At 47.6% G+C, this 72089-nt stretch overlaps 1 pseudogene; it reads right to left on the reverse strand.

The window, feature by feature from the left end:
- Positions 1-6687: 6687 nt before the first annotated feature.
- Positions 6688-37319, reverse strand: LOC144180010 (uncharacterized; annotated as a pseudogene).
- Between the last annotated feature and the right edge of the window lie 34770 nt (positions 37320-72089).

Raw genomic sequence — 72089 nt, forward strand, 5'->3', positions numbered from 1 at the left:
GCCTTTTCCTGGTCATGGATCGCATTTCTGGTTTGCGCTTCCTTGTAGACACGGGTGCTGAGGTCAGCGTATTACCGGCCACCAAGGATGAGCGTACTTCTAAGTCAACTGGACCTACGCTTCGTGCAGCGAACTCTACCTCTATCGCCACGTATGGCCTGCGGTCCCTCACCCTCGACCTTGGTTTGCGGCGCGCCTTCCGGTGGGTCTTTGTAGTAGCCGACGTCAATCAGCCCATCCTCGGCTCCGATTTCCTCACCCACTTTGACCTATACGTCAGCATGCGTCACCATCGCCTGATTGACAGCAAGACGCGCCTTTCCATCCTGGGCGTACTGTGTACTGTCGCTCCAACTGGCATCCGCACGCTGCTTCCCTCATGCCCGTACGCAAGAATCATCGAAGACTTCCCTGAGGTTACGAGACCCTGCAACGTAAAGCAGCCGCCCAAGCACAGCGTTACCCACCACATCGTCACGCGTGGTCCACCAGTCGCAGCTCGGCCGCGCCGCCTCTTCGGTGAGCGTCTGGCGACTGCTAAACGTGAATTCGAGCACATGCTGGAACTCGGTATTATCCGCCCATCGTCCAGCAACCACGCGTCTCCACTGCATATGGTTCCTAAGAAAAGTGGAGACTGGCGTCCATGCGGCGATTACCGGGCGTTCAACGCTCAGACTGTCTACGACAGGTATCCCCTACCCCACATCCAGGATTTCACAAGCCACTTGGAAGGGTGCACAATCTTTAGCAAACTGGTCCTTGTCAAAGCGTATCACCAAATCCCTGTCGAGCCTGCCGATATCCCGAAGACGGCCATCACTACACCCTTCGGCTTGTTTGAGTATGTGCGCATGCCCTTTGGGCTACGCAACGCAGCCCAAACATTTCAAAGGTTCATTGCCGAGGTTTCGCGCGGCCTTCCGGCTGTATTTGCATACATCGACGACATCCTAGTCGCGAGTCCTACTCCACAAGATCATGAGCGTCACCTACGAGAACTCTTTGAACGCCTTCAACAATTTGGCCTGGTTGTCAACGCCCAGAAATGCGTCCTCGGGACGTCCGAGCTCCAGTTCCTGGGCCATCACATCTCGGGGCAGGGAATTCGTCCTTTACCCTCTCACGGTCAAGCTGTGAAGGACTTCCCCGAACCTACCACCCTCCGCCAGCTTCGTGAGTTCCTGGGCCTGGTGAATTTCTCGTGACGCTTTATACCCCACTGCGCCGAGCTGCTGCATCCACTGACTGAGCTTCTTCGCACAACCAAGAGCTCCTCATCCGCGATTTCCTGGTCTCCCGAAGCTCAAGCCACTTTCAACGCTGCTAAACAAGCCGTCGCCGATTCGGTGCTTCTCATCCACCCGAGAACCGACGTGCCCACTCGCATCATGGTAGATGCATCCAGCGTTGCAATTGGCGCTGTTCTCCAGCAGAGAATCGACTCCGAGTGGCACCCGCTGGGTTTCTTCTCTCGGAAGCTCCAACCTGCCGAGACGCGCTACAGCGTTTTTGGTCGTGAGCTGCTCGCCACTTACGCCACCATCCAGCACTTCCGGCACTTCTTGGAGGGCCAGTCCTTTCACGTTCTTACGGACGATAGGCCTCTGGCGTACGTTTTCCGTACGAACTCCTCCAAGTACGTCGCACGGGAACTCCATCAGCTCGCCTATATTTCGGAATTCACAACGGACATTCGGCACATCAAAGGTACCGACAACGAAGCTGCTGACGCGCTTTCACGCATTACCTCCATCGGCAGTGCTGTATCTGCTGCGGACTGGAAACGCCTAGCTCAGGCGCAGATTGAAGACCCTGAGCTGCAAGCACTGCGGGACCACCCGGGTTCCCTTCGTCTACAACTTGTGCCTCATCCGTTCGTGCCTGGCTCACTGTGGTGTGACATGTCAAAGGCGGCGCCTCGACCCTTCGTTTCGGCTGCCTTTCGTCGTGCTGTGTTTCACTCGCTCCACGACATCTGCCACCCCAGCATCCGAGCCACGCAGCGCCTCATTACACAGCGGTACGTCTGGCCGAGCATCAACACTGATGTCCGCCAGTGGACCCGTTCGTGCCTCGCTTGTCAGACAGCCAAGGTAACCCGCCACACGAAGACCCCAACGCAGCCTTTTTTGCCACCTAGCTGTCGTTTTGACCACGTGCAATTGGATTTGGTCGGACCATTTCCTCCCTCCCGTGACTGTCGGTACATTCTCACAATGATTGACCGCTTCACCCGCTGGCCCGAAGCCGTACCAATTCTGGACATCACGGCAGAAACGGTCGCAAAAGCCTTCGTTTCGACATGGGTTTGCCGTTTCGGCTGCCCCGGCATTGTTACCACGGATCGGGGCAGGCAGTTTGAATGTACCCTGTTCACTTCCCTGAGCCGCTTGCTGGGCACTAAACACTGCCGCACCACGGCATACCATCCCTGTGCCAACGGCATCGTTGAGCGGCTCCATCGCCAGGTAAAATGTGCTCTCACTGCGCGCCTGGATAGAGAGCACTGGGTTGATCACCTTCCTGTAGTGCTTCTTGACCTGCGTTCCGTCCTTCGTCGCGACCTCGGCTGTTCAACTGCTGAACTTGTCTACGGCGCACCCCTGGGTCTTCCTGGCGATTTGTTCGTCCCTACGGCCTCCACGCCCCAGCCGCTTGAGTACCTCCAATGCCTGCAGGACTGCATGCAGCACCTGCGACCGGTCCCACCTCGGTCTTCTGACCACCGCATCTTTGTGCATCCCGACCTGGCGTCTTCGACACACGTTTTCCTCAGGCGGGACGTTGCAAAAGCGCCTCTTACCCCCTCCTACGATGGACCGTACCGTGTCCTTAACAAGACCCAGAAGTCCGCCACCATCCTCTTGAATGGCCGCGAAGAAGTCGTCTCGTTGGACTGCCTCAAACCGGCCTACCTCGAGACGCCACCCAACGAACTCCGCGCAGACATCGCAGGCCTAAACACTCCACTGCTAGCCCCCAAAACCAACGCCCGCCTGCCTCGCCGTCGCGTGACGTTCGACATTCCGTCTGGGCGGGGGGCCCTGTAGCGCCCTCTAGTTGTCGCACTTAGCCGGCGCCTTGGCGCCGGCTATGAAAGAGGAGAATAAAGAAGCGAGCGGCGCGTGCTTAGTGCGCCAGCACGGCACGGGCAGTTCGATTCCGAAAGCCTGCCACGCTGGTACTCTTTCAGTGGCGCTGCGCTGCGACCCCGCGGTTCCCGACACTGTGATAAATGCAATAGGAATGACAAATGTAAGGCAAGTGTGCGTGTTTGAGTAGAACTATTACTTTCAAGTAAAAATAGTTTGCCTAGCTCCAGAACGTTCGCAAGCGTGTGAATAGTTCATGGCAGTGTTGCGAAGTTGCCACTCCGGAATTGGAATGATGCCGGATTCATTCCACCTTTTAGAGATGCCGGAATGGAATGGGAATGGAATGAGAAGAACGCTTGGAGGAATGGAATGAGAATGGAATTAAGGGCCTTATGCTAGGAATGAAATGGGAACGGAGTCAGGATTTTTAGACGGCGGCGTCACCATTGCTGGTGCCTTCCGGCTACTTAATTAGTTAGTCTGTGGCGACGACTGCGTCGGTAAATCTCAAAGGGAGCACCGGCGACAAAACCGAGAACGTGCGTACTTGGCATTTCGAGTAACTGACTCCGCGCAGCGCGTATGCAAGTGAACTTCGAGCGGTGCAAGCTCGTCTGGCCAGTGGCACCGTTAGGTCGGTTCTTCGTGCTTCGGTAGGCTTTTTGAGGCATAGCTTTCTCTGTAGAACCGTCCGTGGCGCCGATGGCAGACCAACGTCTCTCTCAGTGGCAGGCGCCGTGTGGCCAGGCCAGCAGGCGGGGGATATTATCGAGAACCACGGGGGGGGGGGGGGGGGGGGATACGAACGGCGCGCATCCGAAGCCGCGGTGTTTCTCACCACAAGCTGATACTGCGAAATATTGGAGCTAGCTATATAAAGCGTTCGCACATGACACAACAAAGCGCTTTCCTCCGGCGCCCAATGTAGCGTTGTAGCTCGCAAGTCGACCTGGTAGGCATCACGCGGGAACACGGCGCCAACCTGTCGACCGTCTATCCGTGTATTGCAGCGGCCGCAGGGGTCCAGTAAACCAATGCCAAGGCAGCAAAAAGAAAATTGTGGGTGAGGAATTTGCGTGCCCGGCACCCGCCAAAAGCGTAAGAAGCGAGCTTCGAATATGTTGATTGATTGATTGTAGGGTTTAACGCGCCGACGCAACGCAGGCGATGAGGCGCGCCGTAGTGGAGGGCTCCGGATTAATTTTGACCACCTGGGGATCTTTAACGTGCGCCGAAATCTCGTACACACGGGCGTTTTTGCTTTTCGGCTCCATCAGAAAAGCGCTTCGAATATGTTACTATGGTCCCTAGAATGTTACTGAGCTTTCTACCTCCACGCTCTGCTACGGAGGCTACGGTAGTGAGCAGATGGAATATACAATTACATCAGACAATGCAGAACACAGCTGTCGACAGGCGTTTGTTTCTAACAGTTCTGGCTCCAATAGCACCCTTTTTGCGAGTGTTTTGACGGCTCTCAGGAGTGCGACACCGTGTTTTGCTTCGATCTGTGCGGCCCTCTCCTCCAATTGTGCCAAACTTGTTCGTGCTTTGGTTGCCGTGTTTCTGTGTACGTGGCCGTTGCGCCTGGGTACAAACGTACCTGATTACTGAAGCCTTAGTCGTCGGCTCGAAAGTTGGAGCATCGGCACTATTCAGGAAGGGAGGTCACATTTAAATTTTTTGTTCAGGTCCTCGATCATATGGTTGCGCATTAATGGAAACAAGCTGTCTGACCATATTTCTTTACTTTGACAGGGCTCCCGTCACGATATGGTTCTGTCACTTTAAATGAGGGAGTCATAAATTATGTGCTGTATTGGACGTATGGGGCCTGCGGTAGTGCCAGGTCAATAAACAATCGCAATGGAGGTCAACGTGGAAGCGGTGGCGACTTTCCTAGAGTGAATGCAAAACCTGTAAATGGTGTTCTGTGACTCTGCCCTCCCGTCTCTAGCGTTGTAGTGTAGTGAAAGGGCTCAATGCTGTAGATTCACTTGAAATCATTCAATTAGGCATTTCGAATGTACATGTGAGCAAGCTCCGCGTGACATGCCTGTGAGTTATCCATACCAGCTGCTTCATATCGCGTCGCGCAAGAACAAACCATTAAAACATGTTAACATGCAAATACTACAATAACTAGTGGGTTCCCGCTACTTATTATGAAAAAAGGGGCAGTGTGGCGATGACACTTTTCATAGCGAAAGCGGTTTTAGTGGCACCGATCGCATTCTATCTAAAAACTAATTCGATACTAAATTCGATACTAATTCGAAAAACTAAATCGAAAAAAAAAAATGCATCCGCCCTTAGAACGGTTGCTCGACCGAAAAGCTCTGATAATGTCTCTACGCACACGCTGCGTGCGTGAAACCGGGGACCGCAAATTATGTCTCTCTCTCTCTCTCTCTCTCTCTCTCTCTCTCTCTCTCTCTCTCTTAAACTGTGCTTCCATTGTAGCAAAACGCTTACTTGAAAATCGCAAAAGAAATGGTTCTGAATAAAACACACACGCATCGTTCATAAAGGACCACAATAGTATACCTTTATCTCATAAACTACGTAACGGTATACACTTATACCATTCGTAGTTGCGTTTACTTAGTACGCGAAAAATCGTCGCATGGGTTCGTTCTTCGCTTTCAGTATGGGTGTTTGAAGGTTTGTCGATCGGCTAGACGCACTTTAAGCGAAAGTTGGGTGCCCTTTTAGCTTTCGCGCTTCTCTCGGATTTCGTTAGGAAGGGACGATAGTTTTTTGAATTGGGTAGTTATGCACGACATATGTAACCAACCTGCTACCACCTCTCAACTTCGGTGACAAGTGACACATTTTGAATACTTTTGCAGTTTTCAACCCGTATGGTAACGTCAGATTCATTTTGCGTTCCTCAGGAATTCGATAGAGCACCTGAGGCAGTTTTTACATTGAGGAATTAAAGGAATGAAATTGAACTTCCCGTCCATTTCAGGAGTCGGAATGGGATAACTTCTGTCATTCCGAGGAATTGAAAGGAATGGAATCACGACAAGTTCCAATTCCTCGGAATGGAATTGGAATGGAATGTGGATGCCCATTCCGCAACACTGGTTCATGGGCTTCTAATCTTGTTTATTTCACTGAAAAAAGGCGGATATTGCTAATTATGCGGTTAGTTTGAAGCATGTGTTGGGGGCGGCGGTACAGCGCGGTGATGTAGCAAAGAAACACCGGGCGAAGCCGTTCCCGCGACCAGCGGAGCGCCGTGCAAATCGCTGGAGAAGCGCGACATCCACGGGACATGTTCCCGAACCTCCGTCACAGGCCGCTCGGAACTTGTTTCGGCCACTCTCCGCCAGGTCCAAACGCCGGTCGCGAGGAACTACTTTGAACGACGGTACCTAATGTTCACTGCGCTTACACAGCTTATGTTTTCACCATGGTGATTTTAAGAACCTAGACTACTTATTTCCATAAAATGCGGGCAAAAAAATTTGATTGCAGTTGACCTTTGTTATTGAATATTGTCACGTAGACAAAGACGAATAGGCCTAATGAAACTGATTTATTTGGGGCGCACTTGGGCCCGCAGACTAGAGAACAAACACTAACCTTGCTCGCTGCTCGGCGTCTCGCACACCACCCACGCGCCCAGCGTCTTCGTCAACCTCCGTCCCGCATGTGGCGGTCCTGTCCACTTGGTGATCATGAGAGGGGTGGCCGGGTGTATAACCGATGTTTCGTGCGTCGCGGCAGCACCGGCGTGCGCCTGTGGGACGAGCTTAGCTCTGAGGCCATTGGCGAGCATGCGGAATTATTCTCCTCTTAAGGAAAGAGTCGGCCCGATGCTCAGCTAATAGGCACTCAATAAATGGAAACTGCAGAAGGAAACCAAATGTCCCGACAGTTCCCTGAGTTCGATAGGTGGCTATGACACGGCAGAAACCATATTTTCAGGCGCACGCGATGCTAGTTGCCACTAGTGTGTAAATTGCCAGGTACGATACACCGCACGCACACGCGGACAAACACACCACACCGCAGGTTTTGACGTTGTTACCGGCGAAAATACGGCTTCAGGCGGACTACGTGCACTGTTTCGGTACGCGGCTGACGGCGTTGTCACCCTGTTCGATCCGAGAGAACTTCGTAGGTGACATCGGAGAGGAGTTGCACTATCTTGTAAGGTCCGAACTACCTGTGCAATAGTTTTTCTAACAATCCCGGCCGGCGGATCGGTGTCCACACCCACACTCTGTCGCCTGGGTGGTAGTACACTTCTCTATGGCGAATGTTGCAGCGCGCGGCGTCCGATAGCTGTTGAATATATATACAGTAGAATCCCGATAAACGGAAATCGCTTAAACGGAATTGCCGCTTAAACGGAACCGTAGCCTGAAAGTTGGTTGGTTTTGTATTCAGATAATGCATAAAGACTCTCGGTAATCGGAACTAAAATTTCCGCATCACCGTGTTAAACGGAACCAGAAATGGAACTTCGTGTGAAAGCCATTGGCATGAGAATTAGATTTTTGTGGTACCGGCTGTTTCGTTCTTGTTTTTTTTCCTCCCTCCACGTTTTTTTAGCTTCGCTAGCCTCGTAAGCCCCGTCTCGTTAGTGGTCAGCCGTGTTAGCTCAACGAATGCAACATCGCAGTTCTTGTTCCAGTCGTTCGGTCTCGATTCGAGACGTCGCGACTTCAGGGATGAGCTCCTGTCGCCTCGGTCGTGCCATCGTGGTGCTATTCGCGCTTCATTGCTGCGTTGCCGTTTTCTAAATTCGGTGGCTTGTAAGAACTCGCGAAGTTGCGGCCTCTAGCCTCCGTGATGATGCAGTTTCAAGGAATCAAGCGAAAATAAGTGATGCATTTTGTTGTGCACAGCGGCCTATTGTTGCTAAATCAACTTTGTGAATGCTGGGCCTAAACCTTTTGTAGTTTTCTTCCTTTTTAAAAAACAATAGCTACATTCACCTTCTAGTGTTTGGAGTTCCATGAAATGTTATGAAGAGTGTGTAAGCACATAAATTTGCACTTTCACACATCTATCTCGGTAAACAGAACTCCTGTTAAACGGAACTAATTTTTTCGGTCCCTTGAAGTTCCGTTTATAGAGAGTCTTCTGCACTACTGCACATCTATATATATATATATATATATATATATATATATATATATATATATATATATATATATATATATATACACAGTAAGATCTCGCGAAGTTGCGGCCTCTAGCCTCCGTGATGATGCAGTTTCAAGGAGTCAAGCGAAAATAAGTGATGCATTTTGTTGTGCACAGCGGCCTATTGTTGCTAAATCAACTTTGTGAATGCTGTAGTTTTCTTCCTTTTTAAAAAACAATAGCTACATTCACCTTCTTGTGTTTGGAGTTCCATGAAATGTTATGAAGAGTGTGTAAGCACATAAATTTGCACTTTCACACATCTATCTCAGTAAACAGAACTCCTGTTAAACGGAACTAATTTTTTCGGTCCCTTGAAGTTCCGTTTATCGAGAGTCTACTGCACTACTGCATATATATATATATATATATATAGATTGCGAGAAGGGCTGTCTTTGGTTGCCGTAGCAAATAGTAAAAAATGGGTATAGCTTTTAACAAAACTGTTTATTGGTCGACGTTTCGATCGGATGCTGATCTTTCTCAAGACAACATTTCGTATTTCTGTGCACGTATTTATATCTGAGCTTATAAATACGTGCACAGAAATACGAAATGTTGTCTTGAGAAAGATCGGCATCCGATCGAAACGTCGACCAATAAACAGTTTTGTTAGAAGCTATACCCATTTTTTACCTATATATATATATATATATATATATATATATATATATATATATATATATATATATATATATATATATATATATGTATATATATATATATATATGCTTCTTCTTTTGGATTACAAATGAGACGTAAAAATGTTACCTTGGTTAGAAACTAAACAACCCCTTTTATTGAAAACATGGGCTCGTCTCGTAGGAAATATGACGGATGTTGTGAAATATGTCATGTGTATAGTTGTGGGAAGTGGTTGCATAATGTTGTGTTGAATGCTTTGCATTGAATCAGTATATAGATTACGGATCTACACCCACTGCACATGGGTCATAGGGATCCAGCGAGCAGGTGAAAGTGTGTTACATGTGTGTGGCCTATCCGTAACCTTGCCAAGGCAACTTCTGTGTGTCTGTTGTGTGAATCGCTTGTGTATCGTCCCAAGTTTGGTTTTACAATGTGCAGTTTGCTGTCTGTCTGTTCACTCCAATGTTTTTGCCAAGTTTTACGTAGTTGTTTTATGTGTCGTTTGAAGTCGGTGTAGGGCACTGCTGTTATGTGCACCGTGTTTGTGAATGCAGCAGCGGCCATTTCATCTGACGTCTCATTTCCAGCGATCCTTGAGCGGCCTGAGGGCCAACAAACAGTCACCTCAAGATTTGGGCCATATACCGCCATACTTTTTCTAAGAACAAGATTGATGATCTAATTTTTGGACTTCTTTTGGAATTTTAACGCCCGTACAACGCTTAGTGAATCAGTGTAAATGACAAATTTCGGAATATAACGTTTGACAATGTGATTCACAGCATGAAAGATTCCATAAGCCTCTGCTGTGAAGATGCTACAAGTTACATTCATGGTCTCAGAAACTTTAAAACTGGGTATGTGAGCAGCACATGACACAGAGGAGGCAGTTTTGGAGGCGTCGCTGTAAAATTCTGTACACTGGTACTTCTCCTGCAGTGACAGAAAGTGCTGCAGAATCGCATTTATCGATATCCTATTTTTATCAAGTTGAATGAAAGCCAAGCCCTACGATACAGTGCGAAGGTGCCATGGTGCTATAAAATCAATGCAAGATGATTTGAAGGTGTTTAGAAAGGAGACATTAGGTAAAGCCGCCTCCTTTCTCACTCTTGGTGATAAAGGAACAGAAACGGATGCGCGATTTCAAAAGAGCTGTGATGCGGATGTATCCATAAAAGCAGGTTTGAAGGGATAGTTATCGATTTATGATATTTTACAAGCATACAAAAGATCAACAGAAGTTCGCTGGTACTTCAGGCACCATTTGTCACATTCCACATACAGGCTTCGGACAGGGCTTGTACGGAAAGCACCACACGAGAGGCGAAGCCCCATGTGGTCGAGCATTTTAGCGCTGTTTCTGTGGCCGACCCGTAGACAACACTTCCGTAATCAAAAACGAGACCATACCAAAGTGGTATAAACAGCAGGAGTTGTTCATCTGCACTGTATGATTGGTGAGATAAGACATTTAGAATATTCATTGTTTTTAGGCATTTTTGCTTGAGTTCTTTTATGTGTGACATGAATGTGAGTTTTTCTTCGATCACCACACCCAAAAACTTAAGTTCCTTTTTAACAGGAATTGGGTGACCATTGAGATTTATTTCAGGATCGGGCCTTACTCCGCGTCCCCTTGTGAATACGACACGAGTACTTTTCGGGGGATTAAGTTTGAAATCATTTTCGTCTGCCGAACGAGAAAGTTTCTTTACCCCAAGCTGGACTTGACGTTCACACATGGATATGTTACAAGATTTAAAAAATATTTGTACATCATCCACATACACTAAACAGAATAACGATGGAGGCAATGCTTTCCGAAGCGAATTATTCTTGAAGAGAAACAGCGTGCAACTCAAAACTCCGCCTTGAGGCACGCCATTTTCTTGAAGGGAAGCTCTTGACAGTGCCTACCCGGCTCTGACACGAAACGTTCGTTTGGGCAAGTAACTATCAAGAGTGTTAACATGTTATCTGTTACACCTTAGGATTTTAAGTTTGCAAGAATGCCATAACGCCATGCCGTATCATATGCTTTTTCGATGTAAAAAAATACAGTCATGCAGTACTGCTTGTGTATAAAGGCAACTTTATTGTATGATTCTGAACAAGCTGATCATCTGTGGAACGCCATGCCCGGAATCCTGCCTGGCAGCTCTCGAGAAGACAATTGTACTCAAGAAAGCACATGAGCCTCCGGTTAATCATCTTCTCGAAAGTTTGCACAGGCAGCTTGTCAGGGCGATGGGTCCATACTTGCCGTAGCTGAAGGGCCCTTCCCTTCCTTCACAAAAGCCACAACTATGGCCTCCCTCCAAGACGCTGGAATGTGCCCCGAAAGCCATATTTGGTTGTATAGGTGTATGAGTGTCTCAAGAGAGTCTGCGTGTAGGTGTTGAATCATACTGTATGTAATGCTTTCTGCACCTGGAGCTGAAGGGTTACAAGTGGCAAGAGCAATCTTCAGCCCATGAAGTGTAAATTCTGAGTTGAGTGCAAACTTTGACTTGTTCTTGTCGCGTATGGGCTTCTTTTCAGCAGATGTTTTGTGTTGCATGAAAGTGTTTGTGTAGTGTGCAGAACTACAAACGTTCTGGAAAAGTTGTGTGAGTGTGTTGGCCTGGTTTTCCAGTTTGTCCCTGTCGTGCTAACTAGGGGCAGGCTATGGGTGTGTTGTCCTTTAAGTTTACGTATTCGTGTCCATAGCTTGTGGGTGTCCGCGCATGATTTTATGGATGTGAGAAAGGCGCGCCAGCTCTCCTTTCTGAATCACGGCGCACAGGCTTACCTAATGCCTTTGTCTTTTTGAAAGAAATAAGGTTAAAAGTTGTGGGGTATGTACGGAGGATACTCCACGCCTTGTTCAGGGCCTCCCCACGAACGCCTGCAGTGGTTATTCCACCAGGGCTTTCTTGGGTTGCGTGGGGCAAAGGAGGCCTGGAGAATCGACTTTTCGGCGGCAGCGAGAATGTGCGCCGTGACAAGCTCGGTTGTCTTCTCTACAGGCAAATGTGCTATGTAAGTGTAGTTTAGTTGAAATGTCTGTGTGAATGTGTTCCAGTTTGCTCGGACTTCAATAAACTTGCAATGGAAAGGTGAACTGTTAGAGCTTTATCTATGTATGTTACTGAGGTGGTGAAGTGGTCACTTCCGTATGGGCTAGTGCCAACATCCCACTCAAGCGATAGAAAGAGTACTGCAGAGCCAATGGCCAAGTCAAGGTTGGAAGAAGTGTTGTATCCTATGGGATGGTATGTTGGCTTGTTTTTGTTAAATACGCATTGCCGTGAAGACGTTAGAAATTATTTGATTGGGCGACCTTGGCAATCTGTGGGGAGAGCCCCAATGAGAGTTGCGTGCATTTAGGTCGCCTATGAGAATAAAAGGTCCTCATAGCTTATCTAAAAGGCCCTCGAAATCTGAGCTTGAAAGCTGGAAATCAGGAGAGATATAGATCGAGCACAGTGTTATTAGCCTATTGCAACTTATGGTTCTAATGGCAGCAGCCTCAAAGACAGTCTGTAATTGGGTAGGGTGACATGCCAATGATTTTCTGGCAATGATGGTTACACCCCAGAAGATGTACCACCACCATCCCTGTCCTTCCTAAATACAATGTAACTGTTCAAGAAATTTGTGTGTTTTGAGTTTAGATGCGTTTCTTGTAGACACATCACACTTAACTGATTGGAATTCAATATGTCGCATAAAACATCAAGGTTTTTAAGCAGGCCTCTACAGTTCCACTGTATGATATTTTCTCTTCCCATTATGCACTTTTGAGAGCTACTGGGACGTGTATGTGTGTTTTTCCTTTCGGGGCTTGTATTCTTGGAGCAGGTTTCTTGGGCTTTTCTGTTGGCTTGGACGCCGGAGACCACTCCGTGCGCTCCGTTGCAGACAGGAAGGGCCCGACGTCCATCTCCTCGTCAGATGTCAGAGGGGTGCCCGACGGACCGGGCCCCGTGGACTTGGCCCCACATTGGGAATCCTTCGTTTGACCCGCCCCCGCCGAGAGCGTCTGGGCCGCCAGTGGTGGCACGGGCGATGCAGTGTTGGGGGGAGCCGGTGCGGGGCCCCCGGTGTCCATCCTCTGGGCACCCTCCAGCGTACTGGAGAACGGAGAGGTACAGGCGGGAGCGGCGCCAGTCCCGACGGAAGCGGTTGGCACCACAACCGCTGCTACCTCAGCAAGCGGTGTAGTGACGGGTTGGGCTGCCTGAGGCAACTCAGCGGTGGGTGAGAGAGGGGCCAAGTCAAACTCGCTGAAAAGGGTCCCTATGGAAACCAGACGCCGCTCCGTCCCCGGCGAGATGCGTCGGCGTACCTCCACAGGGGTAAGAGGCGAACCTCTTCCGCGCCTCTGGAAAGGTGATGTTTTTAGTGACCTTGACCTTGATTATCTTTTTTTCCATTGGGACTTTTTCGCATTTGTGGGAGTATGACACATCCGGACCTTGGCAGTTTACACAAGAGAGGGTCTCGGATGGACACTTGTCGGTAGGATGATTCTGTAGCGCGCATTTTTCACAGGTCGCTCGGCCACGCAAGAGTTTGTACCATGCCCGAACCGCTGGCACTTAAAACAGCGCCGTGGGTTCGGGATGTAGAGACGGATGAACCATCGGACAAAGCCGGCATTTATATGTTGCGGTAGTGCTGAGCGGTTAAAGGTCAAGATTATGTGCTCGGTGGGAATCTCGTTGTCTTCTCTGCGGATGCTGATGCACCTCACGAAACTGTCGCCGTGATCCTTCAAGCCCGCAAGGAGATCCGCATCCGTTTCGTTCAACAGATCTGGCTCAGAGACCACACCCTGGGAGCTGTTGAGGCTCCGGTGGGGTGTGACCGTGATGTCCAGATCAGCCAGTCTAGTTTGAGCTATAAGCTTTGTGGACAGCTGCTTGTCATTAACCTCGGTGAGGACTTCACCAGCCCTTTGTTTTTGGTCTTATAAGATTTTTTTCAATTATGGCTTCAAGATATTTTGCGATCAAGAAGACTGACTGCGATACAACAGGGTGGGCTGGACTGAGGGATTCCATGGCAAGAAATCGAGATTAACTATCCAGCTGAGGAAAGGTTAGGGATGGCAAGGGGGGCAAAGATACTTGGGTGCGGCCGCTTTTCGGGAACCGATCACGTTTGGTGGGGGGTTGAGGCAATATCATATAGCATAGTATAACAGCAGGGGACAGGGGAACTTTCTTCGCTCGGGTTACCGTGATACCGTGGGAGGTGCCGGAGCTCCCTGCCTGGTAAACAGACAGGGAGCCCATCCGCCGCAGCTTGACCTGGGCTCCGAAGGTCACCGTTTGTGCTTTCTGCCCTTCACCATAAACCTCCTAGCCACGGTAGATTACAGCGTGAGTATGGGGGCTCGGGGTCCGCGGTGTCGCGAATACCGTCACCAAGATTACACAAGGTGGCTCGCGTGGTGAATACCTCAACATAAATACCCGACAAAGTGGAGGGGAAAGAGCCCCACCTCAGCGTAAAGGTTATCGCACAGGCCCGTATTTTAAAGGTAGTGGGCTACGATCCCACCCAGCGGGCATTTTCTCTCCACTTTGTTTCTGTATGTCAATAATCCTGTACTTGTTTCAATGACCTACCACATTCTCCGCTTTGCTGTCCGAGACATTCTTGACTACCAACCTTTATTTCTGGCTTAATTCAATGAGCCCCTCAATTCCCATTCTGATTCGCTACATGCATAGCGACGGCCTCTGTTCCGCCAGTCTTGGTGCCATTGGTAGCTTAAGAATGTTCAATGCTGGTCGACCACTCTCGACATGTCGTACACACTCGAGGCACAGCCCCGGGGTTAAAAATAATGTCCCCTTCACCCCGAGTACTCCGAGAGGCTCTGGCTACCCCCCCCCCCAAGCTCAGGAAACAAAAATACCTTAACATAAATAGCCGAGAAAGTTGAGAGGAAACAGTACCCGGTAGCGTAGTGGTCATCGCACCAGACGGGTATTCCGGAGGTGGTGGGATCTGATCCCACGCGGGGGGCATTTTTTCTCCACGTTCTGTCAACAATTCTTCACCTGTTTCAATGAACTACCGCAATCTCCGCTTTGCTTTCCGTCTGAGGCATTCTTGACTGGCAACCCTGATATATATGTCCATACACACATATATATATATATATATATATATATATATATATATATATATATATATATATATATATATATATATATAGCAGGTAAGAAGTTCCGGACTACCGTAGCAATAGGTCAAAACTTGGGTGCAGACCTTTGGAAAACACTGAACAAGGGTTTTCCAAGTGTCTGCACCCAAGTTTTGACATATATATATATATATATATATATATATATATATTTATATATATATATATATATATATATATATATATATATATATAGCAGAACAGAAAGATATGGGACGAGGGACTCAGTAAGGACACATATCAAGGCTGCAGTCGTCATTGCCAGTGCTATTCGGCTGTTAACGAGATATTTGATAGTGCCGAATGACGTGTGTTCGTCATGTTTTCTTTTTTTTTTATTTAATACAGTGCTAAATAGACGAAAATATAAGTCGAGAAAAAATCCGCCGTTTTTTAGGGAGCGGGAGTCGAACCCACATCTACGCATAACGCGTGCGGTGCGTTAACCAATTACGCTACCCCGCAGCGGCTCCTTCTGGACTTTTACCAGGGGGGTTTATATTTACCAGTGCTCTGAGGCCGGTCAACTAGCGCCGCCCCTCGACTACCGCGGGAGACGTAGAACGTCTTTTTTCCAGCGGCCGCCACGTAAGACGTGGTCGGATGTCGGGGTTAGCAATTGGCATATCCGAACTGCTGGAGCCAGAGTCCTCGTAATGCATGTAGCAGAACAGAAAGATATGGGACGAGGGACTCAGTAAGGACACATATCAAGGTTGCAGTCGTCATTGTCAGTGCTATTCGGCTGTTAACGAGATATTTGATAGTGCCGAAAGACGTGTGTTCGTCATGTTTTCTTTTTTTTATTTAATACAGTTCTAATTAGGCCAAAATATAAGTCGAGAAAAAATCCGCCGTTTTTCCGGGAGCGAGAGTCGAACCCACATCTCCGCATAACGCGTGCGGTGTGTTGACCAATTACGCTACCCCGCAGCGGCTCCCTTCTCGACTTTTACCAGGGGGGTTTATATTTACCAGTGCTCTGAGGCCGGTCAACTAGCGCCGCCCCTCGACTACCGCGGGAGACGTAGAACGTCTTTTTTCCAGCGGCCGCCACGTAAGACGTGGTCGGATGTCGGGGTTAGCAATTGGCATATCCGAACTGCTGGAGCCAGAGTCCTCGTAATGCATGTAGCAGAACAGAAAGATATGGGACGAGGGACTCAGTAAGGACACATATCAAGGTTGCAGTCGTCATTGCCAGTGCTATTCGGCTGTTAACGAGATATTTGATAGTGCCGAATGACGTATGTTCGTCATGTTTTCTTTTTTATTTAATACAGTGATAAATAGGCGAAAATATAAGTCGAGAAAAAATCCGCCGTTTTTCCGGGAGCGGGAGTCGAACCCACATCTCCGCATAACGCGTGCGGTGCGTTAACCAATTACGCTACCCCGCAGCGGCTCCCTTATCGACTTTTACCAGGGGGGTTAATATTTACCAGTGCTCTGAGGCCGGTCAACTAGCGCCGCCCCTCGACTACCGCGGGAGACGTAGAACGTCTTTTTTCCAGCGGCCGCCACGTAAGACGTGGTCGGATGTCGGGGTTAGCAATTGGCATATCCGAACTGCTGGAGCCAGAGTCCTCGTAATGCATGTAGCAGAACAGAAAGATATGGGACGAGGGACTCAGTAAGGACACATATCAAGGTTGCAGTCGTCATTGCCAGTGCTATTCGGCTGTTAACGAGATATTTGATAGTGCCGAATGACGTGTGTTCGTCATGTTTTCTTTTTTTTTTAATACAGTGCTAAATAGGCGAAAATATAAGTCGAGAAAAAATCCGCCGTTTTTCCGGGAGCGGGAGTCAAACCCACATCTCCGCATAACGCGTGCGGTGCGTTAACCAATTACGCTACCCCCTTTTCTTTTTTTTTATTGCCATATTTTGTCACAGCACTTGAACCAAACAAACCAAAAACAAGATAACGATAAAAACTGCTAGCCAAAAACCTTGCTAGCAGAAAGCGGTTAAAATTGCTTCAGGTCCGTTAGCGACTCCATCACGGACAGCCACTCTGGAGGGTCAGATTGAGCCCTCCACACTTCAATCATCAATCGCATAGTATCAGCAAAATACTCTTTTGAGCGTTTGGCATCAACGTCACGATGACGGATCGCCATACGCGACTTCCAAATGCCGTGCAAAGCCAGGACCATGACAAAGTCGTATGGTACCTCATTTTCGCTCTCAATGGGCAGGAACCTGATCCCATGTGCGTCCAGAGGGAAGTCCTTTTTTAAAGTCCGCTTAAGCACGTCCCAAAAAAATATCCCATCCCAGCACTCGAGGAACACATGTTCTACCGTTTCGGGTTTCTTACACGGGTAGCATTCAACCCCCCATGGCATGTACAAACCCTTCTCTTTCTGCCACGTTTTTACAGGGAGGACACCCGCATGCAGTTTAAAAAAGAATGACTTAACCCATGGCGGTACCGCCATTCGTTTTACACGTTTGAGCACGTCCTGTCCTGGCCCTGCACGGTACATTGACCTATACAACGGCACAGGTAATGCAGTGTCAAGCAAATCACGGTACAACCTTTTCCGCGTAACACTAGATAAGTACTCTGTACTGAAACGTGCACACAAAAACTGGGTCGCTTGAACCACTTCACGGAAGTAGCCCTTGATTACTCCGACAGAAAAGTGGGCAGACGTAACAACAAATTCAGGTAATGCCCTTGATAACTTCAGCTGACACACTGTACGAAGGAAAGGATCGTTCACGTCACGAAAGAACAAAAAACGATTGGCGACCTGCCGCAAAAACAAAAGGGACAAAGAAAGCCCCCCCTGACGCACGCGCCGAAAGAGATTCGTGCGGCTCGTCCTTTCCCATGTCGATTCCCAGATCATCACTGCAAACACCCGGTGCAGGGCTTGTACATGAGAACGCGAACAGTGCAGCACATGAAGTACGTACCACAGTTTGCTCATCAAGAATATGTTGCATACTGATGCTCTAGCAAACATGGAAAGTCCACTGCCTTTCCATTTGTCAGCTTTTTCGCGCAATTCAGCGGTCTGTCTGCGCCAGTGAGGGTCACTGTCTTCATAGTTTTCCAGGGGCACTCCCAAGTACTTAGCGGGCGTCGTCTGCCAGATGATACATTCAAACACACCAGGCGCGCTTTCCCAGTCCCCATGCCAAAATCCTAAACACTTTTGCCAGTTCACTCCACTGGCACTATATTTACAAAACCGTTTCAGAGCGTTTACAGCAACGCTGATGCTGCTTTTATCAACACAAAAAAGGGCAATGTCATCAGCATAGGCCAAGACACGCACTTCAGCTGACTCTAATCGAAACCCGTTGATGCTCTCACTTCTTATGATGCTTAAACAAAACGCTTCAATATATAAACAAAAAAGCAACGGTGACAATGGGCAGCCCTGACGCACGGCTCGTTGAACATGAATGGGTTTGCTTGTCGTTTTGTTTACAACAAGGTGAGTGCAACACCCATTGTACGCCATACGTACTCCCTCGCGTACAACAGATCCTACGTTTACATGCTGTAACATGTCTAAAAGGAGTTCATGGGATACCTGGTCAAATGCTTTTGCCAGGTCTATCTGGAGCATGGCCACAGCACTTCGCATACTGTCACAACATTCAAGAACACTTCTGGCGGTGTGAATGTTCGTGACTATTGACCGTCCCTTTATTCCACAAGTTTGGTGTGGTCCAACAATGTCTCTTATTACACTCTGCAAGCGGCTAGCTAATACTTTCATTATTATCTTATAATCAACGTTGGTTAAACTGATTGGGCGATAAGCAGATATTTCCCTCAGTTTATTATCGCCCTCCGATTTCGGTATAAAGACTGTGTGGGACACAAGAAAGGACGGAGGTAGTTCTCCTGTTTTGTAAGACTCGGCGTAAACTTTACGCAAAACAGGGCTTAGATCCTCCTTGAACTTTTATAAAAGGCTGAGCTCAGTCCATCCGGACCCGGGCCAATTACGCTACCCCGCAGCGGCTCCCTTCTCGACTTTTACCAGGGGGGTTTATATTTACCAGTGCTCTGAGGCCGGTCAACTAGCGCCGCCCCTCGACTACCGCGGGAGACGTAGAACGTCTTTTTTCCAGCGGCCGCCACGTAAGACGTGGTCGGATGTCGGGGTTAGCAATTGGCATATCCGAACTGCTGGAGCCAGAGTCCTCGTAATGCATGTAGCAGAACAGAAAGATATGGGACGAGGGACTCAGTAAGGACACATATCAAGGTTGCAGTCGTCATTGCCAGTGCTATTCGGCTGTTAACGAGATATTTGATAGTGCCGAATGAGGTGTGTTCGTCATGTTTTCTTTTTTTTAATATAGTGCTAAATAGGCGAAAATATAACTCGAGAAAAAATCCGCCGTTTTGCCGGTAGCGGGAGTCGAACCCACAGCTCCGCATAACGCGTGCGGTGCATTAACCAATTACGCTACCCCGCAGCGGCTCCCTTCTCGACTTTTACCAGGGGGGTTTATATTTACCAGTGCTCTGAGGCCGGTCAACTAGCGCCGCCCCTCGACTACCGCGGGAGACGTAGAACGTCTTTTTTCCAGCGGCCGCCACGTAAGACGTGGTCGGATGTCGGGGTTAGCAATTGGCATATCCGAACTGCTGGAGCCAGAGTCCTCGTAATGCATGTAGCAGAACAGAAAGATATGGGACGAGGGACTCAGTAAGGACACATATCAAGGTTGCAGTCGTCATTGCCAGTGCTATTCGGCTGTTAACGAGATATTTGATAGTGCCGAATGACGTGTGTTCGTCATGTTTTCTTTTTTTTTAATATAGTGCTAAATAGGCGAAAATATAACTCGAGAAAAAATCCGCCGTTTTGCCGGTAGCGGGAGTCGAACCCACAGCTCCGCATAACGCGTGCGGTGCATTAACCAATTACGCTACCCCGCAGCGGCTCCCTTCTCGACTTTTACCAGGGGGGTTTATATTTACCAGTGCTCTGAGGCCGGTCAACTAGCGCCGCCCCTCGACTACCGTGGGAGACGTAGAACGTCTTTTTTCCAGCGGCCGCCACGTAAGACGTGGTCGGATGTCGGGGTTAGCAATTGGCATATCCGAACTGCTGGAGCCAGAGTCCTCGTAATGCATGTAGCAGAACAGAAAGATATGGGACGAGGGACTCAGTAAGGACACATATCAAGGTTGCAGTCGTCATTGCCAGTGCTATTCGGCTGTTAACGAGATATTTGATAGTGCCGAATGACGTGTGTTCGTCATGTTTTCTTTTTTTTTAATATAGTGCTAAATAGGCGAAAATATAACTCGAGAAAAAATCCGCCGTTTTGCCGGTAGCGGGAGTCGAACCCACAGCTCCGCATAACGCGTGCGGTGCATTAACCAATTACGCTACCCCGCAGCGGCTCCCTTCTCGACTTTTACCAGGGGGGTTTATATTTACCAGTGCTCTGAGGCCGGTCAACTAGCGCCGCCCCTCGACTACCGCGGGAGACGTAGAACGTCTTTTTTCCAGCGGCCGCCACGTAAGACGTGGTCGGATGTCGGGGTTAGCAATTGGCATATCCGAACTGCTGGAGCCAGAGTCCTCGTAATGCATGTAGCAGAACAGAAAGATATGGGACGAGGGACTCAGTAAGGACACATATCAAGGTTGCAGTCGTCATTGCCAGTGCTATTCGGCTGTTAACGAGATATTTGATAGTGCCGAATGACGTGTGTTCGTCATGTTTTCTTTTTTTTTAATATAGTGCTAAATAGGCGAAAATATAACTCGAGAAAAAATCCGCCGTTTTGCCGGTAGCGGGAGTCGAACCCACAGCTCCGCATAACGCGTGCCGAGCGCGCCGAGCCAGGTGGCTGAGAGAGGAGGCGAGCGCAAGGGGAGAGGGACAGCGGCGCACGGCAGCTGCAGCCGAGCGAGGGGGAGAGGAGAGAGTGTGACGTCACGGTGGAGAGAGAGGCGCGCGGCAGCTGCTGGGGAGAGGAGGCGCGCTGTGACGTCATACCATGACGTCACGGCACGAGGAGCGGTGCGGGGAGCGGCGCGCACCCGCGCAGCCACGGCGAGGAGGAGGAGCGAGCGCGGTCACGTGGTGAAGGAACGTCACCGCGCCCTTGCTACCGACGCTCCTCTCCGCTCTACGCCGTTGCTAGGGAGAGGAGGACTGCGGACGCCGCCAGGGGAGTGAAACTTCCTATACCATGCGTGGGACGCGATATCCGCTCGCAGCGACGGATGAACCCCTGGTGTTTGGGGGCGGTACTAAAAACATGGCGGCGTGCCGCAGACACGCACTGCGATACGCCATCTTTATGAGGACTGAGAAGCCGAGCAGGGGGGGGGGGGACGATTCAGCGCGAAATTCAATTCGGATACACATGCAAGGTAAACTGAGCGAGTGGAAGGTATTCAATGTGCGAGCGCGCGACCTTCTTCCGGTTGCGCAACCCGCCACATGATCAAAAGGGAAATTGTTGCGTTCTGATTAATAAACTTTTGCGCATCCACTTATTTTTGCACCCCTTATTTTAAGCACGACTTTGTTTTGCTGTACTTGTACACACACACTAGAGAAGAATAAAGAGCAGATTTTTGGTAAATGTTTTATTGCCGAAACGTACCATGGTACAATAAAAACACAACATGAATATTTTACGATTTTAGTCGCATGCAAAAGGGTACGCCACATGCCGGCATGCTAATAACTATGTATCAGTCCAGTGCATATACATTATTTACGAAGGCTTTTTACAAAAGAAAAACAGCAAAACCTATATACACAAGTTCACAGCACTTACTCCGATATAGAATCATCCCGTGAGTGGGACAAGACATTGAGGTATACCTGCACACTTAAGACGTAAAAGAGCTCTAGGAAGTGGATAGAAGGATCCTAAGGTACCTGAGTTGGATATTGTCACATTTTCTATTCCGCAGAAAGTTTTTATAAAAACTTAAGCAAAAATACACAATATGTTGAAGCCACTACAAGGTGACCTGAGAAAATACCACGAAGGGTTTATGCATTCTTCAGCCGGACATATCTGAATTGTTTAAGGATAAAACAAAATACAAGCAAATAATTTGTACACACATACATGCCCTCTTCCGAGGCAAAAAATAGTGACACATTATACAAACGAAATACTAACAATTACAAAAATTTCCGCATCTTCCACGCAGCAGCACATTTTCTGCTGCGTGGTTTCGCCAAGGAAATCTTAACAAAACGAAAGTGCCACAACAGCCGAATCCCCGCAAAAAGGTGCAGAAAGGCTTCCTTGCACTCTTCAGTGCAGAATTCTTGCCTTTTCACATAACCGTACAAAATGCTTGCCAAAACTCGATTAACGGTAGGCAGGTGCACCACAACACCGATATGCTCCAAAAAGCAAGCTTCCATGACCTTAAGGTCTCCAAAGCAATCGTCAGAAGGCACTGTAATATTTTCAAATAAATCTGGGAACATGTTATTTGCCTTCAACATTGCAAAATATTGGTGTGAGCAACTAAGCTGGCGATCGACATTCTTCAAAAGGGCGCTGCACACACAGTGCGGAGGCCGATTCAACAAAAATTGCCGCACAATATATTCCCCATCATAGTAGAGAACGTTATCTTCTACTATATCATGGCTAGCTGGCTGTTCCTCATGAGGAAGGATATCAACTGTTGATGCTGCATCTAAAGTAGTAGCAAGTGAAGCAGGTCGCTCCGACATTTGTGCCAACACAGTGCTGCAATCCTGTTCACAATTACCTTCGGAAAAAAGCGCAACCAGTTTGCCAACAGAAATGTGTTTCAGACCTGATGTGAACTGAAGCACATTCGGATTGTAATTGCAGCCATGCTTTAACCTAAGCAACCCGAAAAGATTCTCCAGGGGATCCTGCTGTAACCAGCGAGCCAACAGAACACGAAAATAAAAATCTTGAAAGAGCTCGTCCCAGAGGAGAAGGATAGCCTTTATGGTGACCTTCCATGCTTCAACTGTGTGTGGTTGCCGAGACCCTTCAAATTTCCAGCTTTCAACCCATGACAGGCACTCCCGCAAAAAGGCTAGGTGTTCGGACCCTTCCGAAATTGCATAACGCAACTTGCCACCATTTTTTTTTCACAGAAGATCTGTTGAGACAGTCGAACAACTTATCGATCTTCTCGAGAAAATCAGCTGTCGGTTTTGCGAGTGCCGGTAATTCTCCAAGAGCAATGAACACGTCAATGGCCACTGAGACCGATTCGCTCATTCCCTGGCTGGCATATTTAACTTTCATGTTATTGAAAGACGTCCGGTAAATGTGGTTGTCGGTTAGTTTCTTTGCCAATTTTAGTTTGAGAGGATGCGAGCTTTCGGATAGTTGCGTAATGAAAGCCCAATCAACAATTTCTTGCCCGACATGGAGCTTGTGAGGTGCGCGGAGATTATTCCTTGTGCATTTGACTAAGTGTGGCGTGTCATATAACAAATAAATCTTGCGGCCTTCAAGCCCAAAAAACGGCTCTTCAGACGTCACACCTACCTTATTTGCCACGGTGATATTGCTCCCACCCTGGTCACAGATGAGCGCCTTCACAAACAACTGGATTCCTTGCAGCTGCTTGATTAACGTTATGATTAAATCATGAAGGGTATCTGCGGGCGCCTTGGTCCTTGATACTGTGTAAGCAACAGGGTGAATCCACGTTTTTGAAATGCCTGCAACAAGTATCAGGAGCGCTGAATTTTCCACGGCCGGTGTTCTTTGCGTACCACTATCGGAAAATCCCATCACAATGTCATGCCTTGCATCGTACTGAAGATTTTCCTTCACAGACATTTCGTCAAATATTAATTTACACGCACGATCCGTTAAAGGCCAATCCCGAGTAGCTTCTTCGAGGGCTTCAATAACGGTTGGAATAACTGCGGGAGTCAGTGGAATATTTGACAACCACTGTTTTAGCGACCTCACAGTTGGCATGTCAAGCAGCGTTCACAAATGTCTGTACGCTTTGGGACCATGAAAGTACAAGTTTAAAGCGAACTGGCGGTACTCGGGCGACCACCTCCTTCCTCTGTGTTTCACACCATTACTTTTCACTTGCGCCTCAAGCAATCTAAAGAATTTCTTGCTGACGTAGGGCCTGATAGTATTCAACGCGTCTGACTTGGAAGTCTTTCTAACTTTTTTCTTGCCAGTTCCTGACATTGCCTTCCGAAGCCTTGCGTTTATCTTCTGCAGGTTGTCCATTTTTCTGGCTGTCCGGGGTGATCACCTAGAAGTCTTGTGTTGTCGACCCGCTGGCATGGAACCTGAAACAATTATAAATAAAAGCTCAGTCCTACTGTATTTTTCCGAAATGCCGCGATGATTTTTAAACGCACCGAAACTTCGAGCCGCCTCTGCAATTAAAGTATTTTAATTATTATGTGATAGAAGTAATCACTTGCTTATATTTAGTTCTAGATGCTTCCCCTAATAAAAATTGAGGCATTGGGAGCAGGCCTCCCATCAGCACATTGCTGGGTGTTAAGCTTAATAATTGTCTATATGAACACTTAATGCATATGTAATAAAGAAATCTTCATAATGAAAAACAAGAAGTGCCGGCTAACGATCAGTAATCATTAGCATGCTACTTCTTACCAACATTATTGATTATGCGTTAAAACTTGTATGTTTAAGAAAAAATAACGAATTGATAGACTTTTCGTTCAAAGAAAATAACAGCGTTTAGTAGACAAGCAAGCAAGAAAGGGATCAGACAAGCGCTCGCCTTCTCTAGCCTTTAAGTAGTTCATCGCTCTTGTTATCGTCTTCTAGCAATGAACGAGCTTCCCGATCTCCCATAATAGTGCGTGTTAAGATCTGTTAAATGATTCGTTACATTAAAACGCTAACTGTACTACAAAATTTATGTGGAATGGTTTTAAAGAGCTTAAAAAGTAAAACAATTTGCGTACATGAGGGCTTAGTCTGTTGAGCTTGTTCATCGGCGCTGTCAGCGGACATCCTGCTCTTTTTTGCGGGCCGAGGAGAGCCTGTGAAAAGAGTATAAAATATCACAGACTTTAGAGTGACGCTCCTAAAATTGGTATTAGGCGCCACATCAAACAATTACAAATAATTTCTTTTATAACGCTTCGAGCATTCATGCAAAAAACTTGATTGATTGATTGATTGATTGTGGGGTTTAACGCGCCGACGCAACGCAGGCGATGAGGCGCGCCGGAGTGGAGGGCTCCGGATTAATTTTTGACCACCTGGGGATCTTTATCGTGCGCAGAAATCTCGTACCCACGGGCGTTTTTGCTTTTCGCCTCCATCAGAAAAGCGGCCGCCGCGGCCGGGAATCGAACCCGCGACCTCGTGCTCAGCAGCGCAACGCCTTAGCCACTGAGCCACCGCGGCGGGTTCATGCAAAAAACTACCACGCCGCTTAAATGTGGCTCATGGCATTTAAAAAGGCATAAGCCTTATATAAAGAAAAAAGTGATCGTTCAAATATTGTCAGTATTTAGTGTTGTACTAGATTAAGGTCTGCTGATTCATACTTCTTGCTCGCTCAGGGACCCTGGTAGGCTTAAAATTAACCCTGGAGGTGCTAAATGAGACTGCAGCACTAAACACGCATTAGCAATTTAAGTGATGATTTTTAAAGAGCTCATAAAGTAAAACAATTTGTTTACACGTGGGCTCATCTTGAACTTGGCCAGCGTCGCTGTGAGCGGGCATCGTAGTGGTATTCGCGGGCCGAGGGAAGCCTGTGAAAAGAGTAAAATTGCACAGATTTTAGTGTGACCTGCATAAAGCTGGTATCAGGCGTCACATTAAATACTTATAATTAGTTTCCTATCTCACGCATACAGCATTCATGCAAAAAACTATTACACCACTTAAATGTGGCTCAGAGCATTTAAAAAGGCATAAACCTTGTATGAGGGACAAATCACTGTTCACAAATTTTCAGTGTTTAGGGATGTACTAGTTTAAGTTTAAGGCTAATTATATTGAGAAAAAAAACCTAGCTAGTTATATTTAGAAGCAAAATTGGGCCGGCGAATTCATGGTTGCTCTGTGCACCATGCATTGGTATTGTTGGTGTAATCTGCGGGAGAATATCCAAAGTACTGCGTCATGATAACTTGGGCAGGGAGACATATTGTGTATTAAGCACATTTCCGTAAACAGATGTTGCAGGTAATAAAGTTTGTGCTGTTGTATGTGCAATTTACAGTAATCTCACCTGGGCTCACGATGTGTGTCTGCCCATCACCAAAGACGGCAACTGTTGGCAAAGCACATCTTACAAGCCTTGTCTGTCCAGGGTCCGCGTAGTCTCTGCTGGTGAAATAGGCAGACCACAGCCGGTAGCTGCTGTAGATCTGACGAGGCGGTAAATGAGCCAGGTCCTGCCTTCTTGCATACTGGAGCCAAACGCCAAATCTGGAACACCAACGTTTACATGTGCAGCATTTCGGTTATAATAGATGCTAGCTTCTTTCTATTTTCAGGGGCATATGAAATAGTTTTGAGCGAAAACTGTTTTCGAAATGAACGTTATTTGATATATTTCAAATCTTCATTTCTCAATTTGATTTTTCCTACGAGAACGACTTGTGACAACATCAGTCATGAAGCACGAACATCGATCGTTTAAATTAAAACCCGGTTTTATTGTTCAGAAACGCGAATACATAATTCTATGTGTGTGATCATAATGTTCTGTGGCAACGACCCAGCTTTCCTTCTAACCCAATATATCTTTCTTGAGGCAAGAGCAGTCATCCCACATTAGGATTTCTAAACAATTATTCGTGCATATATACTCTCCCGCACTGCGTAATCATCAGGGATTTCTTGGGCCCTACAGTAAACCTGTAATTAATTATTGGGACACGTTATGACTTCATTTTGCAATTATTTATCGGCTGATAGTAGTAACGGCATTCTTGCGAATATATTGTAATTTTACTGAACGCTGAAAACAAAAGCATAAAATTGAAGCATTGAATTCCAATACTTATAAATTATAAGTATTCGAAGTATTATAATTATGATTATTATTACAAACATAAGCAGTAATTGCTTAGTTTGAGTATTAATTGCTACCAATTACTCCTGCTATATGCCGCGGATTCATGTGAAGTCAAAACGCTAAACACACCATTTAGATGCAGTAATTTAAATAGCGCCCGTGTAAACTCACATGTGTAAGTAATTTATGTAGTCATGAATTAATTAACGTAGTGCTAACCCCACATGCTATGAACCCATGTACCCTCCCTTTGAGTCATGGACCTCGAGATGCCTTCCTCTAGGTTTAGACATTAATAGGCTGATGCTGCTGATGCTAATAATAATAATAATAATAATAATAGCGAAAACAACAACAATAACGCATGCTACGAAAATAAACTCAACGCAGGCAATGGAAAAGCAATAAAAAGATTCCGGATAAGGTCACGCTGTTCTATTAGTTATTTATAGGGTGCTACAAATATAATTTTCTGCATACCGTGAATTCACTTCAGCCAAAATGCAAAGCACACAATCGAAATACAGTAAATTAGAAACGCACGTATAAACAACGTGTGTACCTAATGTTGTCATTGGATTCCTTGCCAGATGATCTTCCCCGCATGTCATGTATAACTCAAGACGCAAAACAAGCTACCGGAATGTAATTAATAGCTAGCCTGCGTGTATGCTCAATTAAACTACATAGCTACTGTAGCAACCGCATCCTGCTATGCTGCGCAAGCGTAGAAAATCAAAACGAGCAGCATGCACATCGTACCTTTCGTCTGCCGGGATTCGAAGGAATTTTATGCCGGCGTGGCGTGCAGAATTTCGGCACCACTCAGCACAGCATGATTTGTGATGACGGCGCGAATCCACGCATGCGTCTATTTCGCTGAAGGAAACTTGACGGTGGTAAAAGCGGCCTTTCGAACGCCTTAGACCGTATCAAACATGTGCTCACGACAAGAAACGCCCCTTTTCAGCGGTGCGAATTAGAAAGGCGCGGTTCCCGTTTTCAACTCCGGGTGGCGCTCGTATTTTCGCAATCTCGAACTGCAACTTCTTAGTTCACTTGCATATTAAAAACACCGTTATTAATAAGTAACCTGGTAATTAATATAAAATGCAACAACACCGTTCATTTATGCTCGTATGTAGTACAGCCCCCAAACGTTAGGATCGCTGCAGTCACGGGACAGGAAAACGGCGGAGTTTCATCCCCCTGACGCCGCCGCCGCCGCCGCCGCCGCCGGCGGTGGAAGGTTTGGGGTCGCTTATAAAGTGCATTCGCACTTAAAAAAAAGAAAACATGACGAACACACGTCATTCGGCACTATCAAATATCTCGTTAACAGCCGAATAGCACTGGCAATGACGACTGCAACCTTGATATGTGTCCTTACTGAGTCCCTCGTCCCATATCTTTCTGTTCTGGTACATGCATTACGAGGACTCTGGCTCCAGCAGTTCGGATATGCCAATTGCTAACCCCGACATCCGACCACGTCTTACGTGGCGGCCGCTGGAAAAAAGACGTTCTACGTCTCCCGCGGTAGTCGAGGGGCGGCGCTAGTTGACGGGCCTCAGAGCACTGGTAAATATAAACCCCCCTGGTAAAAGTCGAGAAGGGAGCCGCTGCGGGGTAGCGTAATTGGTTAACGCACCGCACGCATTATGCGGAGATGTGGGTTCGACTCCCGCTCCCGGAAAAACGGCGGATTTTTTCTCGACTAATATTTTCGCCTATTTAGCACTGTAATAAATAAAAAAAAAAAGAAAACATGACGAACACACGTCATTCGGCACTATCAAATATCTCGTTAACAGCCGAATAGCACTGGCAATGACGACTGCAACCTTGATATGTGTCCTTACTGAGTCCCTCGTCCCATATCTTTCTGTTCTGCTACATGCATTACGAGGACTCTGGCTCCAGCAGTTCGGATATGCCAATTGCTAACCCCGACTTCCGACCATGTCTTACGTGGCGGCCGCTGAAAAAAAGACGTTCTACGTCTCCCACGGTAGTCGAGGGGCGGCGCTAGTTGACCGGCCTCAGAGCACTGGTAAATATAAACCCCCCTGGTAAAAGTCGAGAAGGGAGCCGCTGCGGGGTAGCGTAATTGGTTAATGCACCGCACGCGTTATGCGGAGCTGTGGGTTCGACTCCCGCTACCGGCAAAACGGCGGATTTTTTCTCGAGTTATATTTTCGCCTATTTAGCACTATATTAAAAAAAAAGAAAACATGACGAACACACGTCATTCGGCACTATCAAATATCTCGTTAACAGCCGAATAGCACTGGCAATGACGACTGCAACCTTGATATGTGTCCTTACTGAGTCCCTCGTCCCATATCTTTCTGTTCTGCTACATGCATTACGAGGACTCTGGCTCCAGCAGTTCGGATATGCCAATTGCTAACCCCGACTTCCGACCATGTCTTACGTGGCGGCCGCTGAAAAAAAGACGTTCTACGTCTCCCACGGTAGTCGAGGGGCGGCGCTAGTTGACCGGCCTCAGAGCACTGGTAAATATAAACCCCCCTGGTAAAAGTCGAGAAGGGAGCCGCTGCGGGGTAGCGTAATTGGTTAATGCACCGCACGCGTTATGCGGAGCTGTGGGTTCGACTCCCGCTACCGGCAAAACGGCGGATTTTTTCTCGAGTTATATTTTCGCCTATTTAGCACTATATTAAAAAAAAAGAAAACATGACGAACACACGTCATTCGGCACTATCAAATATCTCGTTAACAGCCGAATAGCACTGGCAATGACGACTGCAACCTTGATATATATATATATATATATATATATATATATATATATATATATATATGTATATATATATATATATATATATATATATATATATATTGTGGGAATCGCGGAGAACCACTGCCCGCGATCCCGAGCCGGCGCGCGCTTCGGGAGAGACGCTTGTGCGCTGAAACCGGTCCGGCGCTCCGCTGGTTCGTCGGCGTCCCCCGAGAGATGGCACCACTGGTATGCGGGCATAGGGGCGCGGGCGCGGGCGGAGTGGGAGACGGGAGAGTCTCGTCGGAGACCCGGTCGGGGCGACATCGGCGGAACGCGGCGGTGATGGATACATGCATCTCAGGTGGAAGAAGCTTTGTTTGTCGCGCGCAGTGAGTGCCTGCCTCCCGTTCGCGGTCACGACCCGGACGGCGTGAATCGTGAACGCCGTCGAGATTTGTGCTCCCATGCTTTGGGATTCCCCAAATAAACGGCTGTGCTTCGGCACTACTATCTACTGTGTTCTCGTATCGGCGAACCTCGCTGGGCTGCTGTAGGCATGGGAGTGGTTGACACGCCGGGAGCTAGCGTGGGGGCCTACCCCAGAGTGCTGGCAAGGCCCCCGAGGAACCCCTCATATATCCCACATGGCGCCCGAACTTGGGTCTCGTCTTCAGACGAATTCGAGGTTGCTAGCTCCCTGAGAAATGCGTTGCTGCAGTCGTAGCCCGCTACCCTTTGTCCGGAAGACTTCGCATGAAACGCCTCGCTCCAGTCGGTTGCAGGCAGACAGTTAGGATGCCCGATACAGCCGTGACGGCAAATGTGTAAACCTTCCTACACGCACCAGGCGGTGCGTCAGAAGGATACCTCCGAGCACCGCAGTCGCAGCCCGCTTGCGAAACGGTAGATGCGTAGGCCTTGTTCCAACATGGCGGCGGGTTGCCTTCCTCGTAGCGCCGTCCCGGCGCAGTCGCGCCGGCGGCGCCGGTTGAAGTTTCCCGCAGGCGCGGCGGACACTACCGAGCGAGGGTGCGGTGTTTGGGAGTTCGCAAGCCGCACGATGAGCCCGCCGCTACTGCGCTTCGAGTCCGATGCGGAGTGTTTGCCGATTTGACGCCTGACAAAGAGCGAGGGGGATCGCTGAAGAATCAGTCTCCTCTCGCTGCGGGAGGAAGCCGGAGCAATGGGACCGTTGTCTCCGCGCTTCCGGAGTGCGTGCGTTTCGATGCCGTGAAGTCTCCGCTCGAGATTGCGTTTAGGCAGTAAGAGCTTAGCGCGGCTCGGCAGCGGGCTTGTTGGTCGCGAGAGATCGCCAGTCTTAGTAAGAGACGGACTCTCAGGCGACCTATACCGGTGATGTGCGCCCGTATGCCGCTGGTATTGCGGTTGGCGCTGGCTCTTCGGCAGCTTGTATTGCTGCGAGTGAGTTGCAGGAGCCCGCCTGCTTGATGCTGACGCAGCTTTGCCGACCAACGCACCAAGCCGAAATTACTCGGACGGGTGTTTCGATGCTGACCCCCCGTAATAGTCAGGCGAGCTGCCTCCAGGCGGGGGTGGCTGCTGGAGCACAGTTGCCGGACTCGTGAATCCGCGAGCAAGCGAACGTGCAAGGGGGAGTACCCTCGGGCATGCCACTTTCCGGCCAGTCACAGGAGATTGCGGAGTCCCGGTGCTCCCGCCTTCAAGTAAGGGAATCGTCTGCACCAGTCGGTGAGAGCGAGACCTGCAGCAAGCGGATACCACCGGGAGCCACGCCAGTCACCACTGCCACGGACAGCGAGGGTGGCCTGCTGAACCACGGGCGGGGCCGAGCGCGGCCCGTGGAGCTGCCGCCAGTTGCTGCTCCGGCCTGCCGGGCGGCAGCCAACCGTTCAGGAGGACCTGCGGCCGAGGCCGCCACGGAACCCAGGCGGCGGCGGGATCTGGCGCCTACGCGAGCGGCGCGAGCCTTCGGGCAGCCGCAGTGGGCACGGCCGTTCGTGTTGCCGCCTCGAGCTGGGAGTGGGGGTCGCATCATGGCGCGACCCCGGCGTTCGTCGGCTGTGGCTGCAGGCTACCCCCGGGCCTACCAACCTGCTGTGCCGCCCAACCGCGAGAGACTCGGAACCATTGCAATGTGTTTGCGGGTTTGTGAGCCGAGCATCGCGACGACGGCATCGTGTGGCGAACCTTGGTGTGGACTGGCATGGGAGTGGCGTTCGGTGGCTGTTTTGCTGACTTGAGACGTCGTGACAATGGTGGTACAACGTAGCGTCACTCGAGCTCAAGTGACGCCCAGGTTTAGGGGGGAGGAGTGTGGGAATCGCGGAGAGCCACGGCCCGCGATCCCGAGCCGGCGCGCGCTTCGGGAGAGACGCTTGTGCGCTGAAACCGGTCCGGCGCTCCGCTGGTTCGTCGGCGTCCCCCAAGAGATGGCACCACTGGTATGCGGGCATAGGCACGCGGGCGCGGGCGGCGTGGGATACGGGAGAGTCTCTTCGGAGACCCGGTCGGGGCGACATCGGCGGAACGCGGCGGTGACGGATACATGCATCTCAGGTGGGAGCTTTGTTTGTCGCGCGCCGTGAGTGCCTGCCTCCCGTTCGCCGTCACGACCCGGACGGCGTGAATCGCTAACGCCGTCGAGCCTTGTGCTCGCATGCTTTGGGGTTCCCCAAATAAACAGCTGTGCTTCGGCACTACTGTCTACTGTGTTCTCGTATCGGCGAACCTCGCTGGGCTGCCGTAGGCATGGGAGCCCGCGTGGTTGACACGCCGGGAGCTAGCGTGGGGGCCTACGCCAGAGTGCTGGCAAGGCCCCCGAGGAACCCATCATATATCCGACAATATACAGAAAGAAATGCCGGCAGTCTACAACGCCAAAGAAGGCATAGGGGAATGGTTAGACTATTTTGCCTTTAGTGACGTTACATTTTTTATTATTATGATTACGTAAGAAAGAAAGAAAAACACGCGCCGAGAGAGGGGACCGAACCCTCAAGCGTCAGATACAGTTGTAGTAAATATAAATACCCCAGAGGAGTGAAGGAGAACACAGTCGCCCAGATAGCCGAATTGGTAAGGCATTCGAGATCTAATCGAAAGGCGTGGGCTCGATCAGGCATTCTCAGATAATGAAGGGCAGCCTAACATTGCCCCTGAAGAAGAAAGTGTATGACAGCTGCAACTTACCGGTACTCACCTACGGGGCAGAAACGTGGGGGCTCACTAAGAGGGGATCAACTTAAATTGAGAACGACTTTCTTTCTTACGTAATAATAATAAAACTAATGTAACGTCACTAAAGGCAAAATAGTCTAACCATTCCCCTGTGACTTCTTTGGCGTTGTGGACTGCCGACATTTCTTTCTGTGTTTCCTAACGAGCCCCTCATTTCCAAACCTATATATATATATATATATATATATATATATATATATATATATATATATATATATATATATATATATATATATATCTATATATATATATATATATATATATATATATATATATATATATATAATATACAGCGAATCAGAATAGGAAATGAGGGCCTTGTAGAAATAAGACAGAAATAAGGGTTGGTATTGTGGGACCAGGGTGTACACGAGCATTATGTAAGAAAACTAGAGGATATCTACTATGGGTCCACAGCTACTATCATCCTCCATCAGGAGAGCCGTAAAATACCTATAGGGACGGGCGTCAGACAAGGAGACACCATCTCTGCAATGTTATTCACAGCATGTTTACAAGAAGTATTCAGAACATTGGATTGCGAACAGGTGGGAGTAAGGGTTAATGAAGAATACCTCAGTGACCGCAGATCTGCTGATGACGTTGCCTTTCTAAGTAACTCGGGGGACGAATTGCAAAGCCTGCTTTCCGCACTGGACAAACAGAGTAGAACCGTGAGCCTGAAAATTAATATACAGAAAACCAAAGTAATGATCAATAACCTCGGAACAGCACAGCGGTTTCAGATAGGTGTCGAGGCAGTTGAAATTGTAGGCGAATATATATACTTCGGCCAAGTTGTGACCCCGGATCCCAGCCATGAGGCAGAGATAATTACAAGGATAAGAATGGGGGGGGGGGGAGTGCATTCGGCAGGCATTCTCAGATAATGAAGGGCAGCCTAACATTGCCCCTGAAGAAGAAAGTGTATGACAGCTGCAACTTACCGGTACTCACCTACGGGGCAGAAACGTGGGGGCTCACTAAGAGGGGATCAACTTAAATTGAGAACGACTCAGCGGACAATGGAGCGGAGGGATGATAGGTGTAACATTAAGGGACAAGAAGAGAGCGGAGTGGCTCGGGGAACAAACGCATGTTAAGAACATATTAGTAGAAATGAAGAAGGAATAGACATGGGGCCGGCATGTAATGAGAAGGCAAGATAACCGTTCGTCATTAAGGGTAACAGAGTGGATTCCTAGAGGAGGCAGGTGTTGCAGGGGGCGGCAGAAAGTTAGATGGGCAGATGAGATCAAGAAGTTTTGCGGGGACAAATTGGTCGCAGTTAGCACAGGACCAGGGTAATTGGAGATTATTGGGAGACGCCTTTGCCCTGCAGTGGACGTATATAGGCTGGCGATGATGATGACGATGGACGTCGACGACGACGACCATGATGATGATGATGTTGAATGACTGGCAGTCAAGAAAACTTCGGAAATCAAGGGGGAGGATGTGGTAGGTCATTGAAACAGATAAAGAATTTGGAAAGAAAGAAAGTGGTGAAAAAATGTCCGCCATGTGGGATCAGAACCCACGAACTCCAGAATACCGGTCTGGTGCAATTACCACTACGCTACTTGCGCGGCTATTTTCCCCTCAACTTTCTTGGGTATTTATGTTAGGGATTTTTGTTTCCTGTGCTTGGGGGTGGTAGCCAGCGCCACTCAGACTATTCGGGGTGAAGGGTACCTTCTTTTAACCCCCATGGCCTTGACTCGAGTGTCTACGACATGTCGAGACTGGTCGGCCAGCGTTAAACCCTCTTAAGCTCCCTATGGCACCAAGACTGCCAGAACAGAGGCCCTCGCTGTGCATGTAGCGAATCAGAATAGAAATGAGGAGCTGGTAAAAATTAGAGAAATAAGGGTTGGCAGTCAAGAAAACCTCGGAAAGCAAGGGGGAGGATGTGTTAGGTCAATGAAACAGATAAAGAATTTGGAAAGAAAAAAAAGTGGAGAAAAAATGCTAGAATGTGTTAGCCACACTTTTAAAAGTAACTTTAGTTAACGCTCAGTCACTGCATTATTGCTCTGACCGCTGCAATTCCTGTGGCGATAGCTATACCGGAGGTGTGCAGTACAATCAGTATGTCATCCTACCGCCTGACCCCCGGCCATCATTCCGTGTGTTACATTGCGGAATCTTACAAAGGGTTATGCTGTTGCAAAATGAAAGGAAAAATTTCACTCGCGGAGCATGAAATGGCACTTTTTTGGACAGACGCTCTTTAATTCGTCCATAGCAGTACTCCCCTCCGTAACGAGTAGTAGTAGAAGTAATGAAGCGAGTTGGGCAGTCAGCACAAGTGCACTTTCGAAAAAAAGCAGATCTGAAAGAGAGTAAACTTCAGAATAAGCAAAAAAGATGATCGCTGGGTGAATGGGGCACTGTGAGGTACCGGCCTGCCTTTCTGTACGTGCCATCTGCTATATTACTGTTTCTGCTTCCAAGACAAGGTCGAGGGCTGCAGTTTCTTGTCAATGGATTAAGTGGGCACATTAACAGTTTTTCCTGAAATATCTGTTGTTATTTTTATCTGTAAAAAACGGAACTTGTCCACTGTACTGTCCCTCAAAAAACTGACCACGGAAACTTACTTCCTTCGCATTGATGAGATGTTTGGTTGTGAAAGGCAGAATAAAGAAAAAGTATAGAGCAATGTCCAGGTTTTTGGTGATTTTTTTTTACTTATTCGGTTCTACCTATTTTTTGCGCAATGTTTTAAAAACAACGGGACTCGCGTTTTTGTTTTTGTTTCTTTGCACAGTTAATTGCACAGGATACAGGAGTGACCAGCAGTTTTTTTCTGCCCAGACAAGCTTTCCCGCCTTTGCAGAAAAGTCAACAGTGAGCCTTCACAGGGGAAGAGGTGCGATAAGCAGCACAGAGGAAAAGTTTGTGCCTTATCAAAGAGTAGTTGTGTATTCGCTACACCTCCACCCATGCAAAAAAGCGTTACGTGAGACAAATAGGCCACTCCCTTAATAAAAGGCTGCGCTAACACAGGCAACAACGTATCTAATACTGCTAGTGGCTATCTCGGCTCGCATTGCCTCCGGTGTGGCTGCAGGCCGGTGTTTTGAAGAATGCAAGGTAATAGGGCGACACAGAGAGCAGACTCCCCGAGAAATTATCGAAGCCGCGGAAATTCTTAGATTAGGTGACGATTGCATCAGCGTTCCGTCCGTTTCACTGTCAGAAAAAAAAACTGCTATATCTATTGGCTGGTGGAAAAACTGGCATAAAAATGGCTTTGTATTTATAGTGGCAATGCATAGTTTTTAAGGCTAGATTTAAGACTCCATGATATGTTTTCTTGGGCTTCAGTAACACTGTGTTTTTTGTATATAAGTGGCATCGTTTCAAAATAAAAATTTCAGTTGATAGTAGCGCTTCGTCATGACTATGTTGTTGTTCTCTTCTCTGCCCTCGTCGTAATTTTCGCTTCCCGCCAAAAACAATGTATTACCAACTCGCCCAAGCTTTCGCACGTGGTATTCAAAATATAGAAAACGCAATCCTATTTGTGGCAAGCAGTGCGCAAAAGGTAGTGTTTTTTCTAACGGCCAGATGTCTCGATGTGGTGTCTACAGTTTGTTTTCCCGCCCTTCAAAACAGTCCTTACCGGATCTTTGCCGCACGACCACTTAATTCCGTCAGGTAATGGTTACCCAGGAGGTGCCATCGAACAAGTTAATCAAGCCGTGCAAAGAAAGTGCGCAAGCGACGGTTTTTTCTGGGCCTGCGCCAAAACACGCCCAAGGCAACCGTCACTAAAGAAGATGACAAAGCCGTATTGCCGACGTGCTCGCATGCGAGCAGGCACCTCCGCGCTGGGAACGCTGGGTAAATTCGCCGCGCCATCTACAGTGTGCTCTATGAGTGAAACGCTCCGCCCCTTCGCCGCCCCCGCCTGGTTGGCAGTTTATTGTCCCGCAAACCGCGAAAGAACCGTTGGCTGATTATTTGCTTTTAAACAACCCCAAAATGCCGTAGTCTTGTTCTGACGGTTGCCAATCTCTCTGCTGCTCTGAAGGCCGTCTTCAGTCAAATAGTGCTGATCTCATTCTCATTGCCGACTACGTCGGTCTGACACAAAACGAGTGCCTAGTGTTGTGGACTGGAAATTCCGTGCTCCAGATTTTCGAATGGTGTACTCTTCCCTCCCATCGGAAAGCCCCAAGTGCAAGTTGGGTCTTACCTCCAACGGGGCGTGCCATGGACGGAGACTGTGTGGATACGTGTTTGCGGAGCCAGGCACTTTACTTCGGTCGACCCGATTTGAAGGTTATACTGTTTCGCTTGTCGCGTCAGCATCTTCCGAACAGGCACAGAATGGCCAATTCTGCGGCCGTCTCTCCACCCTAAAAAACATTTCAGCTGGGGACTGACAAAAAAGGCACTCCAAATGCAACAATTGGCGCCGCAACTGATCAGTGAAAATAGCTAGAGAAAGACGACTTTCGTTATGCGAAATTTCCTGTCCGGTGCTGTTGCACACCACCTTCATAGTTCATTGTTTTTTCCCTTTGACCGTTTGATTGATTTTGGGGTTAACGCGCCCTAGCTACACCTGAGCTCTCATAATCCGCACCCTAGTGGAGGGATTCGGATTAATATAGTACAACTTGGATCTCTTACAGGCAAGAAAATCTCGATACACGGGCATTTCCGCTTTCCGGTATCACCGAGAAAGCAGCCACCATGGTCTCGATCGAACCTGCGTCTTTGTGCTCAGAAGCTTTGACCACTTACATTGCCTAGCAATTTAGGCTGCTCGTTTTTACCGCTCTGTACGTGACGTCATTCTCATCCTTGGCATTACAATTCAATGAGTCGCAGGAGTAAGAACTGCCCTATAGTTTTTCCTGAATTACTATATGGCGTTTCTTAGAGCTGACGTCAGTGTTTAGGCGGCCAATTATTGTCATGTCCGAGCAGGAGGACACGAGAAGAGGATTTTTCAAACTACTGCAAATTAACGCTTCAACATCAGCTGGTGAGGCGTTTCTTTTTTTTAAGAAATTAAAATAATTTGAATCTTTTAACTTACAAAAGCTTAAAGGGGCACTGACACAAAGTTTTGAAGGCGAGATAACTTCGGAGATAGATTGGTGGGAACACATATACATCATCTGCAAAATATCAGCGGCGAATACAGCCGAGAACATAATTAAAATCAATTTTGAAGTGTACGAAACGCAACCGAGCAGCCAGCAGAGGACCACGCGCAATTGTAAATAAACAACATCCAAACACGTCACGAGTTTGTGTTTGCCGCTTCCGAACTACCGGCGTTTTTCGCCGGCTCGCCCGGCTCGCCGCTCCAATCGGAGGGCCGGAGGGCGGAGCTTCTGCTCTCGAGAACGAACGACCCGATCGTTGGCGGCGGAGGCGCCGTGATCTCCCTGTTCTGTGCCTTGATTTCGTCAGCTAATCGGGCAGCTGGCCGCGACCAAAGTTCTACAGCGATTCCAGGCACTCTGTTTCTATTACTGTTTATTACCATTGGATGCGAAAACGCGCTGGAGGCACGAAAAGCTCACTGAGCTAGCCGCACGGTCGCTGTGCAGGCGGCGGCCACGGCCGCGAAGTAGCCCAGGCCGGCGCAGGTAGCTCGAGTGATAGCTTGTTACCGCTGCAGGAAATTGTCCCCCAAGTCCCGACCATGGTGGCTTACATGAGAAAGGTGTTAATGATGCGATGGAGGGTTGCATTAAAAATTGTCATCTGCACCGCTTACAAGAGCGGCACTCGAATATCCGCCGCAGTGCTGAGCCTAACACATCTGTAGGCGGACCTGTAGGCAGACCGGCCGGCTGCTCCCAGCGCGCGTCTTTCCACCCACCGTCTCGAGCGTCACGCGTCGTTCTTTAGCGGCGGTAGCATTTGCACTCGCAGCGCCTGCGTCACATCCACGGTCGCTTTTTAATTAAGCGCCTCACAAGATCAGTACGTGGGGGCATTCGCAGAAACTGCTGTCGATGCGGATTCGACAGTGCTACGGCGGCTCTGCTCTGTGATATCCCTCCGCCGGTCACGTGGTCAGCTTTGTTCACACAAAATCCACAAAATCCATCGTTTCGCGGCACTCGCTGAAACCGAAACTGCGACTGGCCGCATTGAAAATGCCTCTAATTAAACAACCGTCGCACGCGGAGGCAAATGAGGTTTCTACAGGTTATAAGTAGGTCACTAGCTGCTTATCGCAACAAAAAACACAAGATGCAAAATTTTTGTGTCAGTGCCCCTTTAACCTAAGGGTATCAGTGAACGCTTTCAGCCTGCGTATCATTCTGCGTCTTCAAAACCAGAAGGCAAACAGACTCGGGGTTCCGTGCAGTACACATTGCATAATAATGTTTCAGGCCCATCCAACGTTTTTCCTTTTAGCGCAAGAATCTCTTCCCCCCTGACGCAAGGTTTCAAATTCGACGACACAATACAAATTGTGAACTTTTTATATACTTACGGTATAACATGCGTGTATGGGTTTATACCACTGAACATGAAGCGCCGAGACTGCCCATTTACATGCGAGGCAAACTCTTTTTGTGGTGCCCCGTGTGTAAGATACACGTCTTTTTTTGTCCTGAATACTCTACAGGACTTGGTTATACTCCAGCCGTGTTAAAAGAAGCTATAGTGAGCGCCTTATTTTTATCGTACAAGTGACCACCCAAACATAATATTCTTGTCTGGTTTATTACAGAAGATTTTGTTTCCAAATATTTCTGTGTACTGCAAGGTCTCTAGCCCGGAAGTTTTCAAGAGTGGTTCAAATTACAGATAAACAGAATAAAACAGCATCAATGAGTTAACGCATACATTTAGGCAGGGGTCATCTATGCCTTGCTCATTCTAAAGCGACGCTTTTTTGCTCTCACTAATGGTAGTGTCGTTACCAAGACCCGCTGCAGGAAATACAACATTATGCAATAAAAGGACGCATATCGATAAGGAATATCACGATGAAAGACGAAAAACGCTTTTCGTGGTCAGAATCAAAGCTGGATACCTCGAATTACGAAGCGGATGTCATCTGATTGCGCTATCGTTGCATTCGGGTCACTGAGCATTTCCTTTTGTATTTGTGGTGCGGGCGTTGGTGTTAACTTGGGGTGAGTTGAAGTGGACATTGAAGTGCGTTAAAGAGGAAGAGGGAAAAGAAAGAGAGTTTACATACCTGAAGGCAACGAAATTCAAGTTCTACTGATTCGTGTCACCTCTCTATGTAAACAACACCGCTCAATGCGCCTCCAACTGATTTTCTAGTAAAAAAGTTTCAATCCCCTCTGTTACTACCAGTACTAACGACGATCATGGATGAAAGGGGGGTTGGAGGCCCCTGCTTTCTCTAGATAGATTTGTCTGCTGTCGTCTGTGTTTAGACTTTGACTCGCAGGAAGTGTGTATTGCAATCTTTGAAGGTTGTACTTCTACTCTTTCATTCAATTTGATTGTCGGATTTGTCTGGATTTCATTCGTGACACTTTGGGTGATGTATGCCTTAAAACCCCAAGCTAACTCACTCACTCTGCTACAGACTTTAGCCTCATATGAACCACACATAACATTGTGAGGTTCAGGGGTCGCTTGAGAATGAGGTCAACGTGTTGGGGCCCAAACGTTACGAATTTCTTCACCCCCGTTCAATAAAAACGAGGTATGGATGAACACAATGATGATGATAATGATTACGGTGTTTTTAAAGATTTTAAATGTACCCACATGGGTAATGTAAATGGCTAAATACTTAATGCTGTTCGTTAGGACTTCAAAGTAGAAATTAATTTCCAGAAAGCTCATGCGAAATTCGGCGCACTCAGGTTCTTGACAGTTAAGTCTGCTGAACTAGACTTGCACACAGCACAATTTCTGAATTCCCTCTCTATGCACCGATAGCGCGTCTCAGTACTGTTTCGAACGCCGACCATTGGCGCTCTCATTTCGAGCTACTCAGGAATAAGGAATTTTATATCCATTGTCCAAATATTCTATCCATATGACATTTTTCAATTATTATTTGGAAAAATGTTTTAAGTACACAACGTCGCCAACCTATTCTATAGATATGTGGCAATTTTAAGAAGACAAAACAGGAATCCGGCTATGGCCCACCTCTAAGAGAAGAAGAAGAAGATAAAAGGCATGGTTCGTGTGGGCTTTTCTTGGTAACAACCAACCAGCCAAACAGCCATGGAGCTGCTTCCACCACAAGCACTGGTGAAAAAGGGCCTCATCCCGAGTGAGTCATTTGATATCGACGACGCTTTTGGTCACGGCGTTTTCCAGAAAAGAGCAATGGGGCTTGGAATTATTGCCGTGTTCCTAATGAGCACCCATTTAGCCGTGATAAAAGTAATCGCGGGCGACGTGGATCACTGGTGCCAGCAGCCGCCGGACTCCAACGTATCTGCGATCATCTGGAGGAAAGAGTTCATCCCTGTAGAAGCCGATGGAAGACCCAGCCGTTGCCGCGCCTACAAGAACCAGACTGACTTCAACAACACGGAACCTACGGCCTGCAACGAATGGGAGTACGATGTAAGCACCGCTGGATCCACGATTGTGAGCGTTTGGAACCTGGTATGCCACAGGCGTGTGCTCCTCGTAGCTGCCCTAGCGGCTCACAACAGCGGCAGAATGCTTACAATAGTAGCCGGCCCCATAGCTGACTACATTGGACGCGCCCCAGTTATTCGGCTAGCCGCCGGCCTGCTGGTCATTTCTACGGTAGCCAGTTGCTCCGTGACATCATACGTCACCTACGTAATCCTCCGATTCCTCGCGACTGGTTTTGCGAGTGTAAACTGCCTGATGATCGCCGTGTTTTTTTTTGAGATCACAACGCATGACCACCGGCCGCTGCATTTAATTTTCGCTGGAACTATAGGCTTCGGGCTAGCGGAGCTGTGGTTTACCATTGCTACTCACATTCATCTGGACTGGGCCCTCAAGCAAACAGTTTATCTCGCGCCAACAGTTCTTTCACTGGCGGCCTATTTCGTGGTGCAAGAATCTCCAAGATGGCTCATTTCACAAGGAAACTACACAGCAGCAGAGAACGTCATGTTCGCAGGTGCCCGGTGGAACGGATTTCCCTTGCCCAACACGGCATGCCTGTTGAACAGACTCCGTGAACAAGCTCACGATAGCAATCAGGAATGTGCCAGCGAGCAGAAAAAGGCCCTTGAAGATTGTCCACTTCTACGCAGGCAGCTTATCATGACTCTGTCGTATTTCGCATTGCTATTTGCGTTCTACGTAGCAACGTTCTCCCAAAAGCCAGGACAGGGAACCTTGTTCCAGTGGGTGTCGTTCAGTGTCGCCTTATTGGCCTACGCGGTAATGCATTGTTTCATTGTCAGGCTGCCACTCGTGAAAGTACTACGATTTTGCTATTTCATAATGGGCGTAATCCAGTCCCTACTAGCCTTGGCAGTCTACATTCAGCCGATGAACACTACTGAACTGCTAGTCATCATGTCCAAAGCCTGCGTTGGAGTTGCATTAGTCACAAGCGTCGCCTACATATTGGAGCTTGTTCCAACGGCCGTGCGCGCCAGCGCTTTATTGGTTATGTTCGGTGGTGGTAGCGTCGGTGCTATATGTGCCTCCGTCTTTTTTATCCTTCAGAAAGTTGGCCGGGAGGACGTAGCATTTTTCCTCGCGGCATTTCTTCTGTTTATTTCGCTGGTGTCACTTCAGTACCTCCCACGAGCAACCGAGGTGGAATGTGCAAAAATCCACACCAGACGGCAATCCATCGCTCGCATTCGAGCCATGGACCATATGAAGAAGACACTGGAGCAATCTAAAACGAGCAAGTCTAGCCGTAAAAGTGCGAAATCAACCCCTCGCACAAGACACACCTCAGCACAGGCAACCCCAAACACTTAAGTCGGGAGTTTTCAGAACGAACATTATAGGTGTGGTCTTACCATTCTCTGTGCCAGACTACCGACTGCTACTGTTGTGCCGTGTGTATAGGCGTCTTCAGCATTCTGCTTTAATATTCAGGCGTTCCTTGGACTCGAGAGGTGCTGAAGACTTGGTGATGTCTTGCTTTATTCTTATCCATTATATAAACCATGACCCAACCACTCAAATTGTCTCTTTCAATAAAGATAATTCTACTTTCGAAGCTATGTTCATATTAGTCAAAGTTCATAACCTGCAATTTCAACATCAAAGTTCATAGCATGAGAAGGTTAAGGAGTGGAAATGCGCAAACCTACCCATTTAAAATCACAGCCGGCTTTGACTGTTGTAATTTTGTAGCGTAACCTACACTGGCCGAGGTTGAGCAGTTTCTCGTGGACCTTGAAGGGCCGAGCATTGCATTGGATTCGATTTAGATTGGATTGGATAGGAGATCCAATCCCATTAGCGCATGGGGGTGTAGAGAATTGGGTCTGCAAATTCGCTGCTGTGCGCATTCCAGAGTAGCGACGTCATATCTGCGGTAGACGCGCCGGCGCGTGCCCAGCTGTGCGCCTCCGTTGCGCAGTAGGCAAATCTGACGCTGCGCCGAAGCCGCTTCATAGCCGTTTCGCGTGGCTCCTGGAGAGCCGGGCTGCGCACGCGTGACTAGCAGTGACTGGACAGGTCTGGCCTGGACTGGACTGGACTTGATTGGATTGGATTGAGCAGGATTGGATTGGAAATCGTTTTAGCTGCGGTAAGCATGATAATCAGCTAATCCCAGAGAACAAGGAAACCTAAGAATAACCATTTGAACCTTAGCTCGCGGTACGTTTATCCTGGCATAGCCGAGCTAAGCCACTGCTAATTTTTTATCGAAGCTACAAAACTACTGCGCTCAATGGAGCTTATCAGGTTTTTATCGCGCGTCATAATTAGGCTACCTACCAGTACATTTACCCTCCACGAAACTAATACGTGTTGTCATACCATTTTATATATTTTCTGCAGTTCGCTTCGTGTTGACTGCATTTTAACTTCGTTCTTGATTTCTGAGTAGCTATTTTCCTGAAAAACGTTTACGTTTACTATGGTTTTGAGACTTTTCATTGACAAAAGTCAACCGGAAATAATCCTGAGCCAGTGTACCCAGTAAGATCGGTGTGGCTGTGTAGGGGGCGTGCATGTTTACTACAAATAAATTCTTAAAAAGCTAGGTTGACAACGCATGGTGAAACTTCTGGCCCTCGCACCAAAGGAAAAAAAATGGGGGGGGGGTGCGTATTTCCAAACTCATCGCTGCACAGGACACGCACGTGACATGTCTGTTCGCGCGATGGAGAACGGTACTTCAATGGGGTCATTGGCAGCGCCCCACACCTGAAGCCACCTAAAGGATACAAGATCACCATAAAAAAACGCGTAGAGTTTAGCTGAAAACAATAAAATTTACAAAAAGGCAATGGAAAGAAAACTGCAGAGACCTGCTGGTGCTCGAACCCAACTATCCAGCTGTACTCAGTAGTTTACATTGAGGCTACAGAGCCCAAACGGTTTTGGCTTGCGCTCAAAAGAATAGCGCGCGCCGTGACATCACACATGTGACGTGGGCGCTCTGTGCAGTGAAGCGTTTGGAAACACGCCCTCGCGGAACATCGGCTTCTTACGCGCTTTGAAGGATAACGCCAAGCGGAATTAATTAAAGCTACTTTGCTAAAAAAAAGGCACTTGCATCGCTTTCATTACTATTACTTCTCTGTTTATTGGCGGTAATTACGTCAGTAAACAGACTGGCTCGCGCCAGAACTTTCGTAGCATCATGGATCCTGCCCGCCTGGTGTGCAACAGTTCTACCCACTTTCCATCACGCTAGAGCGTCCCCTGGCACGCTTCATTCTGCATCTGTAACGTATGAAAGTTATTGTTTCGGGAACTTCGCAAGGTGGCACATTGCCCCTAAGTTTTCTAGATTCTCGGACAATCCTCAAGTTTGTAAGGGACACCAAGTAAGAAACAGCAACTCTTTTTTTACTCTCACAAAGCTCCATAAGTGAACAGGTGGTAGGGCGCAGGGCTGTTGATGGGCAGACCAAGGTTCACACGTGTTTTTACTTATTCACTCATTACTGCGGTGGCCAGTTTTTGTTTTCACTGTTCAACAACAACGATCATTTCTTGAAGAAGGGCACACTTATTGCTTTCGACTTAAAATACGGACGTTTGCGAATAGACGTTTATTCCCGCGGTTACGTGCCATTCCCCAGAAAAAAATTGAAAGGAAGAACTAGCCCCAAAATTTAGCTTGTGACCCGCCAGGGAACGAGAAGTTTACCAAGTATACATGAAGGTCCCTGCACATCTTGAAGGTACACTAAAGGGTGAAAGCAAGTTGTTCTGTATTGATAGGTTACGTTTCCGAAAGTTTAAATACACCATTCTTGCGAGTATCAGTTGTTTACAAGGCAGAAAACGCCAGAAACATGAAAACATGTGACTACGCCCCGTACGCTTTTTGGTACTACGCTTTGTAGTACCTGGGAACATGTCGGGAAAATCCAACATGAATGCAAAGTCTCTGGCTTTGCGTAACATCATTGGGCCACTTATTGGTATGTTGCGGGCCGTGCGTCGAGGGACCACTTCAGTAGCGCGTCCTCCACGTCCGCATAGGTGGCCTTCCGCAAGCGCTTCTGTCCGTTGAGTTGGCGTCACCACTGTCTGTGTTATACTTGTTTTTCAGAATCGCCGGAATTGTGGATTTCGTCATGCCGTACTTATTCACTAACTCGCAGTTTTCCACGCCTTGGGAGAGCTCGGTCAAAATGGTTCGCTTCGTTGATATGTCCAGCGCTTTTCGTTTGAGAGGTCCACTGGTTTGAGAAGTCCTCGAAACGCGAAGTTCGCCCGGTTTGCCTGCGAGGAGGTTCGCGAAAGTGACCTGCGCCGGCAGAGCTGGGCAGAGGCCGTCATTTCAACCCACATCTGACGCCGGCCGTTCGCTGTGTCCGAACGGCAGGGCTCAAAGACGTTCGTTATACGTAGGATTTTATGCCTTTGAAATAACGTATATTTTACGGCCATGCGGGTTTTTTTGCGTTATAAGCAGAAGTTCGTTTTAAGTGGGGGCTGTTATATGTGGGCTCGACTTTATATATTTAGATAACCATTAATATATATATATATATATATATATATATATGTTTGAGAAAATCGTTGACTCAGGATTACACACAAAGACAGTGGTTTACTGCCGTTTCTCTTGGAGAACCAGTCTTCACATGAGTAGCATACAACCTAGTAGAATGCAGGCCTCTATAGGTGCAGAAGGTGGCTACAGTGCACCCTTGCTAAGAACATTGGCGGGTTTTGGCGAGAGAAAAGAGAAAGGGAGGGCATTATACTTGTGCGTACAAGTTTTCGTGACGTTGTGCTACTCACAACCTCTCTACAGCAAAAAAAGAAAGAACAGAACAAATAGCAACGTTTCATAGTAACAGGAGATGCGGCACCGCTCGACAAACTGTTTTCTAAAAAGCAAAGCAATAAACACTTCATTCCTTTGAAGGCTGAACGCGTCACTGCTGGGTTATCAAGCAGATAGCCCAGTATACGTGAACGACCACTTGTGCCCAGAAAACAAAATCCTGCTCGGGAAGGCTATTCAGTGCAAACGGGAAAAAAATTGGAAGTTCGCGTGGGTGGCCGATGGCAAAATTTTAATGAGGAAATCTGAAAGCTCGAAGGTTTTGCACGTCACCTGTGATGACGATTTGGTCAAAGTAGTATAAAAGCTGTACTGCAGCCCTTGTTACACCTGAACATAACATAATGGCGCCCTCAGTAACCAAAACTGATAGCGTTTCCAAACACAAGAATGTTTCTGTCTTTTACACGAACATACGCAGTTTGAACAAAAACCAGAACTTGCTCCTTGCATCGCTTTCTGCACATGTTCAACCTATCGAGATTATAGCGCTTACAGAAACGTGGTTAAAAAAGGGTGAAAATGCCAACATCGACGGCTACTCATTTATATCCAATTCACGAGACTCACGCACACGTGGTGGTGGCGTGGCCCTTTTTGTTAAATCCGGATACTTGTTTTCTAAACTAGATACCGTTACATACAGCTGCCCAGACATGGAATCCCTGTTTATCAACTTAGAGTGCTCCCTTGTATTAGGGGTTATCTACCGACCTCCAAACTCATCTTATGCTGCTTTTTTAGACAAGCTTGAAAAAGTTTTATTTGCTCTCTCGGCAAGCTACAACGTCCCGATTGTTATTACGGGGGACTTTAATATTGACACTCAGAATCCAACGTTTTCAGACTACGAATTTTTGCTTGCTTCATTCAATCTTCGCAACTTGATTTCTACGCCCACCCGTTTAACCAGCACTTCAGCAACGATCATAGACCACGTGTTAACAAACATGGTAACCCCGGTCACCGCGAATGTGTTGGACGAACCAATCTCTGACCACCTACCCATTTTCATTTACATCCGGGGCCTGCCTAAAAGCGTACCCAAAAATAACGCTCCTTTTAGAAAAATTGATTACACCCTATTAAGAAATGAACTTCTATCTATCAATCCAAGTAGTCTGTTTCATGACGATGTAAATACCGAGGTCGCCAATCTGATTGTAACACTAAAGACAGCAATCAGTAACTCTAGCGTTACCATATCTTCTCGCTCTTACAAAGCTCCTATCTGTCCTTGGATGACTAATGACATCCTTGCAACCCTAAAGAAAAAGCAATTCTGGTATAACAAATGGAAGCAACATAAAGAAAATGAATACTATTTACGACAGTTTAAAAGATTACGGAATGACTCAGTGGCGATAATCCGCGTACGCAAAAAGGACTATTATTCCAGTTTGATTAAACATGCGAAATGGTGATACAAAAAAAATATGGAAAATTGTACAAGGTGTTACAGGCAATCCCCGCGCACAACGAATTCTCCCTTTAGCCATAGATAACAACACGGTTGAAAGCTTCAATTCCTACTTTACCAGTATTGGCCCGTCCTTGGTGTCAAGTCATCAAGGTTGTAACGACGATGTATGTCTAGCCAATCCCATATGCAATACCTTCGTTATTCACGACATTGAGTTAGGCGAGTTGCTATCCACTGTAGCAAAACTGTGCAATAACAAAACTCCTGGGCTGGATGGAATCACGGCGCGTCTGATCAAAGACAACATAGACATATTAGGCCCGATACTGTGCCACATCTTTAACCATTCTCTAGCCACTTCATCCTACCCCTCTCCTCTAAAAACCGCCAAAGTATTTCCCGCATTCAAAGATGGTGATCGATCCGACCCTTCGTGCTACCGCCCGATATCGGTGCTCAGTATAATCAACAACATTTTCGAAAAAATACTTTCCTCTCGAATCAACAACTTCCTGGAAAAATATACAATACTATGTCCGCAACAGCATGGTTTCCGGCAGGGATTTTCCACTTCCACCGCAGTTCAAGCTCTGACCCAAAAACTCAACACGTCTTTAAATAATAATAAGCTAATTTCCGTCGTGTTTCTTGACCTACAAAAGGCATTCGACACCATCGACCACTGCATTCTGCAAAAAAAATTAAAAAACTATGGTTTTCGAGATAAGAGCTTCGAATTCTTCTCTAGTTACATCAGCAACCGTAGTCAGGTTGTTACCATTGGCGACATCACTTCTTCCGAAAGAACGTTACGGACAGGGGTCCCGCAGGGATCTGTCCTTGGTCCTTTGTTTTTTATTCTATACGTAAACGACTTACCGCTGGCTATCAATTCTGCTGAGATTCTAATGTATGCGGATGATGCAGCATTGATAGTTACTGGGGAAAGTGTAAAAGAGATCGAGATAAAAACAAATGCTGAACTAGGAAATATATCGGATTGGTTCATGTCAAATAAACTTACTGTAAACGTGAAAAAAACGAAATACATGATAATACATTCACGACACAAGCCGATAAATTTAGACAGTATTCAAGTAAAAATAAATAATTTTGCACTCGAAAGTACTACCTCATTCAAATACCTTGGGGTAGTTATTGACAACTATTTGCACTGGCAAGCTAATATAAACTCAGTTTGCTCCAGGTTATCTTCCGGCTGCCATGCATTGCTACAAACAAGAAATTATTTTGAACAGGAAATATTGAGAATTTTGTACTTTTCACTGGTTCACTGTCATTTATCATACTGCATAGATTCATGGGGTTGGACATACACCACATACCTTGATCCATTACGGAAATTGCAGAAGCGGTCGATAAAAATAATAACACACTCCAGCCATGATCACCCGAGTGCACCGTTGTTTCACAAACTTCAGATTTTACCCATTGACAGTTTGCGTCAGCAGAAAACAGCCATTGCGATGAATAATGTAATAAGGTATAATCGCCCTTTTAATGCATCCATACTGTGTTCCCCATCCCGCCCCACCAGAAATGCCCTAGCCGGTAATTACAACCTACCCCGACCAATAACGTGTATGGAGAACGACGATTACAGTTCACCGGAGCCAAAATATGGAATAATTTGCCCCAGGAAATAAAATCGGCTTTCAATTTTCCCCATCAAATTAAAAAACATTTTCTATCTCTTCTTAAGGAACCTCCGTAACCGGTAAAAGCTCTAGAATATAGGATCTGCACTTGGTAATCCTTTATATCGTGGTTAGGAGGTCTTGGGAAATACTATTTGGGAAATACTATTTACCGGTTGTTATTCTTCTATACATGTCAAACTGCTTGTATTATCAAAGTTGTATATTCACTGTTGTACTCTTACATGTGTATAAGTATGCAAGTGCATTAGTCTGAGATCACACGTGATCGTACATATCAATAAATATATGCGGATACTATAATGTGCAAACCAAATATGCAAGTGTAATGCCCTAATTTTTTTGTACAGTTTTCTTTACCACATTTATTTTTTGCTTAGATTTTGTTTGAATGCCCTGTACTCCTGGTTTACCACTTTTATCTTCTGCCTTTTATTTTTAGTGCCTTGTACTCCTAGATTGGACCCTATACTAGCCTCTGGCTACGGGTCCAAGCAGTTTTTTTGGCTTTCATGTATGAAATCTAAATAAAGTGAAAAATGAAATGAAATGAAAAATGAAATGAAAAACGGCAGGGTGAAAAGCTGGTGAAAAACAGGCACTCCAGCAACTGTTTAGTCAGAATGGTCACAGCAAAAGGACCTTGGTTATGCGAAATGTCTTGGCTGATGCTGTTGCGAAGCAACTTCATATGTAAACCTTTTGTGCGTTTGAGCATTCGATTGATTTTGGTAATTACGCGCTGTAGCTATACCTAATTTATTTCTGATTATTTTAGGACAACGGGGGTCTTTAACGAGCACCGAAATCTCGGCACAGGGGCGTTTCCGCCTTTCTGCATCATCAAGAAAGCAGCCGCCACGGTCAGGATCGAACGTGCGTAGTTGGGCTCAGAAACTGACCATTCCCACTGCGTGTCAATTTCGGCTGGTCATATTTATCGCTCTGTACGACACTTCAACATTGCAGCGATGGCGTAGAGGTAGAACACCCGTCTCGCGTGCAGAAGGACCGTGGTTCGAATCCCGGTGCCGGACAATTTCCACCGGATTAAAAAAAAAAAATCCGCGTATTGATGGAATTGCACAAAGGGGCTTGGGGTGCGGCCTGACCCCGGCGACCATTGCCGGTAATGCACCCCCTCACCAGAGCAGGATTGGCCACCCTGGTGTAGTAATGGCCACAACCTCCCATGAATACGCCAACTAACCCTCGGCCCTCAGTCCCCAGCGGCTGCGAAGCAATTGACCACGGCGGCGGTCAGACCTGTGACGCAGCAGAGGGTGCTAAGAATCACTGGATCCGGACAGGCCGCCAATGGAATCTGAACCTGGCAACGTTTAACGCACGAACCTTATCTAGCGAAGCAAGTCTCGAGGTGTTGTTCGAGGAATTAAAGGGCATTAAATGGGATGTAATAGGGCTTAGCTAAGAGGCTCACTAAGAGGGTTCAACTTAAATTGAGAACAACTCAGCGGGCAATGGAGCGGAAAATGATAGGTGTAACATTAAGGGACAGGAAGAGAGCGGAGTGGGTCAGGGAGCAAACTGGTGTTAAAGACATATTAGTAGAAATTAAGAAGAAGAAATGGACGTGGGCAGGACATGTAATGCCAAGGCAAGATAACCGCTGGTCATTAAGGGTAACAGAGTGGATCCCTAGAGAAGGCAAGCGTTGCAGGGGGCGGCAGAAAGTTAGATGGGCAGATGAGATAAAGAAGTTTGCGGGGATAAATTGGTCACAGTTGGCACAGGACCGAGGCAATTGGAGAATAATGGGAGAGGCCTTTGCCCTGCAGTGGGCGTAGATAGGCTGGTGATGATGATGATGATGACGACACTTCATCCTCATCCTTGACATTACACTTCAAGCAGTGTCAGGAGTACGAACTGCCCTAGATGTATTTTTGAATTACAATATCGCTTTTCCTAGAGCTGACGTCAGTGTTTAGACGGCCGAGTATTGTCATGTCCTAGAAGGATGACATGAGCCAAGGCATTTTCTCCTAATTACTGCAAATAATTGTTTCAACCTCAGCTGGCGAACCTTTCTTTTTTTTTAAATTCATAATAATTTCTATCTTTTAACTTTCAAAACCTTAAGCTAAGGATATGAGTGAATGCTGTGAGCCTGTGCATCATTCTGCGCCTTCAAAACCAGATGGCAAACAGACTGAAGGTTTCGTGCAGGACACATTGCAAACTCACGATTCAGGCTACTTCATAGTTTTTGCTATTAGCGCAAGGTCATCTTTCCCCCTGACGCGTGGTTTCATATTTGACGACACATTGAAGGTTGTGAACTTATTATATACTTACAGTATACCGCAATCCGTTTATGGGTTTCTACCACTGAACGTGAAGGGCCCAGACTACCATTTTACATGATAGACAGATTTCTTTTATGGGACCCCGTGTGTAAGGTACACCCCTTTTTTGTTCCGAATACGCTACAAGGCTTCGTTGTACTTTAGCGGTGTTAAAAGAAGCTATAGTGAAAGCTTTATTTTTATCATATAACTGACCACTCAAATATGATATTCTTGTCTGGTTTATTACAGGAACACTTTTTTGCCAATATTTCTGTGTCCTCAAAGATCTCTCAAGAGCACGAAAGTTTTCAATAGTGATTCAAATTACAAATTAACATAAAGAGCATCAATGAGTTAACGGACACATTTAGGCAGGGGTCAAGTATTCCTTGGTCATTGTTGTTATTGTTGTTGTTAAAAATGTTTATTAAGAAAAGAAGGGAAGGGAGTTGGGTTAAAATCTGGAGCACTAGGTGGCCATCCTATTCCGGTAGGCCGCGGGCTGTGGCTGCAGTCTTCACCTGGAGAATGAGGGCTTCCCGTTCTTCGATCTAGCTGCAGCGCAGCGCGTGCTCCCAATTCTGAGGAGAAAGGGAGAAAGTAGTGTGGAGTGGGGGATTGGCCGGACATGTCCAATTTGGGTGGCTGGTGTTATTGGGAGAGTTGCAGTATGGACAGCTGAATGGGTAGAGGGTAGGGGAGACATAGTGAAGCCGACTGTGATTGTGGTACGTCTGTGTTTGTAGGCGGCGCCGTATTCGGGCGTCGGTGGTTGTGAGGGAACAGAGGGGACATAGACATCGGGAATTCCGGTAGTGGGTAGCGGTCGTTGGGAGCGATTAGCGGCGTGCTAGGATGTTGGAGCTGATGCGAGTAATGCGTCCCGTGGCGTAGCGGCGGCAAGCGGACTGGGGGTCGTTCAGCACTGTGGTGTCCGATGAAGGTGCGTTGGTGATGGCCAAAGCGACTGCAGCCTCCTCTGCGATATCGATGGATGTGGTCGGTATTGTGGCAGAAGCTGTGATGATGTTGGTTGTGTGGATTACTGCTGTGGCATGGGCCGGGTATGTGCGGCATGGGGCTGCGTCAGTGTAGTAGGTATCGGGGTCGGCGCCGTACTTTTTCAGGAGTATGTGTGCGCGATGTTTGCGGCGACAACGTTATAGATGGGGTGCATATGTTTGGGTAGTGGAAGGACGTGAATGGCATCTCGGGAAGGTGTAGAAGGGCTGCAGAAGGTTTCCGGGGTTGGAGCTCTAGAGTGGCCCAGGTGTTTCAGGAGGTATCATCCAGTAGTAGTTATTTAAAGTCGTTGTAGCTGGGTTGTAGGGCGGGCTTCAATCATTTTCGACAGGGTATTGTGGAGCCCTAGCTGGAGGAGAAGATTTGTGGATGTGTAGGGCGGTAGGCCTAGCGCTGACTTGTATGCTTTGCGTATGAGGATGTCAATCTTTGCTGACTCTTGTCGTTTCAATGCCAGATAAGCTGCTCCCTAAGTAATGCGACTTATGATATGCGACACGTGTCTCCCTCTTTGAGGCCGTGGCGGCGAGAGCATACTCGTTGTATTAGGTGCGCGAGTTGAGCCACCATTTTCTGCAGGCGTGGCGAGAATGCTGCCCCCGATCTATCATGATGATATTGCACCCCGAGGATGCGTAGTGTGGGTGCTTTAGGGACTGGTTGGCCATCTATTCATATTTCGGGGTCTGGTGTTGGTTGTAGGGGGCGGCCCCCTGTTCTACTTCGGAGTATTAGGAGGGCCGACTTGGCTAGTGCGCAGTGAAGTCCACATGTGCGGAGATATGAAGTGACGGTGTCGGTAGCTTCCGTCAGATTGTCTTGTTGGAGGCCTGGGGAGCCTTGGTTGGTCCAAATTGTAATATCCTCCGCATAGAGTGCGTGGGGGATATCTGGTATGTTTGAGAGCAGTAGTTGGAGTCGCGCCATAGCAATATTAAATAGCAGAGGCAAGATGACTCACCCTTGTGGTGTTCCTTGTGGTGGTCACTTCCTAAGGTTGCTGGTAGAAGACTCCAGGTGAGATTATTGGTATGATGCGCGAATGTTAGGTCTGAGATAGTGTCCCGCGTGACGCTTCTGCCCATGCTGGTGGGTTGCGTGACGTCGTTATGCAGCGTAAAATGGTTTTGCTGCGAGGCCTGTAGCAGCGTTGTTCCCTTTTTAGTCGCTCTCGAGTAGCCCCAAGTGATATGGGGGGCATTGAAGTCCCCCAGTACAATACAGGGATTGGAGTTGGCTTTGCAGGCTGTGGCATTCAATAAGGTTTCAATATCCGTGAGGGAGTGCGTTGGGGGGCTGTAGATGTCCAAAACGAATATGCTGGGACTTCAGAGGTTCCGTGGTATAAGTTTAATTAAAACGTGGTCCGTCGATGATGCGATTGCGATCGCTTGTGCTGTGATTGTGCGTGCAACTAGGATGGCTGTACGGGAGTGGGGAGGGCTCGTGTACATGTCGAAGCCTCTGAGGGTGGGGTGGGGCGTATCTGTTTCCTGGAGAGGAATTATGTCTGCCGGTTGCGTAGGTACGAAATGTTCGAGGCCGCCTTTTTGCCTTTGAAATATCGGCAGTTCCACTGATATATCGTGAGTGAACGTTGCGTGGGTGGCTTATTGTTCATCTTGCATACGGGTTTTCTTTATTTGGGGTGGGTTGTCGAGGTTCATTATGCGTTCCAAGTGTCCGATACGTTCATTTAAGGTGCGAATGAATGTTTCTGCAGCATCTGTGCGCATCTTGACGAAATGAGCTGGGACTTGCTCATTCATTTTTTGTACCTGGGGGAGGACGTAGTCGTTGAATCATGTGTCGAATATTTCTTCTATTTGGGCTGCAGCAATGTTTGCAGAGGAGGAGGTTGTGACGGGGGAGGTCGAGGAGGAGGTGGTGGGGTGGAGCTTTCCGCTTCGAGTGCTTTAAAGCGAGCGAGTAGTCGGACGTTATGCTCTTTGAGCGTCGATAGCATGGCGAGTAGGGCTGGCGGTTGTGATGGGAGTTCCTTTATAGAGATGGCAGTGGATTGGTGGTTGGCTGTAGGGGTGGGAAAGAGTTGGTGGTTGTGGGGGGGGGGTTGAGCAGCAGGATCGCGGGCCACGATAGCAGACTAGCTTACCTGGTTAGGGGCCTGCATGTTGGGCTTCCGTGAGGGGAGTTGCGGCAGGAAACATGTGGACAGTCCTTGCCCGCCGTGGTGTGCGGTAGGAGGCACAGCTGGCACTTCGGGTCGCGGGAGTGACTTGGTGGTGGGTTGGATAGTCCGCAGTTCAGACTCTTTGAGTGGTCGGGAGTGGGGCACACGTCTGACCGATGTCCGAGTTCACCACACACGCGGCACACTTGCACCGATCGGCGAAAAGGGCGGCAGTGAATTAACACACTGCCCACTTCTACGTAAAACGGGACGAATTTCGTTCGGGAAGTGAGGAGTGCTGACCTTGTTTTTCCCATTATGCGGGCGTGAAGCAAGGTTGGTCCATTTTACTGAAGGTACTTCATGAGGGTGTCCTCGGTGATGTCTGGGTCGAGGCCATGAATTACCCAATGGCTGGTGCCAGGGGGTGACTTCATATACGCGGAGAACTCCAGTAGTCGGTTGGCGTGTTGCAAGCTTTCAATTTCGCTGGGCATGATCGCGAGGTGCAGGTCGGCTGTGCTTGCGACGAGCCCGTTCTGAATGGGTTTGAGCAGAATAGTAACTTTTCGAAAGAATTTTGGGAGGAGGAGGTTTCACTTGTCTGCAAAGCCCGCGGTCTGTAATTGGGTCATCAGGGAAGCTGCATGGAGTCCTTCACTGGGCCGGTAGACGATCGTGTAGTTGTCTTGGGGCAAGCGGGGAGGCGGCTCTTTAGAGGCGGAGCGAGGTGCCGATGTCGTCGGTCGCTGGACGGCGTCTTGTGACGAGGGCGACGCGTTGTTGTCTTGATTTTTGCTTCTTTTGCGCAGTACGGTGATCCAAGGGTTGGCTGAGGCGCGTGTATTCTGGTCCGAAGAGTCCGTTTCCATGTTGTTGGCTTGCGGCGGCGAGAGTGGGGGTTCTTGGCTCATCGTGCGGTGAGCCGGTGTTGCTTAGACGAGTGGCGGTCTCTAGTCCTACAATGTAGGCCCAGCGGCCAAGTTGTCGACAACGACAAAATGGGTTTGACAGGTATATTGTGGCTCACCCTGGTATCAGATGGTCCCTGGTGATGTTAAACATTCGCTAGTGGTGGTCTTTTTGGCGAATACAGCGTATATTCGCCGATGCTGAGTCGGAAAGCGAGAGCGAAATAAGGCGCGTTCGCCTGTGTCTTTTTAAAGCGGCGCTTTTTTGGTCTCACTGATGGCGGTGTCGTTACCAAACCCCAATGCAGTGAATACAACATTACACAAAAATACGGCGCATGTGGATAAGGATTAGGACGATGATGATGAAAAAATAGCCAACACTTTTCGCGGTCGGAATCTAAATTGGATACCTCGAATTATGAAGCGCATGTCTATCTGATGGCGCTATCAGTGCATTCGGGTCGCTCAGCATTCCTTAGTGTTTGTGGTGCGGGTATTGGCTTGGGAGTTGGGATGAGATGAAGTGGACTTTGAAGTGAGTTGAAGAGAAAGAGGGAAAAGGAATTGATTTAAAATACCTGAATGCAATTAAATTCAAGATCTTCTGGTGCGTGCCGCCTCTCCATGCAAAAAACGGCACTCAATGTGCCTTCACCGCGATCTGTAATTACAAAGTGTAATCCCCATTTTTAAACGACTGCCAGGGACAAACGACGATGATGAATGAAGGGAGTTGGAGGAACTCTGCATTCTCTAGAGAGATTACCATTCTGTCGGGGGTATTTGGACTTTCACACTCAAGAAGTGTGCATTTCAATCGCTGGCGCTTTTCGTATTACTTTTTGATTTGTTTTGATTGTCTGATTTGTCTCAAATTCATTCGAGACAAACTAGGTGATGCATGTTTCAAAACCCCAAGCTAACTCACTCACCCTGTTAAACACCTTGGCGTCATCTAAACCAGAGTTGAGGTCAACTTTGTGTGGTCCAAACGGTATGAATTTCTTCACCCCCGTCCAATGAAAACGAGGTACGGACGATAACGATGATGATGATAATGATGTCCTCAAAGTTTTTGAAACTTAACCACAAGGGCAATTTTCAGGGCTGAATCACGTATCCGAAATCGCTAAGACTACAAAATAGCAAATAATTTGCGGAAATCTCCAGCCTCATTCGATGCGGTCATGCTCGTGACACTTAAAATTTCCTGAACCAGACGTGCACACAGCACCATTTCTGGATTCCCATTTAATGCACCGACAGCCTGTCTTATTACCGGTCCGAGCTACTAAAGAATAAACAATTTTAGATCCATTTTCCAAATGCTATTTTAATTTCTTATTTTTTATATAATGTTAGGGAAAATATTTTAAACAAACAACATGGCCGACCTCTCCTCTAGATATGTGGCGATTTGAAGAAGACGAAACACCACACCGGCTCGAGCCCACCTGCAAGGGAATAAGAAGAAGAAGAAGAAGTAAAAAGGCAGCATTCCTGAGGGCTTTTCTTGGCACCAAGCAACAAGCCAAACACCCATGAAGCTGCTTCAACCGCAAGAACTGCTGAAAAAGGGATTCATTCTGTGTGAATCATTTGACATCGACGACGCTTTTGGCCATGGCGTTTTACAGAAACAAACAATGGTGCTTGGAATTATTGGCGTATTCTTGATGATCACCCATTTCGCCGTCATAAAAGTCATCGCGGGCGACGTGGATCACTGGTGCCAGCAGCCGCCAGACTCCAACGTCTCTGCGATCATCTGGAGGAAAGAGTTCATCCCTGTAGAAGCCGATGGAAGACCCAGCCGTTGCCGCGCCTACAAGAACCACACTGACTTCAACAGCACGGAACCTACGGCCTGCAACGAATGGGAGTACGATGTAAGCACCGCTGGATCCACGATTGTGAGCGTTTGGAACCTGGTATGCCACAGGCATGTGCTCCTTGTAGCTGCCTTAGCGGCTCACAACAGCGGCAGAATGCTTACCATAGTAGCCGGCCCCCTAGCTGACAACCTTGGACGCGCCCCAGTCATTCGGGTAGTCGCTGGCCTTATGGTCATCTCCACTGTTGCCAGTTGCTTCGTGACATCATACGTCACCTACATAATCATCCGATTCGTAACGACTGGTTTTGCGAGTGTAAACTGCCTGATAATCGCGGTGTTTTTTTTTGAGATCACAACGCATGACCACCGGCCGGTGCATTTAATTTTCGCTGGAGCTATAGGCTTCGGGCTAGCGGAGCTGTGGTTTACCATTGTTACCCACATTCATCTGGACTGGGCCTTCAAGCAAACAGTTTATCTTGCCCCAACTGTTCTCTCACTGGCGACCTATTTCGTCGTGCAAGAATCTCCAAGGTGGCTGATTTCACAAGAAAAATACAGTGCAGCGGAGTACGTCATGTTCGAATGTGCCCGGCGGAACGCCTTTCCCTTGCCCAACACGGCATGCCTGTTGAACAGACTCCGGGAACAAGCTCGCGATAGCAACCAAGAATGTCTCAACGATCAAAAAAAGGCCCTTGAAGATTGTCCACTTCGACGCCGGCAGCTTATCATGACTCTCTCGAATTTCTCATTGATATTTTCCTTCTACGTAACAACGTTCTCCCAAAATCCAGGACAGGAAACGTTGTTCCAGTGGGTGTCTTTTAGTGTCGTCTTATTGGCCTACGCAGTAATGCATTGTTTGATTGTCAGGCGGCCGCTTGTGAAAGTGCTAGAGCTTTGTTATTTCATGATGGGTGTAATCCAGTCACTACGAGCCTTGGCAGCCTACATTCAACCGGCAATCGTTACTGAACTGTTACTTATCTTGTCCAAGGCCTGCGTTGGCGTTGCGTTAGTGACAAGCGTCGCCTACATATTGGAGCTTGTTCCAACAGGCGTGCGTGCCAGCGCTTTGTTGGTGACTTTCGGTGTTGGTAGCATCGGTTCGGTATGTGCCTCTGTATTTTTTATCCTCCAAAACGTCGGCCGGGAGGACGTAGCCTTTTTCTTGGCGGCATTCCTTCTGTTTCTTTCGATGGCGTCTCTTAAGTACCTGCCACGTGCAACCGAGGTGGAATGCGCTAAAATATACACCAGACGGGAATCTACCGCTCGCATTCGAGCCATGGAGCACATGAAGAGGACGCTGGAGCATTCTAAAAGCAGCAAGTCTAGCCAAAAAAGTGCGAAATCAACCCCACGTGCAAGACACACCTCAGCACGGACAACCCCACACACTTAAGCCGGGAGTTTTCAGAACGAACTTTACATGAGTAGTCTAACCATTTTCTAAGCCAAACTACAGACTACTTCTGTTATGCCACGTGTATAGCGGTCTTAAGACTTCTGCAATACTCTTCAGCGGTTTCCTGTACTCGTTAGGTGATGAAGACTTGGTGTGCTTTTCTTTATTCTTATCCATTCTATGAACCATGACACAAGCACTCGGTTTCTCTGATTCATTAAAACAATTTTCTACTCTCGAAGCTATGTTTTTATTAATCGGCGTTCATTACACGCAATTTCAAAAACCTAGAATTTCACAAAGCTAGAAAACTACTGCTCGCAATGATCTTTCGCATTTTATCTTTCGTGTCATAATTTGCCCAACTATAACTTCGTCTACCCTCCACGAAACGAATACTTGATGTCAATGCAGTCAACATATTATTCTGCACTTTGCTTTGTTCTGACCGCAATTTAGCTCGTTCTGGGTTTCTCAGTAGCTGTATTCCGGAATAACTTTATATTTACTAACGTTTTGAGTGACCTTCCATTGACAGAAGTAAATAGGAAAAAATCCTGAGCCAGTTCTCCCAGTAAGGTGGGTATGACTGTTTAGTCGGCGTGCATGCTTATGACAAATAGAACTATTTAACGAGCTAGGTTTGCAACACTTGGTGACCGTCCTGGCACTCGCACCGAAGAAAAGAAAAACTCCTGGGGTAGCGTGTTTCCAAACCCTTATTTGCACAGATCTCGCACGTGCCATGTCCGTTCGCCCGATAGAAAACGGTAATTCAACGTGGTCATTAGCTCCGCCCCAGACCTAAAGCGACGTAAAACATGCCACATCAACATTATTAACAAAAACAACGCGTAGATTTGAGCGGGAAAAATGAAATTTAGAAAAAAGATTACGCAATGAAAAAAAAAAAACGAGACAGACCTGCTGGGGCAAGAACCCACGTAGTAACCGCCAATACTCATTAGTCCACATCGAGGCTACATAGCCAGAATGGCGAGGTCGTTTTAGCTTGCACTCCAAAGAATACAGTGCACAGTGACACCACACATGTTACGTGTGTGCTCTGTGCAATGAAGCGTTTGGAAACACGCCCTCGGGGAATATCATGAATCTTGCGCGCTTTAAAGGAAAACGGCAGGCGGAATTTATTAACAGCTTCTTCGCTGCAACGTGGCACTTGCATCGCTTTCTTGACTATCCCTCCTTTGTTTCTTGACGGGGGAACGTCAGTAAATAGATTGGCTCGCGCCAAAACATGTCGAGCGTCATGATCCTGCCGGCCTGGTGTGCACCGTTGCTACCCATTTGCCATCACGTTAGAGTGTCCCATGGCACGCTTCATTCTGCATCTCTACCGTATCAAAATTATTGTTTTGTGAACTTTGCAAAGCGGCACATTGCCCTCAGTTTTCTCGATTCCTGGCCGATCCCCCCGCTTGTAAGTGTCACGAAGAAAGGACTGCAGCTCATTTTTTTTTTGCTCACCAGTCGCGGCGTGACCCCGGACGCCCCGCCGATGGAAACGAAAGATGACGAGGCGACGCCGCTCACCTCGTATAAGGACACTCTGGAGTGGTACAGGGGCAACAGACAGGTGTTCCCGCCACCCCACCACAAGCTAACCGAGGAGGGAAGCGGTGACGCTGCGACAACTACAAACTTGCGCGATGTGGACTCCGGTGATAGCCAAGCACGTGTGTCCGGACGTGTATCCGAACGATGTGTGCGCGGTGTGCAGGAAGGAAAGGGCCACGATGGCTCATATCCTGTGGAACTGCAAAGTGAACGACGGTGCTGCAGAGACATTACCGCCGCACCTAGCGGATGCGGTGGCAAGCAAGGACTACTACGTGCAATACAGGGCCGTCGAGCAAGTGTTGGAGCCTCTCGAGCGTCAGCGGCCGAAAGCACTGTCCCCTCGGTGGCTGGGTGCGTGTAGGTAGCCGATGCCGAGGGACCGACTGACACGACGTTAGGCAGAGTAAATTTTGCCGGAAAATAAAGATGTTTTATCTCTCTCTCTCTCTCTCTCTCTCTCTCTCTCTCTCTCTCTCTCTTTCTCTCTCTCTCTCTCTCTCTCTCTCTCTCTCTCTCTCATTTTTTCGCTCACAACGTGCCATAAGTGCACAGGTGGTAGGTCACAGGGCTGTTGATGTGCAGACCGAGGTGCGCATGGGTTTTTACTAATTCAATAATTACTGCGGTGGCCATTTTTTTGACTGCTCAACAACAACGGTCATTCCTTGAAGAATGGCACACTCAATGCTTTCAACTTAAAATACGGACGTTAGAGTTTGCGAATAGATGTGCATCTCCGCGGTTAGGTGTCATCCCCCTGAAAAGTTTGAAGGAAAGAAATAGCCCCAACATTGAACCTTCTAAAGTTCGCCATAACTTAGGGCATTGCTTTCCAATTTAAATACTTTCCCGAGCTGCGACAGCACGCGGCTACCTGGACTAAGGCGGCCGCCCATCTGCTCTATATATGTAAAATAAACGTTTGTTCCTCCTCCTCCTCCATCGTCAAGAACGTTTTACTGCCCTGGAGATCCCCGTAAGCCCTCCCCCTCTGCGGCCCATGCCCGAAAGAAAAAATACCGGATGGAACCGTTGGCCTGAGGAAATGTTTGACCGGTACTTTAATGACGACAATTTGGTGGTGTAAACGCACGCAAATGAGATTCGGAATGCGGGTAATGCGCTTCAAAATTCAGAGGGTCTTGGACTTCTCGTGAGTACTCTTGGAGGAGAAGAAATCGTTTCGGTGTCGTTATACGAAGAGTTGGGCAGACTAGACGTTCTATACTGGGGAGTGCGAGATCGCATGGTCGATCGAACAGTGCGATTTGGTGAAGAGCGGGGCTTCCCATGGAATGAGCAGGTATGGGTATCGCGGTATCATTGGGGGGGGGGGGGGGGGGGGGGGAGGGGGGAGCAGGGAAAGTAAATTTAGGGTAAAACAAAATGATGTTGTGAAGGTAAGCTGAATGGGCAGTGGAGTGTTACGAAGGCCAGCGTGGTGTAGTCGCGTACCCTTTCCTTAGGGTTTCGGGTGCATGGCTGGCATTTGCTTAGTAGTTCTTTGTTAATACCAGAGTCCTTCAATGCCTTCCTAGTCATGAAACTTCGCCGTCACGCTATGGGAGAGCTTCGTGCGCTGCCCAGGAGGGCCGCGCCGCGGCGCTGGTGTTCATCGCAGGGCAGCCGGGGGCGTGGTCAGAGCGCGTTTGGCAGGGAACGGACCACGGAGTAAGATATAACAGACGCTCGCCACCTTATCAGCAGTGCGCTTTCGCTTTACCTGTCGTGGGCCGCTCAAATCGACTTATTATTTTGTGAGTGGCGAAAAAATTTGGTGCGAACGGGCATGCGGCTATTGCGTTCCTGACTGCCGGTCAGGCTACAGAGCCGAGGTGGCCGCCCGATGCCCTCCGATCTCTTGCGGTCGCCTTTGTCCCCGAACGAAACTTGGCCGGGAGTTTCATGACCAGAGAAGCATTGAAGGACTCTGGTAATACCTCGGGAGATATGGGGAGGTTAGGTAGAGCAGCGATAAACCCGCCTTGTGAGAACAGTGCAATGCGGTGTTTCTTTTCTTTCTTGTAGCGGTGTGTTCGCACATCTGTCGAGAATGAGACCTTCCAGTTTGGGAAAACAGCAGCGATATGTGCACGTCAACTCTTCTGCGCACCTTTACGAGCTGCCGATTTCTCCCTACAGAGGGGCCCTCATGCCCGGATGTCGAATCTATGCATGCGGCGGAGCCTGTTCCGGGGGAGTATGGTTATCTTTTCAATGACGTTGTTGGCAAGTGTGTCATAGAATGGCCGTTATTGAAGGTATTTATTTCTTCAAATGCAATGATAAGTATTTGAGAACGCTGGCCGAGTTGAACAATTCTTCATAAGGAAATTGTAGTGTGCGTACGTTAATGAAATATTCCGGTCTGTGAGCCGTACACAGTAACGAGGAAATTATTTGAGAATATTTAGAGCGTATCAGTGGCAGATTTATGTCCGCAACCGTTGCTGCCATGAAATATATGAATGTGCTTCTAGGGCCGTTTAACCAGGCAAATTAAAACTAATTTTTTATACGGCAAAATTTATGCAGTCACAATCGAAAACACGCACGTAAGCGGAGCAACAATGAAACCCACAAAATAATCCTTTCACCTGACACTGCGCAAAAAATAACCGTGCGAAATGTCCTCGTTTCTGGGACGTGCCAAACCCTAAGAGCTTTTCTAATTCGTCTTGTTGAACGGTGCGCAACAGTTCTTCAGAATGACAGAACATAACAGAATTCTGCAGAACAACCTGCTTGAAGGTCGCAGAAATTTTACAGGAAAGCAAAGGGTCGTACATCCGTGGTTCACATACGGCGATAACTGCCTGATATCACCCCATCTCATTTTCCGAAAAATAATGTTTTCACTTAAAAAAGAGCAAGTGTTGACGAAGTAAGAAACTTTCCCGCAGGACAATGGCAGCAGCGGCGAAATACCAAAACCGACGATGTGTGCTCCAAGTGAATGTCTGCGTTTTCCCCCAGCAATCAAAGCAACCAGGTTAAACTTCGCCGAACAGTACTACATATTCTTAATTCCAGGTTGCTTGACCATTGCTGCAAATCGCACGGAGAAGTCCTTCGCCAACAGCTTCTGTTTGATTGGGTCGCAACATTTTTATTTATTTACTTTCAGGGCCCGAGGGTGTTACAGAAAGAAGGGCAGATCGAGGAAATGCTGTGACGCTCAAAAAAACTCTTATTTTGCCTCCCTGTCAAGCTTCTTTGTTGGCAGTTCACGGCCCTGTTCAGTTGAAGAGGGCCGCGAAGCAAGCAATTTCATGTCTTTCCCTGGCGAGCTGTTTTGCCGTGCAGGAATTTCCACGAGAGCTGTTTTCAAAAGGCAACTCCTATGCTGCCGAAGATCTTTTGTTCGAAGGTACCCAGTTGAACGGCTATCACTTGCCCGACACGGCGTGTCTGCTGAACAGACTCCAAGAACGAGCACACGATGGCAGTGAAAGGGCAACTGCACTCAAGTTTTCTACAACGCAAAAGTGATGTCTCCTAATAGTACACATAAAAATAGTGCGAAAAGCAAAATACTACGTTTCAGACATGAACGCGTGCGACGCAAACGGTTCAGGACATTGGCATTTTCGGAACAGAAACTGAATAAAAAAGGCGCCCATTATTTTCGGCCGGACCTGCCGTACGTGGTGGAATGGAAGTGGCCGCGCTACAACCCAAGACCCCTTAAAATATGCGCGTGGTAGCGTCGCGTTTCGCACTGGTATTTCAGCAAAATAACTCCCACTAACGATTGCTCACGATAATGGAGTTGGGTGCAATTCCGACATCACGTCGCTGTCAATCGAAATGTAGACCGTACGCGATTTCTTTTTAAATCAGAATAACTGCCGTTGTAGCAATCCTTGTCATTACAAGTAAAAAAACCGGGCCCTTATTTACAAAGCTAGTTCCTCGCACGATATCGCAAAGCACTTTGCTTAGGCGGCACTTCGGCTTTCACCTCGCTATTTTGAAAGGAATAAACAGCACGCGGGCGAAGATTAATCACTATTTGTTACTACACATTACGTCCAAGCAGCTTCGTGAATATCAGCCCAGTATTTTCCGCCTGGCCGCACAACGAGAATCGAATTATAAAAGCGATCTAACACTATAAGCAAGCTTTCACAGCTAAATGATGCATTTAAAGCGCAAAAAAGTTGCTTATCTACCGCTGTTTTCTATTTTCACCAGAGACATGTTCTGTTCAAAACATTTGACCTTCAAGAAAAATGAATCTAGAGCTGTACAAAACTAAATACGTATTCGGGGAATTGAAAAAGAATAAAGATTATTTTTAAAGAGAGGAGCAGTTTTGGTAGCTTTCGTACTTCGCGAAAAAGGCGGCCGATATTGCGCGGATTTATTTTTAACACAAGCAAAGCTCGATTTTGGTTCACTTAGCGAGCGAGGTAAAAGTCGGAAATGTTTATACCCGCGTGTGCAACAACGCCAGTTAGGTCGTCAAATTTTTAGAAAGGTAAGGGTTCGAGGCGGCGTTAGGCCAGCCCAAATGTGGCGCATACTGGACACGGAGGTGCAAGTGATCAAGAATTTATAAAATACCGTTTTAAAGACGATAGGCTTTCTTGGGCTACTTAAACCCAGAAATTTTCGTCTGTCTGCATGTCTGTCTGTGTGTCTGTCCGCCTGTCTGTCTGTAACTTGATTCAGCCACCCGGCCAAAGTAAAATTGATATTGCGCAATAGTCTTATATACTCACAGCCAAATGTAAACGTCTAAGCCCGGGTTAACTGTTCATACTTGTCAACTTTGCTAAACAAGAACAAGGCATTACGCAAATATAAGACAGGAAATTAGTACACAAGGAATATTTACAGCGTTTCTTTATTAAAAAATTCCTGGGTGCTTGGTTTTTCGATAACAAATACTATTCTACATCTACTGCTGAAACCCGCCACCTCCTGGCGGCAATGAAAAATCACGCGGCAACAGCAACGAAAGGTTCCACTATCTAGGTTCCACGTTCTGCTTGGAACGCACGTGGAGCCCGGCCACGCGGTTCTATAAACCTTGTAGTCGACCGCCTCCATTCACGCGCGTCTCCGCCCTACTGCAGCGCTGGCATCCCTGCAGCTGTGGAACGCGGTAAATTCAAAACGCCTTGAGCAAACCTTTAGTGTGTTTACTTTAGGATGAGCGTGACGGAACAGGAACAACATGAGAGGTGAGCGGGAAAACGAAGGGGGGCATTTCCTTGGCAAATGCCTACAGAAACTGCCGTCTTTCGACGACATTCGCAACGAAAGGAGCAGATACGCGGCCAATGTTTTTCTGTGATAAATGCAATAAGAATGACTAATGTAAGGCAAGTGTGCGTGTTTGAGTACAAATATTACTTTCAAGTAAAAATAGTTTTTCTAGCTCCAGAACGTTCGCAAGCGTGTGAATAGTTCATGGGCTTCTAATCTTGTTTATTTCACTGAAAAAAAGGCGGATATTGCTACCTATGTGGCTAGTGTGAAGCATGTGTTGGGGACGGCGGTACAGCGCGGTGATGTAGCACAGAAACACCGGGCGAAGCCGTTCCCGCGACCAGCGGAGCGCCGTGCAAGTCGCTGGAGAAGCGCGACATCCACGGGACATGTTCCCCAACCTCCGTCACAGGCCGCTCGGAACTTGTTTCGGCCACTCTACGCCAGGTCCAAACGCCGGTCGCGAGGAGCTGCTTTGAACGACGGTACCTAATGTTCAGTGTGCTTACCCAGCTTATGTTTTCACCATGGTGATTTTAAGAAGCTACACTACTTATTTCCATAAAATTTGGACAAAAAAATTTGATTGCAGTTGACCTTTAAGAATAGCTCAGAGATAAAAAAAAGGGTTCTTGAATATTGTCACGTAGACAAAGACGAATAGGCCTAATGAAGCTGATTTATTTGGGGTGCACTTGGGCCCGCAGACAAGAGAACAAAAAAAATTCCCCCGCACCTCCCCGAAGGGAATCGTGCAGAAATGCGAATGCATTGGGTTCACCGATATGTGTGTTTCGAGTAATGGCGTAATTAATGACGAGTGTGTGAACGTAATCATTTATTCATCAGCACCTGTTTGTGTTATCGTTGTACCTGACGGCCACAATCACTGCCTTGTGATCGCTAAAGTGCACGGTCAAAGGGTCTTTGAGAAGCATACGCGCGTCACAGTTTCGCGTAAAGACCAGATCAATGCAACTCCCGTGAATGGTAGTGGGGCACGTGTCGAAGCCGGCAGAGAGACAATGCATAGAGTGCCTGGTCACACGCCCGAGCGCGCTCCTCTCCCCTTGCCCTCCGCTACTCCCGCCCGAGCTACCATCTGCTCCGGTTGCTAGGCGCGCCACAGCTGTTGCTAGGGGCGAGGAGGAGCGCGGAGAGATAACACCTGCGCGCGCACTCCGACGGAGCACGACAACCCCCGACTAAGAAATGCATTCGCATTTACGACTACGACGACGACGACGAAGGCAGAACTACGAGGCGCGCGCTCACGTGCGCTCGCGCTGGAGGTTTACGACGACGACGACGACGAAGGCAGAACTACGAGGCGCGCGCTCACGTGCGCTCGCGCTGGAGGAATGCAGGCGCACGCCGGCCAACGGAGCAAGACAACGCCCGGCTAATAAATGCATTCGCATTTAAAACTGACCTTGCTCGCTCCTCGGCGTCTCGCACAGCACCCACGCGCCCAGCGTCTCCGTCAACCTCCGTCCCGCACGTGGCGGTCCAGTCCACTTGGTGATCATGAGAGGGGTGACCGGGTGTATAACCGATGTTTCGTGCGTCGCGGCAACACCGGCGTGCGCCTATGGGACAAGCTTAGCTCTGAGGCCATTGGCGAGCATGGGGCATTATTCCCCTCTTAAGGAAAGCGTCGGCCCGATGCTCAACTAATAGGCACGCAATAAATGGAAAGTGCGAAGGAAACCAAATGTCCCGACAGTTCCCTGAGTTCAATAGGTGGCTATGACACGGCACAAACCATATTTTCAGCCGCACACGATGCTAGTTGGCACTACTGTGTAAATTGCCAGGTACGATACACCGCACGCACACGCGCACAAACCCATCACACCGCAGGTTGTGACGTTGTTACCGGCGAAAATACGGCTTCAGGCAGACTACGTGCACTGTTTCGGTATGCGGCTGACGGCGTTGTCCCACTGTTCCATCCGGGAGAACTTCGTAGGTGACATCGGAGAGGAGTTGCACTATCTTTATAAGGTCCGAACTACCTGTGTAATTGGCGGTGAGATGTTTGAGTGGCGCCCGCTGGCTCTGACGTCGGCTTAGGGACTCGCGCCGCTGTCGTCTGCTACACTCCGCTTGTGAGGGGCGGTAGTGTCTTTGCTAGAAATCGCCCGCTTTGTTGCTGTAGTGCATTAAAAAGCGTATCTATAGTGATTAGGTTACCTTACCAGCTTCTGACGCATCTGAATAATTTGAAGTTGTATCCCCCACAAGTTTGCAACCCACGAGGAGATAGAAAGCAACTTTCTTCAGAGCATCGGTCAAAAGAGCGTCCTTTCTAGCTTATTCGCGAGGATCAGCACTCAGAGCTCCTCGATACGTATTTAAAATGCGTAGGCTTCCCTGCAGTATTTTTGAGATGCTCTTATGAAGAATCAACAGTTTAATGCTACGTACCAAGCAGCGGAGCCCTACACACGCGCGCCGCACAGGAGGAAATATAACGACTGTCTTCTATTTCTTTCGTTTCTGTTGTCTTGTATCAGATTATAGTTCCTTGCTTTTTTTTGTTTTTTTTTATACCCAACGTTTTAATTTTTCTGCACCGTCACAAACGCCTTATTAGGAGGTTTGGGGATGTTTGGGATGCTCACAAAGATACTGTGGATATTTTCTTCAGGTTGTATGGCATACATTCCCACCTTTAGAAATTGGCTTTCATTCCGGCTGCGTGCAAGAAGGTGCATATCCGCAGCGTGCTTTGTTTATTCACATGCACATACAATGAGAAGGTTTGTGCTACGCCACCGCCATCGCTCCCCAAACAACGTTGTCCACAGTACTCGAAGGCGGCTTGTGTACTCCGAATTTCTATCGTAACCATCGTTATCATAACGAACTGACTCTCAACCCGAACAATGATGACATGATTATGGTATTGAAGGCATGATATACTCGCTAACTAACGGAATATATAGTATACCTCCATATATTACGAGATTCGCAACCGATTAATATTTCCAAGCAACTGTTTACTCATTTCCATGTTCCTATCGCAATGAACAAATCCTACTCTACTCGGGGTGGCGTTCTATGAATCGTAGAAAATTACTTTTACTATCTTGTCCTGGACTGAGGACCCAGCCCACTAACCAGCTCGATTTCATTGTTAAATAAAGTTTTCTCCTCCTACCACTCCTCCCCCTCTTGACTGCTGTTTTCCTATAACGCATATCCGAATATCGGGAACATATGGCTGTGGAAAATGTAACAAAATATCCCTCCCGGTATTAACAAACATAGTGTTACTGTATTTTTAACGTAGACGTGACTTAATTTACTCAATAAACCTCCATACTGGTTAGAAGCCCGGAATAAAACTAGCACGTTCTTATGCACACAGTGGGTTTTTGGAACTCAACCTGTAGTTTTTGCGCGGCCCATAGTGCATGTTGGCATACGTTCACGCCATGACAACGTACAGTGATGTAATACAATTCTTTCGAGTGTTCGGCAAGGTTGCAAAAACTGTTTCACCTTACATGTGATTACCGGGAATCGTAACGCCTTCTGCCAAAGCCGGCAGCTTTGAAGGCCTAGAATTTGTTTTGGTCGTCCATTTTCTCTGTTGTTGGTTATTAGCAGCTGACTGTTTCCTTTGTTCGCAAGATGGCTTAATACAGGAGCTGCCGCCTAGCTCCTATTGTTCGCGCTCCACACAGGATCGGCTTCGTGAGGAATGGGGCAACGTCGGCAATGTTTCTTCCGTAGCGGTATCCAAAACTGTACTTTAACTCACACCATGAGCTAGTGTATACGATTTTAAGACTATTATTGTGATACAAAGTTACCCACACGCCAATTCTGGTGCGGAAAAGCATCAGACGTTGACCGATCGCAAGGAAACAGCAGGGAGAGCGAGCCTGAGTGAAGCAGACGACAAATGCGAGAATCCCAAGCCGACGTCACACACTAAACTTTTTTACATCCTTTCTGGCCGAAAAGGGTGTAAAAATCTTGTCCCATGGCTAACACCCTTAAAAGGTGTTTTGGCAAGAAAAGGGTGTACGGATGAAAAAAAGTGTTGATCTCAACACCCTTAAATGGTGTTGAGGACGCTCAACACCCTAAACAAAGGGTGTTCAGCATCCGGCATGCGCAGTGGCAATGTGAATCGGCGGAGCGCGCAGCATTCAACACAAACGGTCAATACACACAAGTTACAGTTGGAACACAAATGAATTGAGCAAGGAAACCAACCGGATGCCAGCGTTACAGGGAGACCATACTTACTTAGTAATACATGTGTTGTTCTTGCTTTTATATCCAGCAGAGGAAAATCCCCCAATCGAGTCGGTGGGCTTGTCGCAAAAAACAGATATTTTAGCGCTAATTTTGGAAGTATGGATTTTACTATCAGAATACACAAATCAACACGCGGATTTGCAAGAACTTTCTAATTACGACATTGTTTTTGTGTTCCATAACTTATAGAATTTAATTAAATACCAAACAAATCTTCCCCGCCACCTCAACACCCTTCAAAAAGGGTGTTCGTTATTTCAACACCCTTTTTCCCAGAAGGGCCTAAAGCTACAAATTAGGGTGTTCGAAACTAAGAAAAAGGGCGTAAAGAAAAAAGGTGTAAGAAAAATGGTGTAAGAAAAGATGCTTACCAAGAAAAAAGGTGAAGAGACCTCCAACTTTGGAGGCCTTTTGTACCTGTTTACATGGGTGGACTGAACATTTTCGACAAACGGTGGGTGTTTCGTACCTCACGATGCTTAAAGCAATATAATTTGGCATAATCTATTACCAGTGGAGCTCTTTAAGCTTGAGTTATTTTTGGTGGCCATAGCAAAAAATACAAAGGAAAAGAACTGCAGCACCTGTAAATGATGCACCACCACAGATAGGGTATTCTAACAGTGAAGTCGGCTTTCGAGCTTGTTAGACTGTGAGCACAAGGGCCGTATGCGTATGCGCACCTCTTACTATACCATTTCAAAGGTAATAGTCCTTTTTGGATTCTAGAAAGCAAACAAATTGGCGCAGCTTGCAGTAGTGGTGCAAGGCTGGAGAAACAGCATAGCTGGGGACCGACCTAGCTTTTTTCCCACTTGGATCCCCTGCAGTGGGGGGGACACACTGGAACAGCCTTGTAAAATCCGGTTAAACTTGGCCTCACCCCTCAGCGGTCTTCCTAGCTTAGCAAGACCATTGCAAAGCTTAGCAAAAGCAAACATAACAAAACTTAGCAACACCGGAAGAAATTAGGCCGACCCCCAGCTTCGCTGTTCTTTTTTTGCAACTTAACACCTAATTCACACCGTTTCAACAACCTACATTAAGCCAAGCGTGTTGCATTCGGTAAACACCCTTTTCGCCCCACGACTATAGTCTTTTTTAAATTTGAAGGTAGAAATTGGTGTTTCACGCGCCAAAGCTAAACGTGAGGAATAGGTTCACCGCATATAGAAACGAGCGATAATTGCATGCGAGCAATTATTTTTTTGCGTTTGAAAATTTCTTGCGAGTAAAGGAGTATATGAGGGGATGTCTTGTTTTTTACAGTGCTATTATGCATCCAAGCACGGCCTTATTAAATGAACAGCTGAACACCTTTTCCCCACCCTTTCAACACCCTAAGAAAAACCAAGGGTGTTGAAGTTGATCAACGCCCTTTTTTTCACACAACAAGGGTGTAGGGCTAGGAAAAGGGTGTGTGGAAAAAAGTTTAGTGTGGAGGCACGCTTCGCAGCGCCGCCCGTGTTCGCGCTCAGCGCCAATAGTTTTTGTGACAATCCCGGCTGGCAGATGGGTGTCCACACCCACACTCTGTCGCCTGGGTGGTAGTACACTTCTCTATGGCGAATGTTGTAGCTCGCGGCGTCCGATCACCTTAGATCACTACAAATCGGAGGTTAAATCTGTGCATGAGCAAGAATCGACTTTGGTGCCTCTTCTCACCAAACATGAATCTGATTCTCTAGCTGTCTTTGAACTCAAGAAAAAGTCTTCAATAGCCACGATGAAGTCTAAAAAAATGTCTCGCGACATGGTCCCCCCTCCTAT

Source organism: Haemaphysalis longicornis, unplaced genomic scaffold (genome assembly GCF_048455015.1).
Source record: "Haemaphysalis longicornis isolate Haplotype H1 unplaced genomic scaffold, Haemaphysalis longicornis Haplotype H1 scaffold_4, whole genome shotgun sequence".
Lineage (NCBI taxonomy): Eukaryota > Metazoa > Arthropoda > Arachnida > Ixodida > Ixodidae > Haemaphysalis > Haemaphysalis longicornis.